This window comes from Gymnodraco acuticeps, unplaced genomic scaffold, assembly GCF_902827175.1.
Source record: "Gymnodraco acuticeps unplaced genomic scaffold, fGymAcu1.1, whole genome shotgun sequence".
NCBI classification, from domain to species: Eukaryota; Metazoa; Chordata; class Actinopteri; order Perciformes; family Bathydraconidae; genus Gymnodraco; species Gymnodraco acuticeps.
The window spans coordinates 57,228-118,175 of record NW_022990459.1 but is presented as its reverse complement, the minus strand read 5'-3'; the positions used below and the strand labels follow the sequence as shown (position 1 = coordinate 118,175).

The 60,948-nt window shown below is 40.7% G+C and overlaps 1 protein-coding gene across 1 annotated transcript; it reads left to right on the top strand.

Annotated features, from left to right (window-relative positions):
* Positions 1-6,814: 6,814 nt before the first annotated feature.
* On the top strand, positions 6,815-23,772 carry gnai1 (guanine nucleotide binding protein (G protein), alpha inhibiting activity polypeptide 1). Its single transcript, XM_034225908.1, has 9 exons — positions 6,815-7,292; positions 15,571-15,613; positions 16,738-16,879; positions 17,564-17,721; positions 19,251-19,379; positions 20,632-20,761; positions 20,935-21,088; positions 21,969-22,188; positions 22,580-23,772. Exons 1-8 carry the CDS (start codon positions 7,175-7,177, stop codon positions 22,157-22,159), a joined length of 1,065 nt encoding a protein of 354 aa, XP_034081799.1. The 5' UTR covers positions 6,815-7,174; the 3' UTR covers positions 22,160-22,188; positions 22,580-23,772.
* The last annotated feature ends 37,176 nt before the right edge of the window (positions 23,773-60,948 follow it).

The following is a 60,948-nucleotide window of genomic DNA, read 5'->3' as shown; positions in this document are numbered from 1 at the left end:
GACTGTTAGTTTGTTGTGGTAGGCTGGTAGCCTATTTTAGAGCATATAAAAAGAAAGACTTGTGTTATGTCTTCCTTAAAGCAATAGTAATTGGGGGTGCAAGTGGAGTCTCGCAGAGGCAAAACTGTGGCGCGCACACTGTAGGTGCGCCGCAGTCTGCGTGATCTGCCTGTAGTGAGGGGCGGGCCGGCCCTGCGAGTAAAGTAACGAGTAAAGTAACGAGTTACTTTATGTAGAGAGTAACGAAGTAGTGTAATATATTACTTTTTTAAAAAGCAATATGTAATATGTAATATATTACTTTTTTTTTATAACGACCCCATCTCTGGTAACAAGACATGAAACTATAAGTGTTAATTGTGTCTAAATAACTCAAAATTAGGTATTTAGATCTAAGAATATGTTTTGAAGTATTGACAGTTCAGCTACCAATAGCAAGGTGATATTGACCTGTATGTTTCATATTTGCACATTTATATTTTTGTAAAATGTATACTGAAGGTTAGACAGGAAACCGGGTAGGCCTACAGGAAGTAGGAGAAAGACTACTACACATGTTCCCTGTGCTACTCTTCAGGTTGTACCATTTGTAGTAGGCTTTCTCCTACTTCCTGTAGACTTCAAGTCCATCAGAAAGCAATGACCGTAGGATTAGTAACATGTATTGTGTTTATGTGATGACATTTGGAATGAATGAGAAAATGCGTTAGCATTCGAGCTAGCATTTGCGTTAGCATTCACGCTAGCCTTAGCACATAGACTGCCTTAGACGCATACATGATAGCGTTAGCCATACTAGCCTGTATACAACATGCTTATTGCACAGCTAGCATTAGCTATATTTACCTTGTTTACACTTAGCGGTCCTATGTGTTAATCTGCGTATGTTACACTTGCATGTATGAGATCATTAAGTGCCTTGTAACTTCTTTTTTTATAGTTTCACTCCATTTGAATGTCAGTAGACTGCAACTAAGTCAATAAAAGAGCATGGCTGCTCATTCCCTGGCTCTCAAAAGAGTTTGGCTGGCTGTTTAATCTAGGTTCACACTGAGACAATACAACACATAGAGAGAACAGTACACCTATTGTATAGTACATACAAGCAGGTCACACAGTATGATCACAAATACATCAAATCTGTTAAAAAAATCGTTTTTTATTAAAAAGTACAGGCTGCATATGTTCTCAGCCTTGGAGAAACTTGACATGTTGTGTATGTGTCTGAACCTCTCTTTAGTGGTTCATTAATAAAACAGATATTTCAACGTGAGCCTACTTTGTTCATGTACTGTTGAGGTTAATTTCAGTAGTTGTGTGCTATAATGTATTTACAAAGTGTGAAGAGGAGGCAACTTTAGAATAGGGAACCTGTTCAGGTCAATTAGAGTCAAACTACTAGCTTATTGGTTATGAACAAGACTTCACTTTAAAATAGGGAACATGTTCTTAGATATAAATACCTAATTTTGAGTTATTTATTTACTTATACAGGGTTCGTACGGTCATTGAAAACCTGGAAAAGTCATGGAAATTCAAAATGCAAATTCCAGGCCCTGGAAAAGTTATGGAAAACAATATTTTCCCAAAAGTTTTGGAAAAGTCATGGAAATGTAACTAAAGTTGCGTCAAATATAATTTACATTTTATCTAACCGCCGAAATAATCTGCGGTCGCGAGCTGTTACAGTATGTGCCATCATGACGCGCATGGTGTTATTTTGTAATATATGAAGCGCGAGCTGTGTGCTCGAGTCTTCCTGCCTGTCGGCTGAACTCTGCTGCTCCGGGATGAGGGTCAGCTACATTATCTACGGTGCGTTCGTTAACTGTGCGGAGTCACTGTGGCACAGACTGAGCCGCTGGTGAACAGCTGATAGAACGGGCCGTTCAGGTGTTCAGAGCAGAGCGGCAGAGCGTGATGTGAACTGAAACCTTTTTCTGTCGCAATGCTATGGTCGCTATCTAGCATCTGCTAACGTTAGCTTTAGCCTTCGTTTTCTAATAGTTTTTCTCATAGGCTATAAACAGGTGGTATAAGTATAGATATTGTACTAGAGTAAAAGTACTCAGATCTTGTACTTTAGTAGAAGTAGGCTACTCAGATCTTGTTCTTAATAAAAGTAGAAGTACTCAGATCTTGTACTTTAGTAGAAGTACTCAGATCTTGTACTTGAGTAAAAGTAGAAGTACTCAGATCTTGTACTTGAGTAAAAGTAAAATTACTCAGATATTGTACTTGAGTAAAAGTAAAATTACTCAGATATTGTACTTGAGTAAAAGTAGAAGTACTCAGATCTTGTACTTCAGTAAAAGTAGAAGTACCAGAGTGTAGGAATACTCTGTTACAGTAAAAGTCCTGCATTCAAAATGTTCCTCAAGTAAAAGTAGAAAAGTATTCTCATCAAAATATAGTGAAAGTAGCGACAGTAAAAGTAGTCATTGTGCAGATTGGTCCATTTCAGAATAATATATATGATATGTTTTATAATGATTGATCATTAAAGTGTTCTCAAAGCTGGTAAAGGAGAAGCTAGTTTGAATGACTTTAGTATACTGCAGGGTAGCTGGTGGATTTACTGCAGGTGGAACTAAAGTCTGATTTAACACTTGATTATATTTCACATCATTCATCCACATCTGTGAAGTAACTAAAGGTATTAAATACATGTAGTGGAGTAAAAGTACACCATGTACGTCTGAACTATAGTGGAGTAGAAGAACATAGTAGCAAAACATTGAAATACTTAATAAAGTACAAGTATCTCAAAATTGTACCCACGTATAGTACTTGTTGAGTTTATGAACTTAGTTACTTTACACCAGTGGCTATACAGATAGAAAGACTAAGCCTTGCACAGAGGCATGAAAATACATTTTCAAAATGCTCAACAGTGTTGCCAAAATTATAAACTGACTGCTACACAATTCAAATAAATGCTTTAATATATTTCTATTAGATGTGACTCTTTGGCGTTTCTGTTATTATTACCTGCTGCTTTAGTTGTTCTGACTGCTAAAATCCTCTGTTATTCCTCATTTTAAAGCCGATATTCCGTGGGGTCGGGGGGGGGGCTCGGATCCTTGTCACCTTTTTCATACCTGAGTTTGCATCCCTGACTACAGTTGCTTTAGCGTGTAGAAGCTAGTAAGCCTACTATTTGATTTGTTTTAGATAGGCACAACATGTTTCATATGCAGACCTTATGTTCCTGTTCCATGTTAAATAAACCATTTTCAGTGGTAATTTTTTTTTTGGTCATGGAAAATTAGGTAAAGGTCATTGAGAAGTCATGGAAAAGTCATTGAAAATCATTGGTGAAAAAGTGTATGAACCCTGTTATAGTTTAATGTCTTGTTACATAAGAATAGATCATATTTGTTAAGTGTTATTATGGGAGAATAACTATTCTTGTGGTACTACTGCCTTATTGGGCCCATATTGAGCAGAGCATATTAAGACCAAAACTCATGTACAACAACTTCCTTACTTGCAATAAATAAGCACTAATTAGAGGGTTATTGAGGGAAAACTCTCAACTAATAGCTTATTACTTGTAGAATATGGTCATGTAGAATAAGGCATCAATAAGTGTTTTATAATGACTAATAAAGAGCCAATATACTGCTAATATGCATGTTAATTAACAACTGGTTGATGGTTAATTTGTGTACCTTAATATAAAGTGTTACCTTATGACCTTCAACTTCTGTTGAACTCCCTGATACTGCCTCCCTAACCTCCAGAACGCTCCTTTCATTATCGCCAGGCTTGACCCCTCTTTTTCTCCATCTTCCGTGTTTAAATATGCAACCTGTGGGGGAAACATCTGTAGCAATGGAGAGTCAGGACTCAAAGAGACACAAGGAGAGCTTGAGCTTTGATGGCAAACACTGATGGTTTATTTGGAGTTACGGTCGGAGAATTGACAAGACAGGTGGTGTGTCACGAGTTGACACAGCGGTTGCCAAACCAATTCTGAAGAACTCTTCTGCAGCTTGAGGTTTTAACTAGTTCAGAGTGTAATAATCAACATTCTTTATCAGTGAGACTAAACAATTATGGACCCTGAATCTAACTAGAGCTGTCGTCCATAGAAAAGAATGTGCGCCAGGGAACTTACATCCCTGAATAGTAAACTACCACATGGCGGCTTGTGCTCTGTCATAGACTGGTAACAACAATGCGCCCAAGCTGCTTCTCCTTAAGAGAGATAGCAACAATACCCAAGGCCGTAGATCTATGCCATGGGAAAAGAGACAGTAAAGAGAGAAAACGATGAACTGGGTCGAAGGTTGAATACCTAAGCAAATGATGAATGAACACAACCCAAACTCTACTTTTCGTCTTTCTCTCTGCAGACAGTAATGTTCTCTTTGTATGACTAGACTTTCTTGCAACAAATCAAATCCAACAAAGACAGCTGAATGGTTTGATTCTTTATCCACATTTGATAAATATGCAGCAATGTGAAGTTCCATATTCTCACCACTGGAGAGCAGCACCACCATTCCCTCACCTCTGGCTCTCACTGCATGTCCAGAAGGTCTGTCCATGTGCTGACTTTCTGTGCCAAATGCCTGTCTGTCTGTTCAAACAAACACTCCTGTCAAAACAGCTTCAATCTCACCTGACTGACTTTACTGCTGATCTGGCAAATACAACTTTCAACATTTGGATTGGATTTCATTTTGTGTGTCTGAACCATGGTCTGAACAGCTGTAATTCTGATATATTGCACATGTCTCAATACATTGTTATATTCTTATTGTACTATATATGTTTATATTTATTTCTTGTTAACATTTATTTTTATTTTTACAATAGTTTTTAACAGATGTTATAATAGATATTTGTTCATTTTGTACAACTTCATTGTGGTTCCATATACTGTTTAATTGGCATTTTTAGGTTTTGTCAAATTAAACGATATCCTGTATCTCTGCTGTAACAGGTTAAATGTGTGTTTAACAAACCAGCTTTTTCTTATTCATGTGGAAAGATGGACAGTGTACACAAAACGCAGCATGCCATCTTTTTGTCATTAGTATGATTGAAAATAATAACTGTTAGTGTAAAGCACACAGCCAACTAGCAAATGACATTTTCTCATGAATAATGTATGGTTTGCACATAGATCCTCACAAAAAATAAAAATACATAGTTAACAAGTTAAATGTTAAAACAGAAGTGTGATCTTTTATAAGATCTGTTGTCCTTTTCAAAAAACACAAATGTCCTTTTTTGGCCTAAGCCGGGATACACCCTCTGGCTCTTGTGATCACAAACCTGGAAAGATACATTAGAATGGAAAGGTCATCCCCACAAATGTGCATTTAATCCAAAAATGCCAGTGTTTGAAATAAAAATTCCATGGAAAAGCAGGGTTGTTTACTTTACACCACGAGCATTCGTGTGAGTGTTTTGAAGTGAACGCCGTCAACCTTTGGACTGACTGTTGACTTTGAAGACTCACACTTGACTTTGTCTGACGGGCTGAATAATTTAAACCACAAACAATGGTCATGTACAGCTGAATGGGGAGGGGGTTGAACTAAAACTGCCACAGTCAAAGGCTTAGATCTCATGGGAACAATGCACACTACAAATGCAGGTAACACAGTAAAAGTTTAGGCTGAACAGTCAATATGATTATAGAGTGTTATGTGCACATGTTACAGGCAATTAATAGTCAGCCTTTATTTTTAATATATCTATACAATAATTTCAGTTGAAATCATTCATTTATACTCACATGCTAACTAATCACTATCTTAATTGTATTTTCAAATGTAAGCCACATGCTGAAGTGAACAAAGTAAGAATGATGAGTTTTTATTTGGGGACTAGAGAGCAAAGCTACCAGTGTTCAGGTTTGATATCCGCTGCCATGCAATTTCCGGTTTGGGCGTTTACCTCCAAATTAAAAGCGGCAGAATAACACATTTTGAGGGTAACCAATTTAATTTAAGACATTTTGGTTTTAAAAATCACATTAGTACAGTCAAACTACGGTGATTTTTTAACTTCCTAAATGTTGTGTGAATGTCAGTGTGCTGCTCATAGACTAAAGTTTCTGCTAAACTACTTATCTGCAGCATGGAATGTATGAGTGCAGACTAGGTATTTTTGTATTATATATTTCATTATTTTAAGAAATATTGGCTTTCCTAGATGAATATACAGTACAGTAGCATAGTTTAGTATCATTTAGTTTGTTATAATATAGGCAGTGATGTTCAGTAACAAAGTACAAATATATATATTCATACTTAGTAGGCCTACTTCTACCCCACTACAATTCAGTGGTAAATAGTGTACTATAACTCCACATTTATTTTGAACCTTAAGTTATTTTGCAGACTTGGATTAATTATATGATATGTAATCAAACATCTTAAATAACTTTAGTCAAACTTGAAGTATGTCCACAAACACATTGCACGATACAAATGAATTATGATTAGCTCCACCTTAACCTGCTGTGTTAAATACATTATTGCATCAATAATTAAAATCAAAACATTTAATATATATCATTCTGATATTGTCCAATCTGTAAACGAGTACTTTAAGTATACCTTGATGCCAACACTTTTTAAATTTTAAGTAATATTTTGAATGCAAAATGTATACTTGAAACCGAGTATTTCTGCTCTTTGGTAGTTCTACTTTTACTTTAGTAGCCAATACTTCTTCCACCTCTGAGTGTAGATTGTACAACATATTGTAATGGAATGGTTTGTGTTAAATGTAGCTTTGTGGAAATGACACCTTTATTCTGAAGAATCCGACCGGAAGTGTGATTGTTGTCACTGCTTGCGGAACACACTGGTCAGCCCTCTCTAGTAGAAGCTGTTCATACAACAGCCTCCGCCGCAACGAATGGAGGCGAACGGGTGAAAGAGATATCACTGAGGAACTGTTTCACTATCAACACATCTTTCCGTCGGATGCGAGGAGGATTTTAAACAGATATTATTTCCGCGAGCAGAAGAAACGCCTCACTGTTTTAAAAAAAAGTCGAATTGCTTCCCTTTTCCCCCCGTGAACAGATCGATTGCCTGTCATTTAAAAAAGGGCGTGTGTGCGAGGCAGTCTTCACCATTTAATGTGGGTATATGGTGTTTTAAATATTTTTTACACCATCTGGGTCTGAAGGACAGAGTCGAAGATGGGATGCACACTGAGCACAGAGGACAAGGCGGCGGTGGAGCGCAGTAAGATGATCGACAGGAATCTGAGGGACGACGGGGAGAAGGCGGCGAGGGAGGTCAAGCTGCTGCTGCTCGGTAAGGGGACTCGGTTCGCCGGACGAACTTCGGCGAAGTGTGTTCGCCTACAGCCGTTATAGAGTGGGGGGCCAGCCCTGTCATTAAAACCACATTAGTGTATGTTCATTCTCTGGTTAATGGTCAGTTTTAGGTGGTGTCAATTAGAAAATGTTACGAAGTTTTAATTCCGCATCGGTAGAATAACGTCGTATCCTCCTTGTTAGCTTTAGTTTACCGTCAACTCTGGTCATTAAACGCAACATAACGTTATTTCCTAGTAGTTAAATGACACTATCCAAAATATCCAAAACATAACATCAATTCGTGTTTAAATTCGTTTTGTATCACATTTCTAGTCACAATTTTCATTTTTGTTAACACTATGTCCATTCAGCAGCCTATGAAGAGCATTTGTGTTGACTAAATCCTTACAACAATGGCACATTTCCTCTCGTCTAGTCCATTACAATGCAGTGAAATATGCTCGTGGCTTATTAGGGGCCCAGGCCTGACTGAATGTAGACTAACTAAAAACTTAGTTGGGTCCAGTCAGTTTAGGCTGTTTAGAGACCCTATCCCTGGTTTTAAATTAAAAGTTTAGCCTAATAAGGGACTGAAGGGTTCCCCCCCTCTCCTGTAGTGTTATCTACAGTTTCCTTTGTTTAATTCCTTATTGCCTCCCTTGTCTTTAACCCATCTTAAGTTCAAGAACAAGATACATGTAAAGATATCCGAAAAGGGCAAATATCTTGCGCAACAAATCCAGGAAATTACAATAATGAAAGGTAATTTTAGTTTGAAGCCTCATGAACATGACAATACAATAGCAGCCATTGAAACATAAATGCCATTGATCATCTTAAATAAGTAAGCAGTTGTATGACATGACATGCTGATGTAGATATAATGGCCTAAGACCCGTTCATTACTCTCTGCAGTAGCCAATTTTGACTCCAAAGCATTTTCACATTCGCTCTATGTTGGTGTCTAAGAATCCACTATGATTATGGTAAATCGATATACCTCCTTAAAAATCTACCACAAGAATGTTTTATGAATGGCACAGTAGGCTTCTATACTTCATTTTTGTAATGTCTTGCATTCATTACATGTGTTTGTCACGTCAAAGCTTCTTCTTACAACCCTGTATGCACAATTACGTGAATTGCTTTCATTTAGAAGCCAGCCTTGTGTACATTAACGGCATTACTTACATATGGAGAACCACTGTTTTCCTTGTAAATAGAGACTGTAGGTGAAAAACTTTTCCATCAACCCCTCAGGTGGCTAGCGCTGGGAAATGTTGACATGCACACACACGTGGTATGTGGGTAACCAGGACAAGAAATCTGAAACTAATACCAATATCAGGCAAACGGCTGACAGAACACACAAAATAAGAGCTTTTGTGGACTAATTTGTGAGCAAAAACAAGATAACATTTCCTTGTTTTTTTCCTATAATTTAGCAACTCCTTTCTACCATTGGTTTTTCATTACATTTAATTCAAGGGACGTTTTCTTTAGATTGTTTGGGATATGTAAAACATTTAGTGAGTTGTTGGTATCATTTAGTTTGAATAAGAATGCACATACTTTCTCACTAAAGGTAGACCACATTCCTCAGGTGCCAGATGAGACTTGCTGATTGAACTGAGCAAGTTTGGTCAAGTTTCTGCTATGATGCTGTAGGGTGGAATACGAGTTTTCATCAGCCTTAGCTCTGACACACACCATACGATGTTAGTTTAACCACTCTGTTTTTGGTTTATCAGCCTTTGTGACAGTTGTGTGCCAGGTCGTGTGCCAGGTCGTGTGGCCCCCACGCGTGGTGGACTTGGCACCGTTTGTGTTTTTATCCATTCAGCATGGCAGCCTCTTCAGGTTACTGCCAGTGACAGACTGTGACACCAGTAGAAAGAAAGAGAGGGGCTGTAAGATGAGAACACTGCTAAAGCATTAAAAATGAAAAGGCTCTGCTGCAGAGAGACAGGGTGGCTCGAATCAGGAGTTTAAGTTGTTTATCTTGCGGGTAAACAGTCACTGAAAATATTCAGTTTTGAAGTTGTTGATTCGTAAGCATCTCTGGAGTAGACTTTTTTCTAAACACACCCAGTCAACATCGATATAAAGTCAGTAAAAACTTGTGGCTTGGTAGTAAAAGGCTGTAAGCATTGTGGAGTTGTGTTGTATCCAAGATGACCACACACTGAGGATCCATTTCCTGTATCTGTGTCATATGGGTTTTGCCAGTGCCACGCCCCTTTTAGAAAACTAACTGCAAGGCTGAGGTCCATTAGCCTTAATGGGAGAAGTGCGCATTAACTCAGACTGTTTTGCTCCACAGTAAGGCTGGGCATTCTAATGATATATAATTATATATTATATAGATATGGTGTCTTTTTCAGATTTTGAAGGCCGAATTACAGTGAATGATGAATGATCCCAGGCAGTCCTTATTTTCCCAATACTGATTTTTGCTCAACAATTGTGTAAATATTCAGCACCACTGATCAACTCACGAATATCGTTGCAATATCTATATCAAGGTGGCTGGTAAAAAATATGGCATTATTAGATTTCTTTGGAATGACAGTTCAAGAGAAAATTAACTTTGCTTGAGAGTGATTTTTCTTCCAACAAACTCTTGTGAGGTCTGGCAACACCTAACGTTACTCAAACTGTGTCAAAATGTGAAGTTATGTCAACTAACAATTTCAAACTTCCTACAGTAGGTTACACATTTTTTTCATATATCCTAAATATGTTGATGTGTTAACATCTATCAAATCTGAATATGCACTATGGCCAATTTGAGACAGGAAGTTTATCCCATTAATACCATTGGGGCTGCTTGCAATATGTATTTTTTTGTCATCAAGCTTTTGTTGTATGCTAAAGTCTTTGTATGAAATGGAAGTTACGACTTCTAAATGAGTTGAAGTTTGTGTATACATCAAACATCTGGTGCTTTGGTGAGTGACAGGTTTATGTGTTTACCACCTGGTTCTCAACGCTACCCTAAATGTTAATCACAGGCTTATGTGTGCTCCCTGTCACTGACATAAAATCGTTCAGCTGACGTAAAAAAAACCTCCAATTTACATGAAAATGATTTGAATCTTTGAGTCTTTGTACACACTGTCAAATCCAAACTACCAGGCAGGCTCAGGTGTCCTTTAGAGAGGAGGGTGGACATCTTTTCTCCCCTGAAAACTGAACATATTTCTCATTTAGCTCTTTGTCTTTATTTGGCTCTCATTTGATTCCCATAATCTCCAGGACCCAATTATCCTACTATTCATATCTACGTGCTAAAATAGATTACAATCTCCTCAGCCTAATTACTCTTTCTATAGCTGTCACGCAACTGTGGGAAGATGGAAGACCTTATTAATAATCCTCAGCCTTTCTCCACCATTGGTCATTGTGCCCTCTCTAATGTTTGCCATGTTTTAATGATGTAACCAGACATGTAGTGCAGCATGGATGTGCTTTGTTATCTTAAAAATGCGGGGTAATCAAATGAAGTTGTCCGCATTCCAACATATCTTTGTCCGCATCATTAAACATCTCTTCGAACAGTTTGGTCTGTCCCAGTGTGTGGGAAACAATCTTTCAGCCATCGATCTGCTTGTTGGCAGTTCGATCCCTCTGGTCGTTTACCCTGGTGGTTAGCGCAAAGCACGGAGGCTCCTGGAATCTTTCATGAATGACTCATATTTAAATCCCCTCAGAGGGAGAGGAAAAAGAGGAATTGGATATTAAGCGAGAGGGACAATAAATCATATTGGGGAAAAAGGACTGAATGTGAAAGAGGAAGATGGATATTTATGAGGGAATACGAGTGGAAAACACAGAGAAGGGAGTGGGGCTGGATGGTGTTTGGCTGCTAATGTGGCATCACTAATGTGGTTTGCACATTGTGCCAAGCCCTCTAGAAGCCCTTACATTGCTCACTAAAGAGGACATGTTGGGGTGGCTGCATGGCCCCTAGAAACCCCCTGCACAAACGTATCTTCATGCCGTTGATCTGGAGCCTGAAAAAGAGTCTTTTGCCATATTTACTTTGGTTTGCATGCAAGCCCACTTTGCTGATTCTCCAAGAGAATTAGCAAACACATTTGGTTAATCTGTAAATGGAGAAGGCCCAGGCATGGTAGCCATTTGAATCACATTCATCTCCATAATGCTATTGTTTTCAAAGCCTCATCCATGCTGCCTCACGAAGATCAACCAGAGGAAGTTCCAAGAGAAAAGAAAATGTGTTTGTGGTTGAGGGATAGAAACGGCTCTGTTCTTTGTGGAAGAAGAGAAAAAACGCTCCAGTTTTACTTGTTGGGTTGGATTTTCCTAAAATAGTTTGAACCGCTAGAAACAGAAACCAGCTGCTCCAGTGGTTTGGAGTCTGGAGCAGTTTTGGGGTGGGTGTATCAAAGCTGTGGGTGTGTAACATGACTCTGCATGAGGACTTATAGGTCAGGCTTGTGGTGCCATGTAACCCTTGATGGTCCGTGTGTGAGGCAAAATCAGGAAGACTGTGTTCTGTATCTCTTTGACTTAAAAACTTTAACAAGATCCACACCCTAATGATATCACTGGTGTAGAAGGACCAGAGCCAAGTCACTTGCATAAGCGCTCCCATCTCATTGATTATGATAAAGACTGAGACACCAAATCTATGGTTTTCATCAAATTTTAACCATTGGAATGCTTGGAATTAGCAGGCAGGCTTATTACCATTTCAGTTGTGCGGCTGATGCTTTCAATTTCTGTACACTGGTCTTTCGTATCGTCGTTACTATGATCTAAAATGGAAAAATATGGCAGAATTTACAGCTACATATTCACGATTACAGTAGATTCACTTAACGTCATTGTCTTATTCCTGTGGGAAAAAGTTAATCACAACATCGAAGGATTTCTCAACCAATGTGACTCACCTTTCCTAATGAATTAAAGCATCAGTTCTCAGAAATGTCATCAAAAGTCAGCAGAACATTCTTGATTATCTAGTTTTATGTTCTTATATTCAAGGGGATTTCCTCCATGAAAAGGATTTGTTTATTGTCACAACTATTTTCTGATTAATTTGGTTAAAGCTCTAACTAAAGATATTTTTTATTAAAAACTGTTTGGTCTACAAACTGTAAAACTAGTGAAAAAAAATCCAAGGTGAGGTCTTCTTCTAATGTAATGTAACTTACATTTAAAACCCCTCACATTTGAGTTTCTAAAATCAGGAGTTATTTTGAATTTTTACTAGATAAATTAGATAAGAGGCCATTTGTTTTTGTATCAAACAAAGCTGTAAAAAAAGCCTCAGTAACCTAACCTTTAAGAAGTTACACAACTGAGGTTAGCTAAAATCTTCTTTATAAGGATGCTTCTTTGAACTGTGGGCTCATAGCTCGCCCTAAGTGGATTTTCATGCATCCCACATTGAGGGGAGCTGTGTCGGTCGGTATGTGAAGTCTCTGTGGCATGGTGCAAATGGCTCTATGCCTGGCCAAGGGGGTCAACCTTGCCAACTCGCAGGCCAGTCGTGTCTCTCACACAGATTCACACACCCAGTGTCGGGCCTCAGAGTACAGAGAGCTGCCGCGGTGCCGTCAAGCCTCCCCAGGGCTCTCCGACACCCGAGTGGTACACGTAATTAAATTGTGTCCTCAGGTGAATCCCATCTAATTATCGTGGAGGTGAGGTGCCAGCACTGTTCCATCAGCATGCAGTCCTGCTGAGGGAAAGTTTGTAGGAATGCAGACTGATAGTGTGCCCGCTGCAGCAGGATGCATTAAAATATGTTATAAATAACTCTCAGAGGACTGTTACTTATAATGTGAAGCAGGCTGATTTACTAATGGCTTGTCGAAAAAGTGTCTCATTTAGATGTTTATGCAACATGAAAAGTGGAACTAGATTTTGCCGATTAATTATTATGCAAGAGCAGATCATCTCTGCTGACTGTATCACGAGGTAATGCTGTAGACCTAATGGTATGATTCGACTTCCTCTTATTCTGTTTCTAGAGCTGAGAGGGGAAGCTGGGGGTGTTTACTCAGGGAATTGCCACTCTCAAGTGGTTTGAAACATCTTCCCTTGTGGCCAGATGCCTTCAGTGTAACCTCCCTATAAGTACACGCTGCTGTAATATGAGGATATCGTATTAGTAGATGTAATGTAGTTTCTGGTAATACCCTTTAGATGCTGATGAACGTGGTTTCATCACAGATGGCTTTGATTCGGAAAAAATATTCCAATACAATGGCCACTTTCAAGTGACCGGTTACAGTAGAGGAAACTAAGCCACATATACATAATATATAATGTTCCCATGTCACACACACACACACACACACACACACACACACACACACACACACACACACACACACACACAAAGCCTCCTCAGGTGACTGCGGCCTCACATTGGAGATGTCCTGGATGTAATGAGAGCAGTTGCCATGGCGCCACTGGCGTAACTATCGACGGTGCAGCCGGTGCAACACACCGGGGCCCAGAGCCGGCCAGGGGCCCATGCAAAACATTTTTTTTGCCCCAATGGCATTGACCGGTTAACGCAATATTCCAAGTAACCAAGCAACCTAAATTAATTTGTAATTTATCTGTCCAATGATCTTGCTCTCTTTCATGTCATGTGATACCTTGAGTGACGAGCGAACCGTTTAATCAACCTGTACTGTAGTTAGCAACAGCAAGTTCGGCAGCATTATAAAACATGTAATAGCTTCTTGCATTTATAATGTACAGACCAAAGCACAAGAGCGGCGATCAAAAGAGAAAAGACTAGAGAGAGTGTATGTCCGTGCGTGTGTGAGTGCATCAGCGTGCGCTTATGTTTGGGGCGATGGGGGGCCCAAAACAATATTTGCACCGGGGCCAATCACAACCTTGTTACGCCACTGCATGGCGCTGTGACGTTTGAGCCATCCGCAAAGCAAAAGGCGTGCCAACACTATGCTCCCACCACTGTCTCCATCCCAGTGTTGTATCATTCATCGGTCAACTACAACAATGTCATTCAGTTTTGGCCCTGAGTGCCCCCACATGCTGAGCTGACAGCATGTTTATTCACAACTCCATAATAATCTCTCATCTTTAGTTGTGCGCGAGCCAAGAGCCTTGATGATGTGATTATTTTGCTGAAAAAATTCCAAACACACCTACAGTAACGCCAAACTAGAGCGAGCTTTATCACAAAGCGAGACTTCTGACTGAGCTTGTTGCCATCAAACAATTGAGTAAATCTGCCTGGAGGAAGGGACAAACTCAATCACCGGGGACATACACAGACTTTGGGTTACACACACACACTCTCTATATGTCATTTGATTTACGTGGTAACGCTCAGGTTTCATAATAATGGTTCCTTATCATGCCATTTGGCCACATTAGATCATCATAAAATGCAGTATAGGAAGTGAGCAGCTGGGTGACATGGGTTAAAATTAGGGATGCACGATATCGGTTTTTTGAAACCGATACCGATAACTTCCTGCTTCTCAAGACCGATACCGATAATAATATAATATATATATATATTAAATGTACCTGTAGTTTTTGCACACCTGGTGGTAAAAAGACTAGTAGTGAGCAAATGACATGAGCATTACTACTATGAACAAAACTAACCCTGGGGTCGTCTCTGGCAAACTTCTTGCCTTTTTCAAAAGCCTCGTCGATAGGTAAAAGCCCCGGTGCCTTTGCAGCTGGTTTTGGATTCGCCGCTAGTTTAGCAGCGCAGGCGTCTTCGTACGCTTTTAACACACCATCGTAGCGATGGCGATGTTTCAGGTGACTAATCAGGTTGGAAGTATTATAGCTCGTTGCCTTTTTCCCTCCTCGTGGAACTTCTGCATTGCATTTGTTAATACAAATAGCAAGCGAACTATCTAACTCGCACACCATTTATGTCACAGCCAGGCATGAGTTAGGGAGCGCTGGATTTGTGAAGAACTCCCCTCTTCCTAAACCACTAATACCACAGTACTGGCCAAACGGGAGGAGCCGAGGGAAAAACAAGCGCCCCTCATCCCAATCCACCCACACCGCAGTATTTTTTTCTTTTTTTTTACCCAAAAAATATATTGTATATTATCGGGGCTATTAATACTTTTATCGGGTTTATCGGGATGACGTCATAATTCCTAATATCGGACTGATAATTATCGGGCCGATAATTATCGTGCACCACTAGTTAAAATGGATATGACTCAGGCAACAATGACCTCTTGAGATATTTACACTCTAATAAATGTATTTTTCTTCTTTTCTAGGCGCTGGCGAATCAGGGAAAAGTACAATTGTCAAGCAGATGAAGTGAGTTCATTTTGCTGCTGTTGGATCTCATCATTCTGCACACTGAACAATCAAAACAACCCTTTTTTTTCTCCAGCGTATCAACAATGACTTATTTTCCCATCAGATATGCATAATGGCACAGTATTCATTTTGCTCAATACAAACAGTGTTAAACAGCAATCATGCTTTTATAGCGTCTCTGAGTATTATTTATGGTCTGAAAATCACATCGAAAACAGCTACCATATATAATTGATCATGACGACAACCCAGCAGAATACATTAGGACTAACTCCATACATCATCCACATACTGCGCGCGTCCTACATGAATTGCATTTTACACAAGCACCCTCATGGTATCGCTCATAAATCAGCAGACATACAGAGATGCAGATTTTAAGCAGCTGCTCAGTTTGATATTTCTATTGGTTCTTTACCTGTTAAAGATGTATAGAAATGGTATTATACTTACAATCAAAATAATAACACATAAATCCACTGTAATACCAGTGTGCTCAGAGATATCCGTTTTACCCTATGGTTGTCGGATTTAAGGAAATTATCTTAAACAAACATTTGGTTAATTTACCAATTTGCCCAACCCTGCATATTTTGGCTGAAAAATGTTGTAAAAGATATTAAAGTCCAAATAACAAGCAGATTAACCAATATTGAAAATAATAGTTTTTTGTAACCCTAACAACACATTCAGCTTTTGTGGTAAAAGCCTGAGAGCTTGCCCCTTATCTTTTGAGTTAAACCATAAATTCAGTAAATACATTGAAACATAATAAATTGAAAGTTTATATTTTGTTTGCATGTGGATGCTTCTATCCAGAGTAAATTACATGCAACTGTAGAAAATGCTTCTTTCCCCTGACTAACCATGATTCAAGTAGCCAGGAATGAGAAGCTTAAATATCAGGACCAATGTGGCCTGATTATATTTCACCACATTGGACATATATCAGAGAAAAAGGATATTGAATGAAAGCGGAGGATGAAAATAAGTGATTTTTGAGAAAGCTGAAACACATTATTCAACGTACATATTTCTTCATGAGTGTTTTCTATCTATCCTGGTAGCATTTGGAAAAATGTGGTTATGTTTTGACCGTCTTTTCCTCCTTTTTCTTTCAGGATCATCCACGAGGCAGGCTACTCAGAAGAGGAATGTAAGCAGTACAAGGCTGTGGTCTACAGCAACACTATCCAGTCCATCATCGCCATCATCAGAGCCATGGGGCGCCTCAAGATCGACTTTGGCGATGCCGCGAGAGCTGTGAGTGACAGAGAGAGGGTCATCTGGTAGAGTAGAAACCTGAAGGGAGTCGGGGGTGTTGGAAACAAGCTAGTACATTGAGTAAACTGTCAGCAAACACTCCTGGGAAAGTAAGACACTGCCATCCCCATGGAAACCCATAGAGATACAACTTTAATCAAAGAAGCACATTGATTCCATGTAAGCAAAATAACACAAGTAAACAATAATAATAAATATAAATGTAATTGAATAACAAGCAAAGACAGATAAGTGAATAAAAGCTTATATAAGTTGGTGAAAAAAAAAAGAAGGAAATAAAATATTAAAAGGTTTTGAAAATAAATAAAAATGTTCAGCTATTCGGTTGGGGGTGTTTTGAGGTTGTTGAAATCAAGCACTGCCATTTATTATAAAAACAGTCTGCAGAGCACCTAAGAGTATATTTTACCGTCTCAAATTTAAGAAAGAATACCAGGTCCTTAAGCCAAATATTGAACTTTTAAGTTGAGTTTTGTATGGTAAGGTGATGTTTTTGCGCTTCTGCCTCGATCATTTGATCAGAAGCTATCTCTGCAAAATCCTTATAACCTTGTGACTGGCGTTTCAGCTTGGTAGCAGCCGGTCATTGTTAATGATAATAGCGGTTTAAATTACTTGGATGGTTGATTTATGATCCTGACTTTATTGCCTCCCCTCTCTCAGGATGATGCGCGGCAGCTGTTTGTGCTGGCGGGTTCCGCAGAGGAAGGCTTCATGACGGGGGAGCTGGCCGGTGTCATTAAGCGCATGTGGAAGGATGGAGGTGTTCATGCCTGCTTCAGCCGCTCCCGCGAGTATCAGCTCAATGACTCGGCAGCATAGTGAGTCACATAACACACAACATTAAAAAAAGTTGCATTTTTATTCCCAAAATGATGATTCACTCAAGGAAAAACCTCCAGCACACCAATTCATGTCAACAAACGCCCAAACTAGTACCATTCCTCTCCAAACACAGAAAGCTGCTGCCTTAACACAAGTTGTTATTGCCTCTCATCATGCTCAGAGAGCAGAAAGCCCCGGCACCTGTCTGGACTTTTACACTGTCAATATTTGCCCTCCTCAACGAAGCCTGAAGAGCAGAGGCTGGAAAGCCAATTAATCCAGGACCTTACACCTCAGCTCAGGAACATTTGTCACATGCTTAAAAAGAAGTGATCACAACCCTCTGCATCTAAACTGCTCCATTGTTTTCCTTGGCCAGCCTGAAAGTTGTATATCATGTTGTGCAAGAGCCGTTGGCAAAGAGAGAGATGACATCACCATTTTATGAGGAAAAAAGCAGTTGCTTTGTTGCGCTCTGAAGCAAACATCAGTGTTTATGTCGCAGGCCAAGGGCGCTGCAGTTGTTGCTCTTTTCTATTTGGTTCCTATAATCCTGCTGTCCAGGGGCTTTTCATGACTAGGAAACGCCATGTCCTGAACCTTGTGTGTTTTTACTGTTTTAATACCTTGAAAAACAAACAAAAGGATTGTTAGCGTAAAGGGGAGATTACTAGTGTTTGTCGGATAGCAACTAGAGGTCACTAATCTTTCTTCCCATTGTAATTTTTCAGCAATAACCTTGAGTGCTTAGGTCACAATACACCCAGAGTGTAAGAAAATGTAGTTTTAAATCTGAAACTATTTATACTACATACAGAAAAATAAAGTTTGTATAGACAGATGGCTGCTAAAGTACCGCTTTCTGGGAATTAGACCCCACAATTGTGCGAGACTAGATCATTCTGTAAAGTTTTGTTGCATTTACACCTAATGTTGAACTATTCTTTCTATGGAAAAAGAATTATCTCTTGCAGTATGCATGAGAAAATCCATATAAAATGTTAAAAAGAACTTAATGCCTTTTTAAAAAAAAACACATCTCAACTCATCTCAAGGTCAACTTTGCCTTGCAGTTTCTGGGTTTCATTAAGCGGAAAAAAATAAACAAATGATCAAAATGCCATCCCTTCTAATCTCTATACCTGCTTATGCCAATTCACAACCATGAAAACACTAGAGGCTATCCCATGGGAGACGGAACAAACATTGACTCTGAAATGTTGGGAGTTTCCCCATCGGCTGCATAACCTTCAACCCAGGACTAACCCAGAGGGAGTCTACCATACACACAACAATGTGCTCTCCACACAGAAAATACCTCAGTTCAGGTTAACTGAGTTTTTTATCTGGTTAAAACGGCTAACAAAGGGTCGGTTAAAGCTCTAACTAAAGACCGATTGGGAGTCATTCATTCAAATGAGTGATAAAGACTTGACCTTGATACACATTTTCTCTTTCTCTCTCACTCCCTTTTTATGATTATTCTGCTTTCCCTAATGTCCTTCTCTTTGTGTCTGTCTATTAGCTACTTGAACGATTTGGACAGGATATCCCAGGCCACCTACATCCCAACTCAGCAGGATGTCCTGAGGACCCGAGTCAAAACCACAGGCATTGTGGAGACGCACTTCACATTCAAGGACCTTCACTTCAAGTGAGAATTTCGCCTTCTTTGCTTCAAAGTGTTTTTTTACGTGGTGCCTTGATTAGCTTTCCTTCCTGCCTCTGACTCAATCACTCCCATAGAAATTACCTTTGCTCATGTACAGATGTAAGTTGTGACACAATGTGTGAAGGTGTTCTGCATATATCAGCAGTGACTCAGAGAGAGAAAAAAGCAGGAAGTGGGGGCAGCAGGCCTGATGATATCATGACACTATAAGTCCATAAGCGGGATGCTAGTGACACATACATTCATGATGTTGGGACATACAACAGAACAGAAATAGATGTTAAATGATCCATAGAGACAAAACACAGCGCTTTTTAAATGTCCTTTCTTACTCAAGGCGCAGCTTAAATACACTCATGATGACACACAATTAGTGTCACAGTTGTATATCACAACAGTTCTTCTGTAAAGTAGCCATTGCTCTTTGTAATGTACGGATAAAACAGCGGGGGCTACACGTAAAAAGCAAAGTACTCCTTTTTTGAATGGTTCAGTTTGTATTCGAAGATAAACACAATTAAAGAGGTCTGACCTTATGTCGGTCTTTCTTGTGTTGATGAGGTAAATGTGATTACTTCTTTTATTTGCACACCCGATTATACATTCACCATTCCCTCCCCCAGTGCTGCCTTTAAACCGTAGTATTCCCAGATGTGGCTTCTGCAGTGTAGTAGCAGCTCTCACAAGAGCTAAATGGGGCGTTTTGTTTTGCCACAATTACATGTATTATTATGCAATTGTTTCACACGTTACCGTTTAAAATCAGATTTGAAATTGCTCTTTATAATTGGATTTGCTATTGTAGAAATTGTTCCCGAAAGTGAGAAAGGTATAAATATTCATACATGAAGTGTGTGTCATAAGGTTCATTCAGCTTTGGTGTGGGTTAAGTAAAGCGAGCGGTAAAAACCCCCTCATTTATAGCTCTTTACAAGCAAGAAGAAAACACAAGATGCTGTTCTGTCAGTATTCCCATTTGCTGGTCACTTGAGTATTGCTAGAGTAGATTTTTATCAGAACAGTTTTGAAGTAACAAAAGACAAAGCATTTGTGTTTCCTCTCCCCTCTATCACTTACTGTCATCACCAAACACTGCAGGAGGGGGGAGCAGCCACAGCGACGCTGCCGTGGATTCTTTCTGCCTCTGGGTTTATACTGTAAACACTGCTGTATTGTCTATGTATGTCTGTATGCTGAGGCACATGTGTAAATGTGTATTTCTCGCCCCGACCAGAATGTTTGATGTTGGAGGTCAGAGGTCTGAGAGGAAGAAGTGGATCCATTGCTTTGAGGGAGTGACCGCCATCATCTTCTGCGTGGCCCTCAGTGACTACGACCTGGTGCTGGCCGAGGACGAGGAGATGGTGAGTGCTCCAGCCTCTGACTCACGGAATAACATCAAAGCAGGCACTCGCTGTTTGTACACACCAGGGAATTCTTCCTCTTGTTCACTGGAATAGCAAAGTGGAAATAAATGATAAGGCTTTTCCCTTTCTTATGGATCAGTGGGCAATCATTTTTTTCTGTTCCTCCTTAGAACCGAATGCATGAGAGTATGAAGCTGTTCGACAGCATCTGCAACAACAAGTGGTTCACAGACACCTCCATCATCCTCTTCCTCAACAAGAAGGACCTGTTCGAGGAGAAGATCAAGAAGAGTCCTCTAACCATCTGCTACCCAGAATATGCTGGTAAGGCTGGCTTCATTTGACAAATAATTGTTTTGAAATGGCCCATTCTTTTTTTTATTTTATCTTTTTTTAACACAAAAAGGCCATTAGAACCTGCCAATGACAAATGTGCTTATGGAGTTGATTTTGAATCTTGATTAAAACACTGGCGATTTGAGCAGATTTGTTCCACATAGAAAACAAAGATTGTTAGTTTAAATGAACACTCCAAGACCAGAGATGCGTGTGTTTCAGTCTCAGATGAGATGATACAAGTGATGTGAATGTGCCTGACAGGAAGCTTGGAGAGGAAGATGTCAGAAATTAGGAGCTTAACATTGAAATGTCATTCTGTTATCTACTACGAGTGAATTAATAAAACAATTAGGATATTTAAATCGTTACCATTCTCGCTTAGGGCAACACCCAGCAGCAGATTAGTTTAATTTAACTTAATTTAACTAGCCTGGCTCTGGCCAAAGTGAATAAATCCTGCCCCCAGCACCTTTAAAACTCAATAATGATCACAATAATAATCACATATTCTGACCTTTCCTTTAATCCTTAAACACATCTAAGTGTAGTTGTGGTTTTTGGGGGTATTTATGGGCTATTATTAGCTGGGAGCAGTGACTCCCTGAAGTCTTATATGACTTTTGCACACTAACAGACTGCAAAATGTTAACACATTTGTTTTTGTAATTTAAAAAAAGCAACATGTTAAAGAATGAGCATTCAACTTTAATATGAAATTATATAATGAAAAATAATAGCCGTTATTCCCAGTTAGCAGGATGAAGCCCAGCCATGTCAGTCAGTCTTAACAATTAACAATATACATATACAACTTCTATACCTTGTCCTATGCATTGACTTCCTGCGTCTTCACTTCCCGCTCCAGGCTCCAACACGTACGAGGAAGCAGCTGCCTACATTCAGTGTCAGTTTGAGGACCTGAACAAGAGGAAGGACACCAAGGAGATTTACACTCACTTCACCTGCGCCACGGACACCAAGAATGTGCAGTTTGTCTTTGACGCCGTCACCGACGTCATCATCAAGAACAACCTGAAAGACTGTGGTCTCTTCTGAGGATGGAGAAGATAACCTTTTTCTTTTTGGTAAGGGACTCTTCGTCAGCGGGTGGATGCACATATCTGCATCACATGTCAGCATTATGAATGAGAGTTTCTTCACTTTATAAGTAGAGTGCAGCACTAAGGGAACTTTGGGAGCATGCGTTCTGGATATCTTCTTTCAAAATTCAGAATTATGGAGGAGCATAGCTGGAGTTGACCACAATGATGTAGCGTAATCCATCATAATCACATTTTGAAATCTGTCCCTTCCTTTATGTACGGCTAAAATACATTTTCCGCTCCATTTAGATGTTTGTTAATGATAGTGAGGCGAGGTCGACCTCTCCAAAAGTTCTCTTTTTGAAAAGGCTCAAGGCCATCCCTCCTCCGTCTCGTCCTTCATGGTTCTTTCTCTCTCCTCTTCTCTCCTCAGGCGGTGGAGCCAGTTTATTGTGCATCTTTGGTGGGGAAGATGAGAAGAGTCGGGAGGATCAGTCACGGACCAGTGCTGTACTATATGCCACTTTTAACAGCTTTATTTATGTTTTTTGTCTTGGAACATTTTTGAACTAGCGTTACGACATTTGTGTAGGATGTTTGTATCTATGTAAAAGCGTCACAGCAAAAGTTTCCCGCACACTAAAAAAAACAGTTACTTTGTATTTAGTTTTGGAGGAGATCACTTTTATGCTGTTACTTCTGCCGCTGTCTCTGGAAAAGGAAACTTTGCTGTTGGTGGAAATGCTTCTTTTCTTCCTTCCCTACAACCAAAAGGGAAGAAAAGGCGCACAACTTTGAGTCCAGTTTGTTGGTACTTGTGCCTTCGCATGCATTTTTACCACGGCTGTAGTCCCAATGCTTGTTCTGTTGCCTGCTGAATTGTTCTAAACATAAAGAGGTTAACTGTTTTCATATGTTAGTGTCCCTGCTATCTTCTATGTGCACACCATTGAGCTATCGGGATGTGGAAGGTTTCCCTCTGGTCTAAAGCTACATAGGTCTCCACGGTGATCAATATGTAGCCTCCACAGTCCCCTACCCCCATCCCCCCACCAGCCATGACAATGAAAGGCCTCGCTGGCCAATCACGCAGTACAATACTGAGATGTAAATTGTTACATTTGCCCCTCAGATTCCGGGGTTCTGGTTTTTAAACTGTACAAAATATCCATTCTTCCCAACCATTCGGATAATGGTGAGTCAAGGCATTGAGCTTATAATGCGCTCAAGTCAAAGACAAGGGGGCACATTTTAATGTACATTTTAATGTATTATGAGGAGAGTTTTGGTGTTAAGGACAGAAAAACTGAACCACTGAAAAGATGGTTGTGAAGGTCGAGGATGAGGTCTGAAATGTTTTAAGGTTCAGACGCCGTTCTTCGGTGGTGATTTGAGAGTAGAGGCGCTACTCGAGGATTCATTCAGGTGATGGAAACTAAGATGGTCAAGGAAAAACTGGTCTGTGATTTGAGGTCAGAACTACTTTGCCAAGAAGAGTAATAAATATAGTCCTGGATTTGTTCACATAAAGAAACTGCCACAAATGTATGTGTATGTTCTCCACGGATGGAGAATCTTTGTAGACTCATCTCCCTTATTTTGCTAATAAAAAACATTTACAAACCACGTGAAGTTGCTCAATTATTAAACATATGTATCTTCTACAGTTAATTAACCATGTTTACACTAATGGTGGCTTAATTATTGCACTACTATAATTAACTGCTTAAGCACAAAGCATGATGAATGTATTTCATTAAGCTACCCTTTCCAGTATCTTGCATCTTCTCGTTAAATGTCATGCAGCTATCACATGGCCTCCTAATGCAGAATGAGCTCAAACTCTAATTTAATGTGTGTTAATGACCTGAAAGCTTTTCTTTTTAAATATGCTAAAAGATAAAATGTTTCATTTTCATCATGAATCTCGAATACAAATTCTACTTAATTAGATGATGCTTTTATCAGTGATGGGTCATGCTTTGATGTTCGTGTAGGCTGGCTGGGATGCACTTCACATCTTCATAAATGGCTTGCCACACTGTCGTACTGTGCATGCATTTCTTATGAAGCGAGATATCTTGTTCCAAATACATTGTCCCACAGAGGCACATTTTCTATCAGTTTTGCACACAACCTCCATTACAGTATATTTGTATTCCTGCGTGGCCTTTAAGGCTGTGTTACCTGCAGTAGTACTCAATGTGAAGCTTTGTTAGGATGAAAATTGTCCGCACCCAAAGGTTAACTTGCACGGGCTGATAGAGAAACCGCATTATCTAATTTTCCTATGTGCGTATGACAGTGATGTCTATTATTCATAAGGCCATTTTGAACACTAGGTCTGTTTAGTGGGAGCATACATCACCAGTTATAGAGGACCGCTGGCATCACCTTAAAAACATCCCTCTATATCTGATCTTAGATGACAGTCATCTGTTGATTTGCATGTGTGCTGACCACAGGTGGGAGGAGTACTCAGATCTTGTGCTTAGTAAAAGTAGAAGTACCAGAGTGTAGGAATACTCTGTTACAATTTAAAAAAAAACTTCATTCAAAATGTAAAAAAGTATGGCATCAAAATATAATTAAAGTACCAAAAGTAAAAGTACTCCTTTACAGGTCGGCCCATTTCATAATTATATATATAATGTTTTAATTATAGTTATTGATGCAATAATGTGTTGATCACACTTGGTAAAGGTGGAGGCATTTTTCATGACTTTGTATACTGCAGGGTAGCTTGTGAATGTTACTCCAGCTTGGATTTAAGTTATATGTAGCCTAAGTGGTGATTACATCCAAATCTGCAAAGTAACTCAAGGTATAAAATAAATGTAGTTGAGTAAAAGTACACGATTTAACTCTGAATTGTAGTGGAGTAGAAGCACAACATAGTAAAACATAGCCATTTCTTAAGTAAATTACAATCCTCTCAAAATTGTACTTAAGAACAATATTGAGTTAATGTACTCATTGCCCAGAGGCTAAAAAAAAAGTTGGAAGATGCTAAAAAACCGCAAGTCCTTCGACCACATTGGACATTGTCTTGTGATTGTTTTATGAAGGCTATAACGTTTTTCCAGAAGAAAAAAACAATAGCAGAGAAATGATAGGCTACCCTAAATTAACTGTTAGTTAGACTTTAGCCAAACATTAAGGTAACGCCGAAACAAAAATATATTGGTTAGCTAGCCTACATTTCTCAACACCGTGAGGCAAATAAAGTTAAAATGTAGCCACTCATTATCACGGTGAAGTAGCCGTGGGTAGTGACAAAGAGTACACTTTATTTATGTTATGTATCTAGAGCGGACTCAAAACGTGAACACATTTCAGTGCCAACATCACAGGTAAGCTAGCTAACTTATACATGTATGGTATTCCTACTCTTTGTGTATTCTTAGCTCGCTGTGCTACTCTGTTATTTTCTCAAACTTTATTTTCCTTTTTCTCCAACAACATAGCAACTTTGTAATACAAACACTGCCAAAGACAAAATACAGGAGTGTACATGTTGTCCATTTACACCCCCACAGAACAAGACCACAGTAGGCTAATAGTACAAACACATTCAAAAATAATAAACAAACACAGAGTTAACATTTCTCACGAAAAACAGCAACAAAAAAGACAAATAAATAACATAATATAAATAAATGTGAATTAACAGTTCAGATATTGTCATTATTGACGGCCTATGTTGAAAATGGTTGCCATCATGTCTTTATTACGGTGGCCCTGAAGTGCAAGACACCACAGCATTTCAGAAAACACAACAGCATTTCACAAAACACTACAGCATTTCACAAAACACAACAGCATTTCACAAAACGCCACAGCATTTCAGAAAACGCCACAGCATTTCACAAAGCACAACAGCATTTCACAAAACGCCACAGCATTTCACAAAACACAACAGCATTTCAGAAAAACACAACAGCATTTCAGAAAACACCACAGCATTTCACATTGGACGGAAAGGGTATTCCTTAGGGAGAACACTTCTTGTTTGTGATTGGACAGAGCCAGCCATAGAAGCACTGCTGTGATTGGTTGTTTTTGCTGCCAGTCAAGAAATGACGCTGCGTGATTGGCCCAACACATCAGCCGTTAGCACACACACTCAGAGCTCACAGCTCCTCATATCTGTTCAGAAACTGGACAAAAGTTAAACATATACAAAACACAGACTGTCTATGTCATTTCGAATACAGTCGCTGCTTTATTTATGTCTGTATGACGTTGTTGTGAGTGTGGATGGAGCAGCAACAGGTTAGTTTAGCCTGATCGATCCGATTCCGATAGGATTTACATGGAGATACGGCCCGCCCCCTCTCCAGCGTCTTGTTTGAATGACAGGAGTAAACACAGAATTAATGCTTTATTAATTCATGGTTTTTAAGGGGCGTATCTCCATGTAAATACTATGGGAGATACCAACTACAACAAAATGAACATATTTGACCGTGATTTAATTGTAATACACGTTTCAAAGTGATGCCGAAGTAACTACATACTGATAACGGTTAGTAGAAACCATGAATTAACGCTTTAAAATGCGTGTTTTCTGAATGGAATCGGACCCATCAGGCTAAACTAACCTGTTGCTGCTCCGTCCACACTCACAACAACGTCATACAGACATAAATAAAGCAGCGACTGTATTCGCCATGACATAGACAGTCTGTGGTTTGTACATGTTTAACTTGTGTCCAGTTTCTGAGCTGTGAGCTCTGAGTGTGTGCTAACGGCTGATGTGTTGGGACATATTTCGCTATCGGGTGTTGACCAATCACGAAGCGTCATTTCTTGACTGGCAGCAAAAACAACCAATTACAGCAGTGCTTCTCTGGCTGGCTCTGTGCAATCACAAACAAGAAGTGTTCTTCCTAAAGGAATACCCTTTCCGTCCAATGTGAAATGCTGTGGTGTTTTCTGAAATGCTGTGGCGTTTTGTGAAATGCTGTTGTGTTTTCTGAAATGCTGTTGTGTTTTCTGAAATGCTGTGTTGTTTTGTGAAATGCTGTTGTGTTTTCTGAAATGCTGTTGTGTTTTCTGAAATGCTGTGGCGTTTTGTGAAATGCTGTGGCGTTTTGTGAAATGCTGTGGCGTTTTCTGAAATACTGCGGCGTTTTCTGAAATGCTGTAGTGTTTTCTGAAATGCTGTGGTGTTTTGCACTTCAGGGCCACCGTACTTTATAACATTAACGGTTAACCCAAGGTACACTTTATTTTTTACATGAGTAAAAAACTTGTTATTCCTTATTGACCCAACTTTTATTGTTAAGAGGAACAAATGTGTAATTCCTTCACTCAGAAGCGGCCTACTTTAATTTACAATTCAAGTTTCAGAAGTCATTGTTCTAGAATGGGAAAGAAAATCCAGCTTCAAACACTACCTTGGCTTCTCTTTGCCTTGAGGGATTCCCTTCTCAGTGGCACATGTTTTGCTATTTGGGTACCACAAATACTTTGCATGTGTGGGTTGTTTGCACACACATAAAGATGCTGATTTGCATGTTGACACACCACTCTGCAGCCGCGTTAACCCTGGCCTCCCCAGGTTTTAGCTTCTAGTACAACTTGACAGAAAAGTGAAAGGAGTCCGAAGGAGATAAATGAGAGTGTTAGTCTGGGTGTGTGTGATGCTAGAGGAGGCTCAGGTGTGCTGCCAACTGGAGGAGTTGAAGTGTGTTTACATGGGTGGGGGGCCATATGTTGTATTAATAGCACCTTTAAAGATGAGAGGAAGAAGAAGACAGCTTAAACAAGGGGGCGGCCATGATTTACAGTGTAAAAGCAACCCGGGTGACACTGTTAAAGATTCTCAGCAAAAACAGAGGGTGGGGAATATTTGAAGTGTGTGTGCGAGGAGGAGGGTGTCAAGAGTTGGAACAATAGAGGCATTACTTCAGTGTTGTTTCATCGTTGTGTTTACTCTCTGCTCTCCCCTCACTAACTTTCCTTGAGGGCAGCAATTGGTAACAGAGATACGACAGTCTTATCGGCAGCCATGTCGGACAGGACGCATTGTAACACCAGACTAGACACACTTTCCGCCTGTACTGCACAGTCTTCACACTGAATCTCTCAGTACAGTCATGCATAGCCGCGGGAAGTCATTTTGCTCAGGGGTGCTGCCAAAAGTGAGGAGGGAGCCGCTTAAAAAAAAAAAAAAAAAAGGTGGTGCCGGGCCGGGCCCAGCTGTCAGCGATACGAGCCGCATACATTGTTTGTTAAAGGCGAGACACGGCAGGCAAAAACATCGTTTTTCATGCACTGGTCAATTTTGAGATGTTGTGCTATTTTGATTCCATAACATGTTTTCTTTCAGGCTTTTGGAAGGAAAACGTACAAAATACACATTTAAGTGTTCATTTTACTATAGTTTGTCTATTTGCGTCTGTATATTTCTCCTAAATTCACCAAAAGTTAGCATTCTAACGTAAAGTACCGCGACCGCTGTTTGCACCATGTCATCGTTGGAAAGCTGTGTCTCTCCTGCACAATCTCATCGGATCCAAATATGGTCATTTCCTTTGTATCAGCAACCAATCGTGAAAGTACAAAAGGGTCTTAAACCAAGAAACGAAATCTCATTGGCTGGTGTCAATTTCTGACAACGTGATTCGTTCAGATGCGTCACGTGATGTGCTAAAACACTTCCTGGTTAGCTTTCCGCTAGAAATTGAAATCTCAAAATGGCAAAAGAACGGCGAAAAAAACGTTCACAGAGAAGACAACAACAATTGTCACTTGCACGAAGCAAGGTTATACAAAAAGCAAATGACCCCGAACATGAAATACCTTCACGGAGTGCGTCGATGCGCAAGCTGTCATCCAAAGAACAGGAGGGTTTAGCTAGCGCCTCACTGCAATCTTTAAAGGTTGCTTTCTCAAAATGAGTTTTTTCTCCTACTCTGAGTTCGAAATGTCAACTTCAGTTGCACGTACATACACCAAACCTTCCAGTTATATTCCTATCAATATTATGAAGGCTTTTACAGAAGGGTTTGTTCATATATCATTCATAGCCTGAATTATATAAGATTTTATACCTAGAAACATGGCGAAAATTGATATTTTAGGGCTGTTGACAGTATTTTCTGATTTATGGAGTGATACAAAGAGATATCCAAAATCCCTTCAGTAAAAGCCTGAAGCCTTAGATACTAATATGACTACAAAATGAAACGAGAATTTTGAACCTGGCTTTATCCAAAGTTCAGATTTCGGTTCCTGAAATGTGTTAAAATATGCGCACATTTAATGAGATAATGTAATTTGCATATTCAGAAAACTTGTAATATAAGAAACAATTGCCTTATTGTAGGTAATTAACTGGAGAAATTACCCTATTCACCTGGGGTGTCTCGCCTTAACTTTAATAAACCATTATATACCTTAGCAACAGCTGCACATGCCCACATGCTAACTATGGGTCTTACAAACCTACATAATATTACAAATAGTCAGAAAATATTATTTACAATATTAATAAAACTATGAATTCAATTTTAACTGATTGACAAGGCAAAACACTGCACAGCGGCAGCAGCATTAAAGGAAAAATATCGTCTACCTTGTGTTGGGGCTTCACAAAACTCCAAATGTAGCCTGGGGTGGCACTAATGAAGACCCTCATTAGAGCAGATACATCCACATTGTCCAAAATGTTACTATGGACATGCATTAAAATCAGATGTGTCAGTCTCTTCTGTGTCATATTACTCTAGTTGTAGAGGTGGTGGGCTGAGGAGTAGCTGGTGGTCCACTCTTTTTATTGGGTTGTTTGTTGGAGAAAAAAATCCAAAATCCTTTTTTGCGCCATTCTAGAAAGTTGTCACTCTGCAGTGTGTGTGTCGCGTCAATACGTCACTCTCCCACGACCTACGACCTAGATGACTCGGATTTTATTTATTTGGAAAATAAATTCAAGCCACCTGATGTATACAAATATATACAGCTAATTTTATTTTAAGTAAAATCATAACTATTTTATGTAGTTTAATCATTTTTATTTAGGTGGTCACTCAGTTTTTCAAATGTACACCACTCACCAACAGGGGGTGCTGTAGCACCCCCAGCACCCCTACTTCCCGCGGCTATGCAGTCATGTGTCTGCAGCAGAGTTCCCGTTAGCCGGTAATTACCGGACTACGACCGGTAAAATATGCTGAGGACCGGCAAATCTAAATCTCTCCGGTCAAAGTGTCCGTTCAAAATAATTTCCGTTTAGCGCAATACCGCATCAGTTGCGCAATTTGCGCCACGTATGTGACAGACAAAAGAGTATGTGACAGAGAAGAATAGTCCATTCTGATGTCTAACACTTAATGTGGAGAAAGAGATGTCCTGTATGGGTTGATTGTGCGTTGATCTGTTGGTAATGCCTCGGGGTTCCGGTGGGCATGTAAACAAATTCATAATGCGGCGCTATACTTTGTGGCCTCACCCGGTTGCATAGCGACACTTATTGTTTAGGTGTCTTTTAATAAGCAGGTAGTCATATCATTAGCTAGAACTAGCTAGATCTGATCGATATGGACATAAACGCGAGTAAAGTCTAATCTGGCGGGAGAGAGAGATCAGCTGCTGCTGACGAGTCGACACGCAGCTCTGCATAATCACCTGCAGCGGTGAGCGGAACAAAACACACACTTCAGGTTAGAATATCACACATAGCTATTTTAATGACCTCTCAATACCTAAACTAGTTATAGATAAGTTTAGTTTTACTGTCGGGTCACTCATTACTGATCCGCGAGCTGCATGATACTGACGGGCTGTCAGGAGAAGGAGAGAGCGCTCCGTTTATTATTCCCGTGTTATTATAATTACTGTACACTTTTGAATAGTTTATCTACTATGATTAGTTTGTTTAATATCGAATAATATCAATTTGTTTTAAAGCACAATAAATAACAAAGAAGACCTTTGACCGGCACTTTTCTCATTTTGTCCGGAAGATTTTAACTTTAACGGACATGTTGACCGGCGAAAACATATTCTAACGGGAACTCTGGTGTGCAGACTGGGTTAAATAGGTCTATTGATATTATATTAGTTTTGTGATATGAGACTTAATTTCGTCTAACATTTTTTACATTGCATTATTGTAGGCATGGTCCATAGCCGCGGGAAGTAGGGGTGCTGGGGTGCTGCAGCACCCCCTGTTGGCGAGTGGTGTACATTTGAAAAACTGAGTGACCACCTAAATAAAAATGATTAAACTACATAAAATAGTTATGATTTTACTTAAAATAAAATTAGCTGTATACAGTAGCATATAATAGTCATAGTATATATTTGTATATATCAGGTGGCTTGAATTTATTTTCCAAATAAGTAAAATCCGAGTCATCTAGGTCGTAGGTCTTGGGAGAGTGACGTAATTGACGCGACACACACACTGCAGAGTGACAACTTTCTAGAATGGCGCAAAAAAGGATTTTGGATTTTTTTTCTCCAACAAACAACCCAATAAAAAGAGTGGAGTGGATCACCAGCTACTCCTCAGCCCACCACCTCTACAACTAGAGTAATATATATAAATTATCCATTATCTCATTACATTTGCGCATATTTTAACACATTTCAGGAACCGAAATCTGAACTTTGGATAAAGCCAGGTTCAAAATTCTCATTTCATTTTGTAGTCATATTAGTATCTAAGGCTTTCACTGAAGGGATTTTGGATATCTCTCTTTATCACTCCATAAATCAGAAAATATTGTCAAAAGCCCTAAAATATCAATTTTCGCCATGTTTCTAGGTATACAATCTTATATAATTCAGGCTATGAATGATATATGAACAAACCCTTCTGTAAAAGCCTTCATAATATTGATAGGAATATAACTGGAAGGTTTGGTGTATATAAGTGCAACTGAAGTGGAAATTTCGGACTCAGAGTAGGAGAAAAAACTCATTTTGAGAAAACGAACTTTAAAGATTGCAGTGAGGCATTAGCTAAACCCTCTGTTCTTTGGATGACAGCTTGCGCATCGACGCACTCCGTGAAGGTATTTCATGTTCGGGGTCATTTGTGTTTTGTATAACCTTGCTTCGTGCAAGTGACAATTGTTGTTGTCTTCTCTGTGAACGGTTTTTTCGCCGTTCTTTTGCCATTTTGAGATTTACATTTCTAGCGGAAAGCTAACCAGGAAGTGTTTTAGCACACCACGTGATGCATCTGAACGAATCACGTTGTCAGAAATTGACACCAGCCAATGAGATTTTGTTTCTTGGTTTAAGACCCTTTTGTGCTTTCACGATTGGTTGCTGATACAAAGGAAATGACCATATTTGGATCCGATGAGATCATTGTGCAGGAGAGACACAGCTTTCCAACGATGACATGGTGCAAACAGCGATCGCGGTACTTTATGTTACGTTAGAAATGCTAACTTTTGGTGAATTTAGGAGAAATATACAGATGCAAATAGACCAACTATAGTAAAATGAACACTTAAATGTGTATTTTGTACGTTTTCCTTCCAAAAGCCTGAAAGAAAATATGTTATGGAATCAAAATAGCACAACATCTCAAAATTGACCAGTGCATGAAAAAACAAACAATTTATGCGGCTCGTATCGCTGACAGCCGGGCCCGGCCCGGCACCGCCTTTTAAAAATTTTTTTAAACGGCTCCATCCCCACTTTTGGCAGCACCCCCTGAGCAAAATGACTTCCCGCGGCTATGGCATGGTCTTTTCCTGGTTTGAAAGGCTGAATTACACTAAATTGAGTCTTTTATCTGTTCTATTATTTCCATTAAGCTGTTTTATTTATTTAATCCACATCATTTATGATTATCAATTAAACATTTTAAAATATTTTTTGTAAAAGCATAATTTTCAACTCTACAATATCGACATTGAGAGATTTGATCAAAAATAGAGATACAATATATCTTATATCTTAAATGTTTGTTTAATGTCAAATATATGTCACAAACCAAATGGGATTAAAAAGACTAATGTATTACAATTTCAAATTCAATGTTTTACTATATTACATCAAGTATTAAAGGTATCTTGCCAAGGGACAATTTGTTGTGCCTCCCGCATCCAAAGAAAACACATGTTACAGTTTATTTTGGAATCAAATTAGATGTCAATTTGTTGCGCTTTAGATACATTGACCTTTTAAAACTCATTTTAAAAATCTGGGAAGTTCCTGTTCCATCATGGAAATAACCTTATCAACATAACATAACAACATTATGTATGCTCTGTCAGCGTGTATACAATTAAGAGCCGTGTTGTGTATGGACGTGATTTCATGACATAACAGAGCAGCCATTTTGAAAGTCAGTCATTATCTGTCACCCAATTAGCTTTTTTTTCGTTCACATGTGTGAGTGTGTGACAGATTGGTTGTGTGTGTGTGTGGGTTGGTGAGTGGGCGAGGTGAAAAGGCTGTATGAGCTTGATGTGTTTATGTCTGTGTGCCACGCTCAGGGTGTGTGTGTGTCACGTGCAGGATGTGTGTGTGTGCACACTCCAGCTAGATGCCTGCCGTCTGTGCTTCTGCCTGTCACCTGATATTTCAGTGCGCAGATTCCAGCTTTCATCTCCACAGACACACACACATAAGCATACACATTACACACACTCTTAGCCGTGATGTCATTGATTCAGAACTCCATGGCAACAGTGAGCGAGGAGGAAAGGGGGAAGAGAGGAGAAGAAACGGAGAGATATTCATTCATAGTGACGGGTGACGTTGTTATAAATAGCTCCTGATGTGTCGAGGTGTCCGATGTGACAACGTGCACCAAACAGTGTATCTTTATAAAGTGGCTTTTTCAGAACATTTGTCCAGAGGAAACTTTCCCTCCTGAATAGACGAGTTATTTCAGGGCTTTATCAATGTGATAGGTGGAGCAGAAAGCGATGTGGGCTAAAAATGTCTCACAGCTGGTACGGATACTCCTTTTTGCTCTATCCCTTTTATAACTTTCTCCCTCTTGTCCATCCTCAATCATTCCTTTCTCTGTATCCATGTGATTGGTTTTTAATTCCCCTCCAGCTCTTTAATTTGTTCCGCATCATCCCTGGTTTCTCTGATCCTGACGCTGCCTGTGTTGAATTTGGTGTGGAGTCTTTCTGAAAGCATTCCTTTCTGTACTGTAGTCAGTTGATGGGCGAGTGTGCATCTTGCCGTCTATACCAATGACTCTCAGCCCGGAGGTCAGAAGCTTTTTTTAGGGCATCACAAGATGGTAAATGTAAGAAGAACAAAAACTGTTCTTCAATCTTTTTTCTCTAACTTTTGTCAAATGTTTGCCTTTGAAAAGATAAAGAAAATAGAAATACATCGTTTTCTTTATTGTTCAGCCTTAAAAGAGAGCTTTACTTTTTGCATTTATTCTATTTCAAATTCATTGACAGCTGTCTCTCTGGTGTCAAAACCAGTCACATCAATCAGAGCGTTGCAGGATTATGAATGGGGATGTCCGCTATTTTAGACAGAATCCATTACAGCCACAACAGGTATGGACGATCTATAATAAACATCTTATCAGGTTGTTGTTATTATATAGGGAGACACAATGATAAAGGCACATCCTCAGTTCCGCTGATAAAGCCTTCAATATTGGCATCAGCCCGAAAATGAACATGTTTGCCGATAGGACAAGCCAACAAAAATGCTTTTATTTATTCGTATAAAATAACATAGAATTGTTGGCATTGTATAGCTAGTTCATATATTTGTACGTTTAGGCATCGGTCTGTAAAGCATATGTAGAGCAAGTGTAATATTATGTTCATTCCACAAAAGGAGAGAGTTCATGTTCCCAAACATTTTCCAAATGGGCAAATCGAATATATGCAAAAATCAATTATCGTGTATTCCTGGTTATGCTTTAGAAACGCATAGTAACAATAGTAATGAGGGCAAGACAACAACCCCTAACAAGATAGCTAACATGGATTCAATATCAAACTTAATAATGACATGAAAAAAAAGGAAAGGACAATTTAGTCTGATTATCAGGATATATAGTTGAACTTGTATGGCTGATAAAAGAAGGTTGGGCACGCTGCTCTATACCTCTGTGTGAAGGATTTAGTCCTTTCCTATCTATTTATTTGAAACAAATCTTGTCTGCTTATTACGTGTCCAGCTGAGTTTCAAAGTAGGTCTGCCCCATAGTCCCCCCCGCCCTCTTTCTCTCCCTCCTTCCCAGTCTGAACAATGGTCCAGTGAGAGCAGCCAGCTTTGATGAGGATGTTTGGGATTAAATTGTGAATTTTCACCCTCTTAACATTCCTGCCTGCCCACTGCTGCAAAAGGGTCAGCGCCAGTCCTGTGAGCTTTTCCACTTAAACTCTACACGACACTATCCTAAGTGTTAGCATTAGTTTGCAGCATTAACTTTCCCCACACAAATTCCAATATCCGTCCAAAAATAATGCTGTTGTGACACTGAATTTGATTATAGTAGTTTTAATCATGATTTGACGCTGAGGGTGAAGCTTTGTGTTTTGAGAGCAAACTGTCACATTCACACATGCTGCCATGACGAGTAACTCATCTCTGTCTCTGGGTGACGGAACCAGCTGATAGCAATAGTCGTTTCTCTCATTCATGACAGGGTGTGCTGCCAAATTTGAGAGTTCCCATGAATAAAATAAGTATGAATGAATAGGAAAAGTAAATTCCTTTAGACCATAGAGGTTTCTCAATACTCAAATTTCCCCTCCTCGACTCCTATCCTCGAGACTTGGTGCCGCCCACAGGAGATGCGAGCGGAGGACTGAGGAGGAGAACCGAGGAGAGAGGAGTGGAAGCAGCAGGCGGTTAGAGAAATGAGAACTCCTCTCCTCGGAGAGGTCATTTTAAAGAGACGTCCATTAATGATGACAGGAGGCACAGCAGCCCTCTGTCTGATGGACAGATGTGTTCATGACGACTTCTATATTTACTTTGAATTCATTGAGAGTGCGGTATAATGAGACAATAACAGGCTACAGATGCGGACATATACACACACATATATTTATATAAATATATACAATTTCAGAATCAAACAAGTATGAGAGCACTCTCATAATAACGTAACACAATCAGAGACTGGATATATCCCCCCCCCCCCTCTCTCTGGTCGCTGAAATGGGGAATTGAAATTACGGGCCAAAAGTTGTATTTACAAATATTAAAAGTAAGCATAGGACACCAAACCAACTGAGACCCGTCTGTCCGCCGCATCTACGCACTGTACAACACACACACCTAGCTCCTAAGCATAATCAGGCTACAGCCGTTGTGTATTTTATTATGTGAAGCACTAAATGGTCTTAGAAAAATATCGACTCTTTGTTTGTAGATATCTACTAAACTACAGCTCGATGTGCATTTAGAGAAATGAGATGTCCTTCAAAATGGCGCGCTGAAATTCATTTCCGGGTCATTACCGGAGGACCGAGGAGTCGAGGAGTCGAGGAGGGGAAATTTGAGTATTGAGAAACCTCTCATGACATTAATTTTTATAGCGTGAAAAAATAATCTCCTCAAAACTAATTTGATCAAACAATCTTAATCAGCAGATGATGAAAACCCTCCATTATTCGGGGCTCCTGAGGATCTTAATTGAATTGTCTGGGGAAAGCCAATAGGAGCACGCCAATGCAACAGCGATAATGTTTTGGCTTTTATCTTATTCACACCTATCTTTAGCCCACTTTCCGTTGTTTTCTTTGTTTCGTATGGATCCTCTGGGGGGAGTCTTTTTGTTATTTATTATATCATCATATTTAAGACAATGATTGAATCTATAGATCTAGATAGAAACACTTTCGTTTTTTAGCCACACTAGGTGAAACAGGGATGTGGATGCACTATGAGTCTACAGTCTGCTGAGTCGACCCCCCCCCCCCCCTCCCCTCCACTTACTCAGTCAGTGGGCAGCAGCCTTCTGCTGCTCTCACTGTGAATGAATCACTTTTTATTCATAACATCGTGGCACAAAATAATTGTTTTGTCCTACTTTTTGCAATTAAGACAAACACTTTTTGTGCGCATGTCAATCAGGTGTGGGAGCGTCTTCTCTGAACATTAGCTGCCCTCACCTCCTGCTCTGAGGTGGAAGAAAAAGAAAGCACTCGTAATGTAGTACTTGTAAGGATGCTCATGGAGCGGCTGTCAGCTGTCAGCGTTGTGTGTATCTGTTGATTCGTGCAGGAATGAGTCTCAAACCCAGAAATGAGTTAGCATTTTAGCACTGTCAGGTCACCTCTCTTAAAGTCAATGGTTTTGTGATTGTGTTTTTTGATAGATGCCTGAAGTAAGATCAATGGTTAACACAAGCTTAAGAGATTCACGTTTTGTTATACTTTTTTAAAAAAATTGTTTTATTTTGATATACTTTATTAATCCCCGTGGGGAAATTGTTTCTCTGCATTTGATCCGTCCTAGTGTTAGGAGCAGTGGGCTGCCATTTTGAACGGCGCCCGGGGAGCAGTGTAGGGAACGGTGCATTGCTCAGGGACACCTCGGTAGCACTTGGTCTTGCACTGGTGACCTTCCAGTTACGAAGCCAACTCCCTATCGACTTCGCCACCACCGCCCCAGAAATACAATGTAAAATACCTCAGTAAATACACCGTTGGTGAACGTCTGATGCTCCTATGTGTCCTAAAAAAGTCATCTGCTAATAAGTGACTAAATCAGACAATTTAACATCATCATGCTGAACATATCCACCTCATGCTTAGCGCTGGTGACCTGAAGTAATGCGACCATCATGTAGTTCGTTAATAGACTAGCTAGCTGTTTACCTCCAGTCTTTGTATTTACGATTCAGCTATACAAGGTGTTAATATGTGGGGATTATCCTTCCGAAGAAAATGTGGAAATTCGCTGCAAAATGTATATTCTGCATTTTTCAAATGCAATGGTTTTGTCGAGGGAGATCTAGCAAGCTTACTTCCTGGACGGCCCACAAAAAGGCATCAACCCAGCACCACTCTATACAGTTATAGTTGTTAATGGACCAGAGTGTGTGGGCTTTGCAGGGTTCAGACCAACACTCATCTATATTTAATCCTGTAAATGGTCATTTAGAGCCACTTCCAGTGGAATCCAATGCCTAATTACAAAGGGGAAACAATCTCTCTTAGGCAAAGCACATAATCAATATGAGCCGTAATTATCAGCCGCTCTCGGTCTCTGTCTTTTCGAAATCATTTCAGTTCCCCCATGTTTTACGCCAGAAAAGTAGCTTTAATTATTTATCAGTCTGTGATTGCTTACCTGCACGTCCACATACCCAGCAACACACAAACACACACAAAGGCCCGCCTCATCTTTGTATCCGGAAATTGCTGTCAGGTTGGTTGAGCAGAAGCAGTCTGTGATCTAACGTGGAGATAGGGAGGAGGAGGACCTGACTGTCAACAGTAAACAGTGTCACAGAGGATTCATCATTCACTTAATGGCTTCATGTGCTGTGCACATTAGCAGGCTGCTGCACTGCAACATTATCCCATTTAACTAGTCGTTTCCATTCAATTCTGGCTTGTCTACTCTTCCTTAAAGGTCAATAATGTCCCAGCCTTGTAGGGGATTGTATTTATTTCCAATGGATACACTTTCCTTTGGTCGGAATTCTCTTTTTTTCAATACCAAATGATGATACATTTTATTCTGACTTTTTTGAAAAGTGACTCTTTTGTAACCCTATTCAAAAGTGATGCAACATCAGAAACACATGAAATCTACTCATGACATGAAAAATGATTCAGTAAATTGGACATATCTGAACGTCCATCGTGTTGGTGGTTCTCCTACCCAAATGTGATGCAGATATGTCAGAAAAGTTTTGAAATCAGACATGGAGTTCCCTGATGCAGCACCATCATCTCCATACTCTTAGCTCCCTCTAGAGATATATCCGCAGCACTGCATCTGTGTGAAATACAGTCGAAGCTCGCACTGTGCTTCCCAATTAGTGCCAATTTCCTGAGCTGTGATATGATAACCCTGGCAATATGGCAGAGCCTTTTGGATGCTATTGGATTAGAATGTTGTCACTTCCTACATTTGCAGTTGCCGGAGGATGCAGCTGATGTCACAACACCTTAATGTTGACACAGCTCCAAATGTTTCCCCGCATGAGTCAGCCCCCACCGACTCACTGATAATCTCATCTGTGACGAAGCAGTGGGATAGAGGTTGTGTGGCCATGACACTGTGTGTGTTTCAATGTAGTCTTAAATACATTCTTTCAACATGAATGAATGTTGGAATACTGGAAATGTGTACATATAAGTGTAAATAACATTTTAAATATATTTTCAGCACTACAAATATGGTCTTTTCTGACACAACTACAGCATAAATGTACTCTATAATGAAGTCGAAATCCCTAATTTTGTTAATTTTCACCATCCATTCATTATTTTTTTAATCGTCAAGAATACATGTACATGTACATTCTTGGACTGCAGAAACTCACTTACACAGGTTTAGCAGAAAAGGATTTGGATCAGATTTAAAATGCATCTCTCCACACTGAAAATACACTTAAATATAATACTAAAGGCAGGGTCAACACAAAACAAAATGATAAGCTTACCAATACAAAAATAATAGTGTCAAATGTCTAAATTCAGAACAAAAAATCGTACTAAACTATACATTATTCTAATATAAATAGCCTGAGTTAATATAGGGTCCAGTTTTTTGACTGCTGAAGCTGTAAAAGGTATTTGAAGAGGAACCAAGTCATTTATAGAACATTATTCATTCTCTCAATGTACTTGAGTAAAGGTCTTTGTGAGCACACATTGACCCTCAAACATCCTCCATGAAGAACATGAAAAAGAAGAAAGAAGATATTGAAAACAAGCCGCTAAAAGCTCTGCCAGCTGCTAATTAACCTGCAGTGGTGTCGCTTTGTCTCATGTAGGAGGAAGAGGACTCTCAATTAGTATGACTCAACCCAACACCGCATACAAATCTGAGGCTGAAAGGAAAACGAAAAAAGCTCAGCAGCTTTCCTGCTAAATCTGTGAAGCTGGCTAAATCTGTCTGGGGTACAGTTGTTGCTCAAACTGTCATTATTTTACAATAAATCTGCATATTTCTCTTTACCACGCTAATGACCAATACACAGTGCAACTCTAATGAGAATATATTGTGTACATGTGTGTGTTTTGGCCTCGTAGCCATTTTAGGAGCCTCTTTCATACTTGGTCTTTTTTTCATTTGGCACCATAAAGTGACCGACAAAGGTTGTTTATTCCCAATATTTCACTATTTATCACAAATGAATTTGGGTTAACAAAGACATCAATGATAGAAACAAATACACACACTCTTATCTATGTTTTAGTCACCTTTCTGTTATCTATTCCATGTGTTGCATCATGGCACATTCATTCCTCTGGAGTGTGGAGCAACTTTGACTCAGTCTTAAAGTCTTTCTTATAGGTATTATAATCATGACGGTGACGACACAAGCAATCACAGAGTTCCTGGCGGTCTTGCTAATCATGTGTTGTGAACTGCTCATGGCTAAATAAAGAAATCCTGCACTGGCATAAACCTGCTCTCTGTGTGATGACGATAAAGACCCAGTGTTGCTGTGGAAACAGCACATCAACCAACCAAGGACACCCGTGGCTGGCATCCATCAGCGGATGCGTGCCTGTGTGTTTATTTGTTCTCGAGCCCACCCCCCCTGCTTCATCATTTCATCACAGCGAAAAACAGGCCCTTGCCAATCTTGTGTTTTTTTCTAAATGTTATTCCAGGGAAGGGAGGCATAGAAAATGAACAGATGTCCCCCTTAAAACACAACATTGTTTTTGATGTTCCACTATTCAGTTCCTGTTTGCCCGAGTCCCCTCAGTGATGCTTTGGATACAGTTTAATGGAGGATTCCCTGTGTCTAAAATAAGCAGTTTTGCTCCAGCTGAGCTGTGTGACACGATGAAAAGTAGTTATCCCATAAAACTAAGTAAGTAGCCTAAGTCGGTAATAAGAAATCCATATGCCATGTCGAGGCTTTAATGTCAGCATGTGTCTCCCTCCTGCGAGAAGGGAAATAGATTTATGTGAGAGAGAAAGCAGCGACTGATTCATCATCATCATCATCTTTTATTTAAAGAGACTCTTGGTCCATTATTACAAAAACATACAACACTCAAATATAAATAAAAAAAGGCAGTTATAGCCTACCAATGTTTCCACAGAGGTGACTGGTATCGTACAGCACTGAAACACGGATTTGAAAGCAGCATAATGACAGAGTTATGAGAAACATTCAATCGACAGATGAATTTGTACATTCGATTTCTCAAAAGAGCAATAAGATTGAATAAGTGAAAGTGTAAATAGAGTTTGTCTCCGACTTCCTGCTGTCCATCTTCCTGTCTGTGTCGCTGTGTGGACATCCGATAAGCTGCAGCGCAACACATCGATTTGTGGCACCGGGTGTGTTTGTTTCACTCCACCCCTCCGTCCCTGCTGATGCAATCGTGCCTCGAAACAAAACCCTGTTGTTTGCCTACAGAGAGGACCAAGTCTGCCACTGCATATCTATCCAAACTGCCTCCCATTCTGAGTGTCCTTGGCTCTTGTCAGACAGAGAAACTCATTGGAAGTCACATCACGGGGCTGCTGCCCACAGGCGATATCTGGGGGGGGGGGGGCTGCTGGTTATTGTGGTGGAGTGAGGCTTTGGTGTATAGCCCGTGTTATTAGCTGTTCCAGTACGCTGGGCACATATGACATCAATTATGGCACATTCCATTTTTCTGACACACTCCAGTAATTAGGAAAGCATAAGTGGATTAAGCTGTAGACGGCCTGTGGTGGCGATATGGCGTCTGTGAAATCCATCTTCAATCAGCTGGATGATAGGTCGATCACCACTGTGAGAGGAGCGAGATCAATAGGAGAGAGTCACTAAGGAATGAATCGCTGGCAGAGGTGTGGAGAAGCTTCTGGATCAATATCACAGTCACTCAGCTGCAGCGTCAGGCCCTCTGTGAGAATGACACATGAGCGTGTGAACTTTGTTGACACAGCAGAAGTTGACTTTATGGCATTAGGTTCTCCAGGGATTCGGTTTGAAGGGGGACTTCTGTACATTTCAAGCTTCACCTTGTTTCCCTTTGTTTTGGGGTCTTATTGACCAAGGGTTTCAACATGTTTGAAATTGGTCCAGTATTTAGAAAGACCGCTGCAGACAGTGGCAGCAAAACAGGTTGTAGTGACATTGTGTAAAACTGTTAAAATATTCAGCCATGATATTTAACAGGCTAACGCAACAAACTGTGACTCCACTACCCAACTTTCCTTCACATTTCCACGGCTCTTTTCAGACAACCAGTCACAATATGCTATTACAAACAGAGCAGGAAACATACAAAAAACAAGTTACCCTTTAAATGATTGGATTTACACATGCAGCCCATCTTAACTTCAAGCTATACAACCTTTGAACATGATTTTCTGAATGTGAATACGTTTTATTATGTCTGACTGTGCAACAGATCACAAAGACATATCAAGTTCTGTCACTCAATCTCCACCAGCAGATGGCAGCATGCTGCTTCCCTGCAGCTGCCAGAGATATGTTTCTGCTGCGTCAGGGATCATACCACAGTCACCTCAAACTTCCTCATATTGATCTTTGGACATAAATCATTTTAAGGTTTTTGTATATCAAAACATTCAAATACAAATCAGATTGATGGCCATCCTCTTGGTTGTTGATGTGGTCTAGTATGAGTATTAAAGAGTGAACGTCTATACCTACCTGCTGTAGGGAAAAGTTATGTTCTGTCACTACATAAATAAAATCTCTATGTACATTTGGTATAGGACACATGCATACATACATCTATCAGGGTAATAAAGTGATGTTGTTCAGGAGGATAAACATCTAAAGGTTTTCAAAGGAGAGCGAAAGCCATTCATATTGTGGTATTGATTAAAGCCATATCTATTGCGTAAAGCTTAACAGAGATACAAGATACAATTGATTTCCTTTGGCGAGTTTCCTCTAATCCTTAGAGGTCACATGTCGGGGAAGAAGAGGTTCAAAATCTCTAACAAACACTGTTTTGATTTGGCTGCCAGCCTGCTTGTGGACCGTGTTTTTCATGCTTCAGCAGAGCGTGACAAGAACACGCGTCCTCGTCATCGGAGAGGCTGCCACACACACTTACAAACACACACACATTGCAGTGTCAAACTCACAACTTCACAGTGAGAGCAGTTTGCTGCTCCTTGCACTCAACACACACTTTGTTGTTGTTCAGTGCTTTATTTTATAATCCGCCTCTGGCTGTAATGAATTTGTGATAAGCTGCCGTAACTGGTGTAATATGGATTGCCCTGTGTAAGCAGGGTGGTTGCCGGTTTGAATCCCAAGACAAAATGATTAGGGATGAATCGTCATCCTCTTCCTTAGGTTTGTAACCTCTGACTATTTCACCGGGTTTGAGAAGTGCCCAAGCGTCAAATTAGGATGTGTTTAGCTTCTTAACCAAATACAGTATGCAAACAGTAACAAAAACAAGCGTATATATATATTTGATTATTATTTTAGTTTTTACCATGGTATCAAATTGGTTGTCGGGATTTGTAGATTGCTATTGGTATTCATCCATCCATCTTCTCCCGCTTATCCGTGGTCGGGTCGCGGGGGTAGCAGTTCCAGCAGAGAGCCCCAAACTTTCTTTTCCCTGGCGACATCAACCAGCTCTGACTGGGGGATCCCAAGGCGCTCCCAGGCCAGCGAAGAGATATAATCCCTCCACCTGGTCCTAGGTCTACCCCTTGGTCTCTTCCCAGCTGGACGTGCCTGGAACACCTCCCTAGGGAGGCGCCCAGGTGGCATCCTAACTAGGTGCCCGAACCACCTCAACTGGCTCCTTTCGACGCGAAGGAGGAGCGGCTCAACTCCGAGTCCCTCCCTGATGACCGAACTTCTCACCTTATCCCTAAGGGAGACACCAGCCACCCTGCGGAGAAAACCCATCTCGGCCGCTTGTATCCGTATCTTGTATCATCTGTATTGGTATTGAATAAGGATATTTCGACTACCCTAAATGATTGAGCGTTCCTTTAATACATTGTATCACGTCCAGGCCACACAACCTCCACCAATTACACCGTCAATAACACCTTAATCCTTTCATATACATTTTAAAGTGAGTTCACCTAACATCACTTGTACTAACCGTATGCATTTGCTAACATTTAAAGCTTGATCAAATTATTTCAGCAAACATTAACGCTAGTTTGCTTACGAAATAGAATAGTAACTAATGATAGCCAACTCATAAGGTCAAAAGTATTTTTTTGGGTTACATTTATAACATTTTTTATGGCTGGATGTTTACATATGGTGTTATTGGTCGAGGTTGTGTGGCTTTCTTTACAATAATCCACTTGCTATCATATCCTGATGGTTGTCTCTGGTGTACACGATATAAACTAGCATTGTGGCTATACACCGCAACACTGTCGAGCAGAGGTTTTCAATCAGTGATGCATGTGTCTACTCTGTACACATATATCTATTTCCATATACTATAAAGTATATATTTCAAGTGAATCATACCTCGGCTAACCCCCGATGCCTCTCTCCTCACCTCCTATCAAAGAGAGGCTGCTTTAATACCCCAGTGTAGAATGAGCTCAGTGTGAACTGCAGTCACCAGGAACATGACTGACGGCTGATAACAATAAAGCTCAGTAATGGGTCTTTTTAGAGGGACAAAGAGTTTCTTAGAAGTAGAAGCTATGAGGTCTTAAAATGGGAGAAAATGAACATAGAGCCACTTTTCTAACTTTTACCTTTCTGCACGCATGGGATGAGGATCATTTGTTCCACCCTATATTTCCAGACTGCTCTGAAGTCAGCTGGAGTCGTGGCTCTGATACTTATTCCTGATATGCCTCTCAATAATCTTTGTGGATTATAGTGTCATGACTCACTGAGATGAGCTGTCAGCTGCTGCAGGAGTGTCTAGAAAAGTAGCAGGGGTTTAAATATAGTTTGAGATGGTAACATTCACTCACACTCTACAGTGCATTATGGGCATGATGCAGTTGTTATTGTCATGTCATTATTTTCACAATAACTGTAGTTTACCTGGTGTTTTTAATACTTTGGGTATATATTTAAAGCAGTAGTAATTTGTTTGGCCACTTGGAGGCAGCAGAACAAGCTGTGGACGAAACACTGACATATTGTCATCTTAAAAAGTTTTCATGTTGGCCAAAATGATACATGTATACTGCTACTGCTTTTTATCAACACAACACTGCTGCACTTCCTACACACATTACATTTGAACTAAAGGGGACCTATCGTGCAAAATACACTTTTGGATGTCTTTTATACATAAATGTGTCCCCGGTGCGTCGGGGAACTCACGCAGCGTCAGAAAATAAAACCCTTTCTCTTTTCCTCTGTACCCAAATCTCTTAAAACCGGGGGTACAACGAGCGGATACAGATTTGCTGCTGATATGACGTCAAATCTGCGGCGGACCCACATGGAAGGAATATATATGCACCTATATATGTCACATATATGTTTAACATATATGTGACATATCTGAAATTGGACCCCTACATATATGTCTCTGAATGTACATATATATCCATATATGCACACACATATATGTACATGGGTGCAGTGTATATGCACATATATGCACATATAGGTTTCACATATATGCACATATATGTGAAACATATATGTGCATATATGTTTAGCCTATATGTGCATATATGTTTATTTACACCTATGTTCAAGGTTTATACATAGCCTACCTAGATAAAACAAATACAACACACAAAATGTATAAGTCATTAACATACATTTATTGTCAATACATGTAAATTATTTAGTCTGCTTTTGGCGAGCCCTGAGCTCTGTCAGCTTGTTGTTGATGGCTGTACCCAGCTGGCCCTTCGTTGTGTGTGGCCACTTCTTCATTGTTGCCTCTACAGAGAAAAGAAAAGGACATCATGAGATGACAGTGTAAAAATGCTCCAAGTCTTCTACAGACTCCAAGCATTCCACTCCAAAGTGTTGCCAAACCACCTGGTGTAGTGTACACGAGCTCCCCTGTGAGATGGCAGATAAAGCCCAAAGCCTTTATTCAAACAGATGATCTATTTTATTAGTGATTTGTTTCATATATCATTACTATTATTTTTGAATTATCTGAAAAGTCAGTGCATTTACCAAATCTGTCTAAGAAGCTGCTAAGTTTACAATTATTAGTTAGAATTAGGTCAAGTTTGACTTTTCAAAATACTGTTTTAAAAAAAAATGACATCACATGAACTTCACTTGTATACAAACAACAGAGATCACCAGCACAGGTTGTTTACCAGAAGAGCAATAAGTTATGCATTGCAATCAAGAAAATTAATAAAGATATGATATGGCACAAACACAGTACAAAGGGCATGGTCATTGATTAAGGGTCAAGATGCTGGTTATTTAACACTGCAGAGGAGAACAATTAGTGTCATGGGGTTATTAACGACTACATATTCTATAACACAGAGGACCACCACAGCGGAAGCACACTAGCCCAGAAAATGGGTTCTATTAGAAGAGAGCTGTGATCAAGAAGTGAGCAATTGAACATTTAGTGATCACCCTACAGTAGGTGCTAATCCGTGCAGATACCATTAATGGGTGTCCTCACTTACCTGATGCTGATCCTGATCCTACCATTGATAGCTAATAAATAGTGAAACAGGGATGGTTAAAGTAGTCAACTTGAGGCATCTCTATTAACTTTTATTTTCCTTTCTAAATTCATTCGTTTTTACTCCCCGATTATGGCCGCCTTTTTTCCTGGGTCCAGGGCTTCCAGCTGCTCCCCATCACCTCGCTTGGCTTGCCACCTAAAGTAATATTTCATAATTATTATTTTGCAAATGAAAAGTGGGTAATCCTGCTGATCTGCAGCAGCTAATGTTTACATACTAATGGCCCACACTTTAGGCTAGAGTGGTTGTCCAGGGACAAATGACACTCAAGGTTCCTTGGGGGTGTTCCAAATAGACCCATACACATTTGGTTTTCCAATCATACACTCTGAGTTATGGGGGTCCTTGAAATGATAAAGTTTGAGAACCACTGGGCTAGAGTGTGGGACAACTGTAAAAAAAACATTACTCGTAACAAATTGCAGCAGCGAAAACAGAGAGTAAGAAAATAGTTCAGTTTTTCCATTCTTAGGTGAATCAGTTTAGAAAGAAAAACACATGTGTAAACTGCCTTTCTTTATTAATGACAGGATTGATTTAAAGAGATTTTGAACAGTAGCTTTTTTTTTTACCGTTGAGGTTGCTCTGAAGCAGGGTTTCAAGGGGAAATGTGCCGAGGAGGAGAGTTCGCACCATTGCTGTGCCAGAGGTGGTATGGATGGATGCCTTCCAAGCATCTCTTTTGCAAAACACTCCTGACCCCTTCACAATTTCAATCTGAAAAATACATCACATATAAATGTATTAGTAGGCCTACAACTTTCACAAATATATTTTATGGAATATCACAATTGATTATTAATTAACATTATACAAACTAACATAGTTTGTATAGATCAGTAGTAAATAGTTGTCTACTGCACAAGAATGATAAAGGCACTAAAGTAACAAATCACTGTCCTAAACTTGATCTAACATGGGCCATCCATCCATCTTCTCCCGCTTATCCGTGGTCGGGTCGCGGGGGTAGCAGTTCCAGCAGAGAGCCCCAAACTTTCTTTTCCCTGGCCACATCAACCAGCTCTGACTGGGGGATCCCAAGGCGCTCCCAGGCCAGCGAAGAGATATAATCCCTCCACCTGGTCCTAGGTCTACCCCTTGGTCTCTTCCCAGCTGGACGTGCCTGGAACACCTCCCTAGGGAGGCGCCCAGGTGGCATCCTAACTAGGTGCCCGAACCACCTCAACTGGCTCCTTTCGACGCGAAGGAGGAGCGGCTCAACTCCGAGTCCCTCCCTGATGACCGAACTTCTCACCTTATCCCTAAGGGAGACACCAGCCACCCTGCGGAGAAAACCCATCTCGGCCGCTTGTATCCGCGATCTCGTTCTTTCGGTCATGACCCATCCTTCATGACCATAGGTGAGGGTAGGAACGAAAATGGGCACGCACGGTAATACATCAGTTTTGCAGTTACCCATCAAAAAAATAACCACTGTCCAGATAACATTTTCATGTAACCTATACCTTAAGAATATGCATCTACTTACTGTCTCTGGGGCTTCGGTTCTCTCTCCATGGATCTGGAAATTAAACAGTGACATGACAAAATATATACGGTTAACTTTTACAGTGGTAATAACTGGGAAATATGGACACAAATAACCCTATATACGTTGTTTTATGTCAAATAGCAAAAATATCCAATCTATATGTTTTCCCGCCTTGAGAGCTTATAGATACATTTTTGACTTGTTACTTACTTTGTTGTTATTTCCACCATCACCACCACCATCATCATCGTCATCACCAGGCTGCTTCTTCTGAGGCTCTGCAGTTGCCACAGTATGTTGAGGCTTTTTACAAGAGAAGCAAGATGAATTAAAGGGGGATGAAATTATTTTGTAGTTAGCTTTCTATGACATATGACTAATTTGTCCAAGGTTTTTGTCCATTGATTTGATTTCCATTATGATATAATACACATGTGAAAGCGGAGGTTATTGGCCTGTTGGCAATGAACAATTTGGCACTGATGAGATTAGACCTGGACAAACACACATTTGTAGACTATTGCCTCCTCCAGAGTCACACCATAAAATATGCATCCTTAGAACAAGAAAAATGTTACTCACCTGCAATTGTTTTGTGGTTGCTGCACACTTGTTAGAGAAGGAAGACAGTATGTTATAATTTTTGAACAATTAAAAATACAAACAGCAGGTGAATTGCCCTAATCAGCCTAACATCATAAAAATCTCCTCCTCTGATTAAGTAACAAGTAAAATAAAGTGATACAAATAAGAGGAACTTACTCTTCCAGCAAGCGAGGCAATGTCCTCCTTCATTTGAGGAATATCTAGTGTGGGGTTGTGACAGAAGGGAACAAATAAAATCACACCAATTACAATCATCAGATCACCATAGCTGCAAGCAACTTGGATGCTATTTGCATCTAAGTTGTAACACGGTCCATTGACAGCACATTTACAAAACAGAAAAGTCCTATCCGATTGTATTAAACCAATATTGCAATACAATAATACTTACGCTTTATTATGAGGTCTTTCAAATGATCATTTTCATTTTTCAGGGCCAAGTTTGCATCCCTCTACTCGTGCTGTCAAAGTCTATGAAGCTGTCTAAGAAATCTATGAACATGTTTAATTTACAACACAATTTTATACAATGTAGTGGGTGTCCCTGCTTCTTCTCTCTCTCAGCCAAGGGGTCCTTGGTCTGAAAACGTTGCCTGGTTTACAGGCTTTTGTTCATTTAATTAATTACTAAAGCTAAATAAATATGGATAGCGTGTACATACTTGCAACCTTGATGATCCTGGCTTGATACACCGGCCACTGTCTATTAGCTCCCTTGCGTCCATGGCGCCATTCCACCAAAAACTCCTCAGGAGTTTTTTTCGCCGCCATTCAAGTAATTCTCTTCATGAAAATCTCTGTGTGTGTGTGTGAGGAGAGAGAGAGAGAGAGAGAGAGAGCGAGAGCGAGAGAGAGAGAGAGAGAGAGAGAGAGAGAGAGAGAGAGAGAGATCTCTCTCTCCCCCCACCTTGCCCTTATCACTAACCCCACTGTCCATCTCATGGATTAGGGTGGATTGTATCGCCATCGGTCTGCCATTTGACCAATGCGGCACCATGGGTCAAAGCTCAAAGTCAAAGGCAGGACACTGGGGACTGCTGTGAGGTCCACGGGGAGGTGTTAGGCCCACCTGCCCACATGCATAATAGAAAACCCACCAACTGTCAAAGCTCAAATCCTCTTTTTTCTGTTTCTTTCTTTCTCCTCCAGCTGCAATGAGGACAGCTATAAAGAAAAAACAACACAAAATAGGAGATTTCATTTCCTCAGCTTTTGCCAAACCTCTGTTGCTATGCACAAAATATCATCCCTAAAACAGACCCCTTAAATGCAGAACAGGGGGGTATACTACGAAGCAGGATTTTCGCTTAGCCGGCTAAATTCAGGGAAAACTCCGGCTTTCCGGTCCTACGAAGCTGGTTCTCTTTTTAGCAGGCTAGATCTCCATGGTAACTTATGCTTAGCGGCTAACCTGGTCGGGACCAGGTTAGGTTGCAGGCTAAGAGCTCAACTCAGTGAAAGCACTGCCTGCTGACCAATCAGAGCTCAGTGTGCGGAGTTTAAAGCGATCAAGTCATATTACAGGAGAAAGGAAATACAGAAAAGCTGCAGTCGCAGGAAAGACGGCCGGCAAAAATCACCGACTGTGTGAACGTGAACATGAATAGAATATCACCTCCCATCTTCAGAGCAATCTAACTATTATAACATTAGCGTTAAGAAAGCTTACTTAAATATCTGCCACAACATAAGTAACCGGATCAGAGTAACATTAAGTAGCCTACAGTCCGCGGCATATCAGGACTGGCTTATCTAAAGCCAGTTGAGTAGCACTTGAAATGTTTGGCTCTATGAAACCTGATGTACTTATATGATTCTGTTTTCTTCAAGGTTGTGTCTTCCTGGTCGAATGTACTTATTGTAAGTCGCTTTGGATAAAAGCGTCAGCTAAATGCAATGTAATGTAATATCACTTCAGAGAGAGAGAGAGAGAGAGAGAGAGAGAGAGAGAGAGAGAGAGAGAGAGAGAGAGATCTCTCTCTCCCCCCACCTTGCCCTTATCACTAACCCCACTGTCCATCTCATGGATTAGGGTGGATTGTATCGCCATCGGTCTGCCATTTGACCAATGCGGCACCATGGGTCAAAGCTCAAAGTCAAAGGCAGGACACTGGGGACTGCTGTGAGGTCCAGTGAGAGAGAGAGAGAGAGAGAGAGCTTAGTTGCACTACTGTAGCTTATGCAATTTAGGCCTATAAATTGTTTATGTAACTTATGCGCCAGTGTATCCATGGTTTTGAGTCTGTGTGTGTTGAGCGCAGCGCCGTCTGCTTTTTGCAGTACAGTAACTAAAGTAGGACTAAGCATACCGGTAGTTTCTGTGGACCTGTCTGCCCGTTTTGTGAGTGCACTGCGCGCATGCGCACTTGTGTGGCATTGTTTGGGATGACCCAGAGCCATATAATAGAATGAATCACGCCTACACTGCGTTACTATTGGTGCGTTTCCACTGCAGGCCTCGCTCGGTTTGGTTAGGCCTTATTAGGCCCGGCTCACTTTAACGGCCCCTACACACGGCGGCGTTCGTTGCCACTTCAACGCTTCTGCCCATTCACTTTGAATGGGGTGACGTCACGATTCGCCGAACTGCATTGTGGGAGCAAAGCGTAGCTTCTCTCGCGGTGCTCGCTGCAAAAGTAGAGCAATGTTCTACTTTTGCCGCCTCGATGGAGGCGTCAGCCAATCAAATCCCGCGTATGCAAATCTGACAGTACAAGCGCTAGCCAATCAAACCGCGTGTATGTTGGGAGAGCCAGACCGCAGTTATTTCCCATATGTCAAAAAATGGAGGAGAAAATTATTGTGGCGGTAGGGAATCACCCGGTACTATATGACCAGTCCCTCTTTACATACAGGGATACAAACCGGAGGAGCCAGGCATGGGGGGAGGTGGCAGAGACAGTGGGTGAAACTGGTAGGTTTTCGCCTGTTTGGGGAGTTTATATCCAGTGTACTTCGTTTGAATGGACAGCTAGCAAGCATAGACAGTATATTTAGCCAGCATGGAAGTAGCATGAGCTTTGCTTTGTATGTCCGGGGCGGGACATTCATGTGATTGGTTGTTGGTCGCGTTGCTCGCGTTGACTCCCCAAGCTCAGGACACGCCCACCGCCAAGCGGCAACGCACGCCGCCGTGTGTAGGCTCCGTAATGCTGCGTTTCCATTACAGTTTAGGAACTGGGGTAGTTACTATAGTAACGCAGTGTAGGCGGAGCAGTGACGTCATCTTCAATGAGCGCCCCAAAAAACAACACAGCCGTTAGCTCTTAGCACTCGGAGCTCACAGCTCTTCATATCTGTTCAGAAACTAGACAAAAGTTAAACAAGTACAAACCACAGACTGCCTGTGTCATGGCGAATACAGTCGCTGGTTTATTTATGTCTGTATAGGCCGTTGTTGTGAGTGTGGACGGTCGGAGCATATATAACGTTAGCTTAGCCAAGCTCCATTTAGAAAACACGCATTTTAAAAGGGTTTTTCGCCTGCCGTCTGTCTGCAGACTTGTCAAAGCATTAATTCATGGTTTTTACTAACCGGTATCAGTATGTTGTTACTTCGGCATCATTTTGAAACGTGTATTACAATTAAATCACGGTCAAATATGTTCATCTTGTTGTAGTTGTAGCGCCCTTGCCAGCGATTCTCTCTCTAGTTTAGCATACTCAGCCCAACTCAGCCTGGTTGTTCCTGGCCCTAGAACCACGATTTAGTCGGGCCAGAAAAAAGGTGAAAAAGTAGCCCCGGGCCAAAACTAGGCCAAGTGGAAACGCAACCAAAAACGGGCCCCGCACGGCTCGGCACGCTTAAAGCGAGCTACCCGCTGCAGTGGAAACGCGCCATAAAGTAACTACCCCAGTTCCTAAACTGTAATGGAAGCGCAGCATTAAAGTTGGCCGGGCCTAATAAGGCCTAACCAAACCGAGCGAGGCCTGCAGTGGAAACGCGCCATTAGTCTCTCTGTGTTTCTGCGCTGGGCTAATGCTAATAATGCAATGCGAGGATAATAAAATGGCGGCTTCACAAAAGTTTTTGGGAGTTTGACGGGGCGTGGTTTGCATTCTGCCCAGCCAATCAGACACAGGAACCTTTTTCTCCCACGAAAGTCCCTGCTCTCTAGCAGGGACTGAAAAGGGGGTAAAAAAGGTTCTCTAGAACTAATTTAGTTCCTGGGACTTTTTGGTGTGAACGCAACTAAATCGTAGTTCTCAGGAACCTTTGTGGGAAAAGTACTTGGTGTGAACGCGCCTATTGGCAGCTTTTCCTTTAAATGGCATGCTTGGAAGTGCAGGATTTAAGATGACATTTAACATTTAGTAGTCACTATTTTGGCTTCTGAACAAGAGGTGTTCAGTTGTTTTTAACTCAATAGACTGTAGCACACTCATAGCAGGGTTAGTAGATGGCTTATTTCCATTATGGGTCCAAGAAACATGACAGTGAGCAAACAGGCAAAACAATGGATTTTGCACATTTGCACACATAAAGCTTAATTGTGTAGAGCTATTGTTAATATTATGTATAACACCTGTGATTGTCCTGCTTTAAAAACATAGTATCATATTACCTCTCACAACCAACTGTATTATTTAGGGTCCTTTTTTGTTATAGTACAAATATATCGATCCTTACAAGCCATTATAAACATACAGATTAAATGCTACTTACTGCAATGTCTCTGGTTTGATTCCAGACATGGGCATGTGTTACCTCCCTCCTCTCTCTCTGGCAGTCTTCCCCATTTTTTACACTGTCATCCGTCAAATTTCGAAAAATGCCCAAAAGAACCATGCGAACAGAACTTCTTTTGTTCTGATGAGATGATAGTTTCTCTGTGAAGGTTCATTGTCTAAAGAAAACCTCCAGATATGAAGTCAGTGTATAGGTGAGGTCAATTGTTTTACTTGAAAAATAAGTGTTAATCAGAAAATGTTAAAAGAATCAGGAAATATGTATTGGAAACAAGGGAAAGTAGCCTAACCCCTATAACATATTTGATTCAATATGAAACATATCAGTTTAGGGCTTCAGATTTAACTTAAATATAATTTTTTTTATGTTTCAATGGCTCTTGTTTTTCCATTTTTAAGATTTTTGGCTCTGAAGTATTTATTATTAACAGTGTCATCAGGAACTTTTCTTATTTTAGTGGAAGGTCAGTGTTGCAGGACAAAGCTGACTTTTCAAAGGTGTGTCTCCCCCCCCCCCCTGATTGTTATGAATGCTCACACCAGATGATAAACGCATCAATTGGTTATTAATTAGCAGGCTCCTGTGTTATCGGCCCACACAGACAGGTAGCGCTGACAGTCAAGGGGAGAGGAATCTGTCATCCTCACTACTCCTCTGTGCTTCACAGGGATATACACACACACACACACACACACACACACACACACACACACACACACACACACACACACACACACACACACACACACACACACACACACACACACACGACTGGCAACGTGAATGTTTGCAGGTCTTTTGAGTTAGCTATATATCATCTCCACTTCACCTTGTCTGTACGTTCACCTTGTGTTACCTCTGTGAAAAAAAGCTTGAGAAAAGCTGAACTGACGCCACTCTCTCACCGTTTCTCACAAACAAGACCTCGTCTGCCCTTTAAGAAGCCCCCGCCTGACCAATCCACCTTTGTAAAATGGCAAGATTGAGAAGTTGCTGGATGTATTTTCCTTTCTTGTTTAATTCTTTTATCCCTGTGAGATGCATGAAAAGGGAGAAAGAGAAAGCATGACAAAGAGAGTAGATAAAAGAAGCAGTGAGTGTACTTATAGTGCAACAAACACACGCAGACTCACAGGCATGATCTTATGCACTCATCCATATATAATTCACATTATTTCATGACTCATCTTTAATGCACTGCCCTGTTGCCAAAGCTCTCTGCTTTAGACAAGAGCAGGATGGCACTCAGTGATGAATGGAAAGATGTTCCTTGTTGTGTGACGATATAGTTCACGATGTATTATGTTTATTTGTCTAGTGTCTTTGTGCCAACTACGTATGAATGTTTGCATGTTATGTTTACTATTGAAGCAGGGTTAGTTGGTGCATGTAGTTGCCTGTTTTCGCCACAAGGCTCCGCCTGAGGGCGTGAAGGTGAGGAAGAGCGTTTCTTCTTCGGTGATTGAGGGAACTGTGACGGAGTTTTTGGATCATAATAAAGTTGCCACGACTGAGAAAAAACAAGTGATGTCCGCTTGAGTCCTTGAGTGCAACATATTTTGGCGAACTAGCCAGGATATTAGCTCTAAACGGATTAAAAGAGGGCTTTTATCCTGAGACGAACCTGGAAAAGAAAGACAACACTTTATCGTGAGGAAAATATGGATTTGGAGATTCTCCTAGATCGCACCACCATTGCTCTGAGTCAGTAAAACCGGGACCGGATGGTGGAGGTCTGTAAATATCTGCATGGTATGGAAGATGATGAAGACGAGACTTTTGCTGATAAAAACAGACGAACATTATTTAAAATGGCAGAAAACAAAATTGACGAAATTGAAGAAAAAGCAGATGCAGAGGAAGCATGTAAAGTAATTCAAGAGCTGCTAGTTTTCATGGAGGGCCTGATGGAAGACGGAGACACAGGCCGTTTCTCAATCGCGAGGATGCTGGCTTGGTAGTCGCGTACTTCCAAGTCACTTCCTTCAGAAACGAAGCAAGTATACTTCCAAGCCACGGCTACGGAAAACGAAGAAGAATGGAACAGGCTAACAAGTGTGCCACTCTCTAACGGTTTCAACATAAACTGTACCAAAAATAAATACCTCACGATGTCTATCTAATTATGAACTTGCTTTACTTTCACGGAACACATTTTTGGTGATAACAAACAAATGTAACAAAGTAATATATTTACCAACACATGTTCTACGCCACTACATACTTACATTTAAATGTGTGCTGCGTCGGTTCAGCCATTCTCCGCAAGGGTTTTTGAAATTGGTCCGTGCGCAAAGCATTGTGGGGATTTTAAGGACGCGAAGTCTACCCATGTGCAGCCTCGAAATTTCCCCCAAACCAAGGACGCGGCCTCAGTGGAATTCCAAGTATGCTGGAGATTAGAACAGTCCTTCGGCGGCACTCGATGATGTAGCATCCTTGAAATATTGGCTTGGAAGCCAAAATCTTCGCGATTGAGAAACGGCCAGAAAAGCGCACGAGCACCGCCATGACAAGGAGATGAGAGATAAATATATGGAGCTGCAGCAGTCCCGAAAGAGTTTGGAAGACGAAATAAAGATGCTGGGTGAAAAACTAAACATATCAGATGGCGTCAGCAGCAGCACTAGCGGGACACTATTCACAGCTAAGGTGCCAGAGGTAACCATCAGACGAGAGTTCCGCATCTGCGGCCAAATCGGTGAAGGAGGGCAGCGTGACAAACTGTCATATACCAACCTAATACACCAGATGGAGAGCGGGCTTAGCAAGGGTCATGGTGAGTCGGAAGTAATCGAGGCTGTGATAAGGGCCATTAGCCCTGGTTTAAAGCTGCGTGACATGCTAGAAATAAAGACTGAATTGACTCTGCCTCTGCTAAAGATAATATTAAAGGGGCATTACAACGAAGATGACACGTCAGATCTGTACCAAAAATGTATCAGCATGTCCCAGGAGCCGAAATAATCAACACAAGAGTTTTTGTTCAGAGCTATTGAACTAAAATATAGACTGCTGTTTACATCCAAGGACAGAGACTCGGAGGAGCACTACAATGCAGACCTGGTCAAGAAGAAGTTTCTACGGTCAGTTTGTACAGGGCTGCTCAGTGACAACATCAAATACCAGATTAAGCCATACTTTGATGACATGGAGGTGGCCGATGAAACTCTGATTGAAAGAGTAAATGAAGCAGGAAGCCTTGAGGCAGAAAGAATAAATAAGCTCAAACATAACACCACCAAAACACCCAGAATGGCTGAACTACAGACAACTAACAATAAGTTGGACAAGTCACCTGACCCCTCCATGCAGAAAACACTGCAGGAGGATGCTAAAGACACCCACAAGGAGAAGACAAAGACAGCCCAACCTCCACAAGAGCTTGTGATGCACACTCTGGTAAGAGAGCTTCAAACTAAGGTTGCTGAAATGAAACGTATGGTGTTAGCTTCCATGAGCACTGGCAGGCCACAGAACTACAGGCAAGCTACAGGGAACAACAGCATCCGGAGAAGAGCATGCAGGGACTGCCAGGACAAAGGAGAGGAAGTCAACTGTAGCCACTGCTTCAAGTGTGGACAGCTGGGATACATATCCAGAGGATGCAGAGCTCCACGCCAGGCACAGGGAAACTTCGGAGGGTTGCTGCAGGGGGACCAGCAGTAATCCAGCAACAGCCGTCAGGGTCCCACCGCTGCAACAACTGCCTACAGGAGGAGGATGCAACCAGGAGACTTGTGACATGTGCAGGTTGTTCATATTGCTCCAGGTCCTGTCAGAAGCATAATTGGCCAGAACACAAACCTCTGTGTAAAGCAGTAAGTTTAGTTGCAGAACACTTAGCAGAAACCAAGAGACATAAAAATAACTTTCCAGACACATGCAAAGTTAATTACCTCTCAGCTAAAGAAGATAAAAGACTTATTAAACTTATTGGCAAACGTAAAATGTACTTTTGATAACGTACCGGTGACAGCATTGTGGGATACCATACGGGTGCTCAGGCAACAGTAATAAATGAACAATGGCGAGCTGAACACCTTCCACACAGCACTATCAGACCTATAGCTGAACTCTTAGGGCCAGAACCACTAAATGGACTAGCTGCAAATAGAACAGAAATCCCATTTATAGGATGGATACCAGTAGAGTTCCAACTGAGCAGGTTAGAGACTTCTAGTGCAAGTCTGCTAGTGCCAGTTCTAGTTTCCAGTGATCAAAATGTGGCAGAAGACCCTATTGTTGGCTTTAATGTAATAGAGGAAGTGATCAATGAACAATTAAAGCAACAGAAGGGCACAGCAGGAAGTGACAGCACTATAGCAGTTGTGAGCGGTGCTTTTGAAATGGACTCTTATGCTGCACACACTTTTATCCAGCTAATACACACTCATCAAGCTACTTCTGAGGGGACCATAGTAAAAACAGGCAAGGATAAAGTTGTGTTACTCCCAGGTGAAGTTACCACAGTGAAATGTCGCACACGCATGCAGACTGAAGAGGATACTGTCATGCTGTTCAGCCCAATTATGAACACCAGCTTACCTGAGGGATTGCACATCCAAGAAGTACTGTTCACTATGAGAAGAGGTAACGCTGCCACTGTCCCTGTCTCAGTTATTAACACTACAGCACACAGTGTCACACTAGGCCCCTGAGTTAGCCTTGGACACATTGAGAGTGTGAAGGCTGTGTACCCAGCAGCTACAGAACCAGCGGCACAAGGGCAGACACAACCAGGTCCCGACAAAAATACACAGCAAAACACAGACTGCTCAGGTACAAGTTGCCCCACTGCTGACTGATGAAACCTGGGATCCCCCAGTGACATTAGATCACTTGACTAGTGACCAGCAAACCTTAGCAAGAGAAGTGCTAAGGGAGGAGTGTAAAGCATTTGCTAGGGACGGAAATTATGTAGGCTCCATACTAGGGCTGTGCAATTAATCATATTTTAATCGCGATTACGATTATGGCTTGCGACGATTATGAAAACAGCATAATTGACAAAATACGATTATTTTGCTGGGTGCGCTTTCGCCCCTCCCTAAAAGCCCACTCGGCCACGTGGGAGTGACATGTGTTGTGAGTGTTCAGCGCGAGCGAAGATGTCAGAACAATAGCAGCAACTTGTTAAAAAGAAGGGTAAAACTATTTCCACTATTTGCAAGTACTTTGCCATTACATTTCACATCGCTAAAGATATGTGCCCAGTTAGCACTGTTAGCAACCAGGGCTTTAAGCAACTTGTCAACACGTTGGACAAGCGTTACGCGATGCCGTCTCGGTATTATTTCAGCAGGTCTGCGCTGCCTGCACTATATGACAAATGCCGTGGGGAAGTTGAGAGAGATGTGGCTTCAGCTGACTACTTTGCTACCACAACAGACCTATGGTCTAGCCCAGGGGTGCCCAACCAGTCGATCGTGAGATGTGTCTAAAAATAGAACAACAATATTCTGTTTTATCGTTAATGTCCTGTAACATAATCTTCCTGTGCCAGAATAATGCACTTGAACGCATCAACGCTTTGTGATTGGCCGGCGTCACCCCATGTGTCGGGCCGTGGCTGAGGGTCTTCAGTACAGGTGGCAATATTGTCACCTACCTGCGCTCATCTCTGAAACCAGACCATGTAAACAGGCTGGTGTTTCTTGCAAAAAATCTTTAAGAGATGACATGAGCAGCCCTACCAGCATTTGCCATGGTGGCCAAAACATTTTTATTTGGTCTTAAATTGTAGTTCAACATTTATTTCCTGTTACTTCTGGACCATGACGGTTGGCCAGCCTTCAACGTTTAACTGAGTGGAATATGTTGAATATGTTTTACCAAAATGTTGGCTATATGTTAAGGAGTTTTCAGTAGGTTGTGACAGTGCACTGCATCATATTTGATTTAATTTATTTTGGTCTAATTTATTTTTATTTATCATATTAATAATATATGTTTAGTATGGTTTTGGAAGTGTGCTCCAACATATTTGTTGATCTTGTTTATTGGTAAAATATTATTTGTTTTAAAGTTCAATAAATGGTCAATGAATAATCTACAAAATAATCGTGATATCAATTATTGACCCAAATAATCGTGATTATGATTGTTGCCATAATCGCACAGCCCTACTCCATACCCTCTCTGCGTATGCACATCACCCTAAATGACCAGACACCTGTCCAGAAGACTTATATCAGTGTTCCCAAGCCATTACATCAGGAGGTAAAGGAATATACAGGACTTGGTTAATAAGGGCTGGATCACTAAATCAAGGTCACCCTATTCGTCACCTATAGTGTGTGTAAGAAAAAAATCAGGGGAACTGAGACTGTGTAGACTAGGGATCGACCGATATGGTTTTTTCAAGGCCGATACCGATTATTAGTAATCAAGGAGACCGATAACCGATATTTGGAACCGATATACATTTGCAGTAAAATCAAAAAATCTTGGTGTCAAAATGTAGAATAACACAAACTCCAACACAACTCAACACAACTTCTTTGAAATGCATTTAAGCATATATTATGTTTAATGAACTTTTAAACATCTTACAACTGGTTTCCTCTCTGTGCCCTTTGCTTTAGTGCAGCCATATGCAATGAGTTAGAGAGAGACAAGAAGTGGGGCTGCAGGCTGACATGCTTAACTAACAATAATTCTTAATTTATTATATCAAAAACAATGCCTGTCTATCTAGCATAACATCCCAATAAGCTGCTAGCAACTGCAACACACTAGTGCTAGCTAATGTTTTGAAAACTATTACAAGTGAGGCTATTAATTTACAGTAGACCTAACGTTAGTCTAGTAGCCTCACCTCTAATATTTTGCTAAACATTTGCTAGATACATGTTGGCTAGCTAATGAGCTTCACATATCAACCTGAAAAACTGCGAGGCGCCACTCGCAGCCCCCCCCCCCCCTCCGCACTACAGTTACTCCGCTGCGAGACGCTGCACGCACCCCCAACTCTGGCTGACTGACTTCCCGCGTCCCTGTGTAACTGGGAAACTGGATCATAAAATCGTGATGTTTTTGCAACTTCAGCATAGGGGATAGGAATGTTTATTGAATTTCGGCTTAACACATGTATGGCTCTGCCGTTCAGTGCTGCTGCTTGCTTCAGTCTATGTCTGCGTTCTTTCGCACCTGCCTGTAATCTAAGAAGGTCCCGCCTCTCTGGCTGGCTCCCGCCTGGAAAATCTTCAGTGTTGATTGACACTTCAGTAATAGCCTATCA

Coding starts and splice junctions, on each gene's coding strand:
- gnai1 (XM_034225908.1), top strand. CDS start 7,175: ATGGGATGCACACTGAGCACAGAGGACAAGGCGGCGGTGGAGCGCAGT. Junction 17,722..19,250: donor CTCAATGACTCGGCAGCATA/GTGAGTCACATA, acceptor TCTGTCTATTAG/CTACTTGAACGATTTGGACA. Junction 20,762..20,934: donor TGGCCGAGGACGAGGAGATG/GTGAGTGCTCCA, acceptor GTTCCTCCTTAG/AACCGAATGCATGAGAGTAT.